Raw genomic sequence first — 72,089 nt, forward strand, 5'->3', positions numbered from 1 at the left:
CCTTCTCGAAAGGTGTCGCTGGCTTGAAGGGCTATATGGCCTACTCCTGCTCCCATGTACTTATGTTCCTCTAGATTTATTTCTGATCATCTGATGCTTGTGGCCCTAGTCTCCCCACAGGTGGAAGCATCTCTATGTTTACCTGATCAAACTGCAAATTTAGCAATAGTGCTTGTAACTCCTAGCTCTTAATTTCTGGTGATATTGAATAAAAATGGATTTCTGGTGATATTGAATAAAAAAGGGTCTCATAATGACCCCCGTGGGTCTGTTTATGTAGGCCGGACAAGTGGAAAGGGTATTGAAAGAATTGAATCTGGTGTTTCCACATTGGGTGGATGGAGGTTTGAGCAACAGCAAGGATATCGGGACAGAAACAAAATGTGTTGGATTTGTCGGTGGGTAGTGATGATGTGGACTGAACGTGGGGGATTGAAGCTCCATCCTTGGCAAGGAGCCAAGGATACACACCATTGGATTAAGCTTGAGTATCTGGGGATAGGAGACCACGGGCTAGGATGTGGATTTGATGATGGCTGAAGAATATGGCTTTAGAGTTGTTAATAGAACTTGACAGCACGATAGGAGTAGCCCATTTGGTCTGTTGTCTCTTCTGGCTTTTTGCCATATTCAGTCCCATGTTCTTTACGTTGCCCCATAGTTTCCTCTGCTTCAAATATCAATCGAATGGTTCCTTTAAAAGATGCAGTGCTCTCTTCCTCAGCTATTCCTCGAGGCAAAGCATTCCATATTCCAGCCATTCTCCTAATCACTTTGCTCTCTTACTGACAAGTTTAAATTGATCATTCTTATCACTGGCCTCCCTGAGGAAGTCTGCTTCCTGTATTGACCCAAGTCAGTCATTATGAATTTGATAAATCCCCAATAAATCTCTGCTTGGATGGCGTGTAAAATTAAAGCACATGGGATTGGGGGTAGTGTATTGAGATGGATAGAAAACTGTTTGGCAGACAGGAAACAGTAGGAATAAATGGGTCTTTTTCCGAATGGCAGGCAGTGACAAGTGGGGTATTGCAGGGATCGGTGCTGGGACCCCAGTTATTTACAATATAAATGATTTAGATGAGGGAGCTAAATATAATATCTGCAAATTTGCAGATGACACTAAACTGGCTGGGAGGATGAGCTGTGAGGAGGATGCAGAGATGCTTCAGGGTGATTTGGACAAGTTGAGTGAGTGGGAAAATATATGGCAGATGCAGTATAATGTGGATAAATGTGAGGTTATCCACTTTGGTAGCAAAAACAGGAAGGCAGATTATTTTCTGAAAGGCTATAAATTGAGAGAGGGGAATGTGCAACAAGACCTGAGTGTCGCTGAAGGTAAGCATGCAGGTGCAGCAGGCGGTAAAGAAGGTAAACGGTATGTTGGCCTTCATAGCCAGAGGATTCGAGTACAGGAACAGGGATGTCTTACTGCAATTATACAGGGCCTTGGTGAGACCACACTTGGAATATTGTGTGCAGTTTTGATCTCTATATCTGAGAAAGGATGTACTTGCTATAGAGGGAGTGTAGCGAACGTTTACCAGACTGATTCCTGGGATAGTGGGACTGACATATGAGAAGAGATTGAGTCGGTTAGGATTATACTCGCTGGAGTCCAGAAGAATGAGAGGGGATCTCATAGAAACGTATAAAATTCTAACAGGACTAGACAGGGTAGATGCAGGAAGGATGTTCCCGATGGTGGGGGAGTCCAGAACCAGGGGTCACAGTCTGAGGATATGGGGTAGACCATTTAGGACTGAGATGAGGAGAAATTTCTTCACTCAGAGAGTGGTGAGCCTGTGGAATTCGCTACCACAAAGTAGTTGAGGCCAAAACATTGTACGTTTTCAAGAAGGAGTTAGATATAGTTCTTGGGGCAAACGGGATCAAAGGATATGGGGAGAAAGCGGGAGCAGGCTATTGAGTTGGATGATCAGCCATGATCATAATGAATGGCAGAGCAGGCTCGAAGGGCTGAATGGCCTACTCCTGCTCCTGGTTTCTATGTTTCTCTACCCCTCCGAGCTTTAAATCTCTCCTCATGAACCTATGAGAAACTATGGTTATAAGGGTGAAAACATCAATGTAATATATAACCCAATGGTGCTAAGGAGCAGCAGTAGTAGTAGAGTAGTAGAGAGCATAATCAATTCGAGAGTGTTATTTCACATAGCACTGTGCTCCAATTCATCTTTCCTTTATTCTTTCATGGGATGTGGGTGTTGCTGGCTAGGCCAGCATTTATTGCCAATCCCTAATTGCCCTTAAGAAGGTTGTGGTGAGCTGCCTTCTTGAATCTAGTTTCATGTAAGTACACCCATAGTGCTGTTAGGGAGTTCCAGGATTTTGACCCAGCAACAGTAAAGGAGCAGTGATATATTTCCAAGTCAGGGTGGCGAGTGTCTTGGAGGGAAACTTCCAGGTGGTGGTCTCCTCATCCATCTGCTGCCCTTGTCCTTCTAGATGGTAGAGATCATGGATTTGGAAGGTGCTATCTAAGGAGCCTTGGTGAGTTCCTGCAGTGCATCTTTTAGATGGTACACACTGTACATTGGTGGTGGAGGGAATGTTTGCCAATCAAGTGGGCTGCTTTGTCCTGGAAAGCGTCAAGTTTCTTGTGTTGTTGGGGCTGCACTCATCCAGGCAAGTGGAGAGTAATCCATCACACTCCTGACCTGTGCCTTGTAAATCATGGACAGGCTTTGGGGAGTCAGGAGGCAAATTATTCAATGTAGGAAACTTAACCTCTGACTTGTTCTTGTAGCCACAGTATTTATAAGTCTAGTCTAGTTCAATGGTAACCCTCCAGGATGTTTATAGTGGAGGCTTTGGCGATGGTAATGCCTTTGAGTGTCAAGGGGCGATGGTTAGATTCTCTCTTGTTGGAGATAGCTATTGCCTGGCACTTGTGTGGTGTGAATTTTACTTGTCGCTTGTCAGCCCAAACCTGGATATTCTCCAGGTCCTGCTGCATTTAGACGTGGATTGGCCAAGTATCTGAGGGGCCCCAAATGATACTGAACATTGCGCTATCAGCAGTGAACATCCCCACTTCTGATCTTATGATGGAAGGAAGGTCATTAATGAAGCAGCTGAAGATGGTTGGGCCTAGGACACTATCCTGATGAACTCTTACAGCGATGTCCTGGAGCTGAAATGCTAGGTTTGACCCCAACCAACGGAGAGTTTCCCCGATTCCCATTGATTCCAGTTTTGCTAGGGCCACTTGATGCCACATTCAGGCAAATGTGGCCTTGATGTCAAGGGCAGTCACACTTGCCTCACCTCTGGATTTCAGCTCTTTTGTCCATGTTTGAACCAAGGCTGTAATGAGGTCAGGAGCTGAGTGACCTTGGCGGAACCCTAACTGCACGTCAGTGAGCAGATTATTGCTAAACAAGTGTCGCTTGATAACACTATTGAAGACCCTTTCCATCACTTTACTGATGATGGAGAGTAGACTGATGGGGTGGTAATTGGCTGGTTCGGGTTTGTCCTGCTCTTTGTGTACAGGGTATACCTGGGCAATTTGCCAGGTAAATATCAATATTGTAGCTGTACTGAAACAGCTTGGTTAGGGGCACAGCAAGTTCTGGAGCACAAGTCTTCAGCACTATTGCTGGAATATTGTCAGGGCCCATAGTCTTTGCAGTATCCAGTGCCTTTGGCTGTTTCTTGATATCACATGGAATGAATTGAATTGGCTAAAGACTGGCATCAAATGCTTCAGCCTTATCTTTTACACTGATGATCCCAATCATTGATGAGTTTTGTGGAGCCTGAGTTGTTTATTGTATTGTTCATGTCTGGATGTGGCAGGACTGCAGAGCTTAGTATTTCTTAAATGGTGGGAGGTTGGGAAGTGTTGATGTCCAAAGGGACCTGTGTCTTTGTTCACGAGCTGCTAAAAGCTAACATGCAGGTGCAGCAAACAAGTGGGAAGACAAATGTTATGTTGGCCTTTATTGAAAGGAGTAAAGATATCTTGCTGTAATTATATAGAGCCTTGTGAGACCTCAGCTGGACTATTGTGCACAGTTTTGTGCTTATTTAAGGGAGGATGTATTTGCTATAGAGGGAGTGCAACAGAGGCTCACCAGACTAATCCTGGAGATGGCAGGGTTGTCTTATGAGGCGATATTGAGGAAACTGAGCCTGTATTCCCTAGAGTTTAGAAGAATGAGAGGTGATCACATTCAAACATACAAAATTCTTAAAGGGTAGACATGGATAGGATGTTTACCCTGGTCAATCTAAAACTAGGGGACAGAGTCGGAGTATGGGCAAGCCATTTAAGACTGAGATGAGGGGGACTTTCTTCACAAGGTGGTGAATATTTGGAAATCTCTACCCCAGAGGGCTGTGGAAGCTCAGTCGTGGAGCATGTTCAAAACAGAAATTGATAGATTTCTGGATATTAATGACATCAAGGGATATGGGGGTAGTGGGGGAAAAATGAGGTAGCATCCAATAGAGGGCACTGGTGAGAAGTGACTGAAGCATTCTGGGAGAAGTCATCGTAGTCACCAAGACTCAGGAGGGAATCGAGGAGGACACACTGTCAAAGAATGGAATAGCCCCAAACATTACATTGCTGTAGTGTTTCCATCCCTCCCTCCCTCCTCAAGCCTAAAAACAGAGAGAGAGGAAGAGGCAGTGTCTTCAAGAGTGCACCAGACCTGCGAGGGACACTCTTCTGAAAGTGGATTTTAAAGAAAGCAGCTGATTGGTAAGTAAATCTGGGAGCAGACTCGGAGAGAGGAGCACCGGAACGGTGAGTATAAATCTAGCTTACCTCGGGGATTTGCGGCCTTGTCTGTAGGAGCAGACTTGGAGGGAGGAGCAACGGAGCGGTGACCTCGGGGCACAGAGTAACTGAAGCCAAAACTGAAAAAAGTGACGTCACAGGAAAGCTGTGACCTGATTGGTTGGTAGGAAATCTGCACCAAATTTGAAAAAAAAAACACTGCAAAGCTAATTAATAAATTAATTATCTAAGTAGAGATGGCTGGGCAGCTGATGTGCTGTAGCTGTATGATGTGGGAGCTGGCAGATCCCATTGTGAGCTGCAGATGTGGTCACTGCGGCAAGTGTTGGTTGCTGGAGTAACTCTGGCTCAGAATTGATGAGCTGGAGTCTGAGCTCCAGACGTTGCGGCACATCCGGGTGGGGGACAGTTACCTGGACGCTTTGTTTCAGGAGGCGGTCACACCCGGTAGATTAAGTACCTCAAGTCCAGTCAGTGGTCAGCAGGGTGTGACTGCAAGTGAGGCAGGTAGAAGGATCCTGTGTTCAGGAACAGAGGAGACTCAGCTCTTGACCTTGTCCAACAGGTATGAGGTACTTGCTCCCTGTGTGGATGAGGAACAGGGCTGTAGGGAGGATGAGCCAGCTGACCACGGCACCGTGGCACAGGAGGCCATTCAAGAGGGGGGAGCAAAAAAACAAGTGGTAGTTGTAGGAGATTCTATAATTAGGGGAATTGATAGCTTCCATTGTAAGCAGGATTGAGAGTCCCAGTTGGTATCTTGCATGCCCGGTGCCAGGTTGAGGGACATCTCTGATTGGCTTGAAAGGATATTGGAGAGGGAGGGGGACGATCCAGTTGTTGTAGTCCACATCGGGACAAATAACATAGGTAAGACTAGGAAAGAGGACCTGTTTGGGGATTATCAGGAACTAGGAACTAAATTAAAGAACAGGTCCTCAAGGGTTATAATCTCTGGATTACTACCCGAGTCATGTGCAAATTGGCATAGGGACGCGAGAATAAGGGAAGTAAACACGTGGCTAAAGGAGTGGTGCGGGAAAGAGGGGTTCCATTTCGTGGGGCACTGGCATCAGTATTGGAACAGGAGGGACCTGTACTGTTGTGATGGTCTCCACTTGAACCGATCTGGGATCAATGTTCTAGCGAGAAGGGTAAATAGGGTGGTCAACAGGACTTTAAGCGAGAAAGTTGGGGGGGTAAAACTCCAAGAAGTATGCCTAATGGGAAACAAAGCAGCAGGTTAGCATGTGGGGGGGTAGATTCAACTTCATGGAAAATTATGAAAAAACTGAAAAGAAAGGAGAGCCCAGGAGAGGCTATTAAATTCTCCAGAACACAAAATAGGACAGAGTGTTTGGAAAGGGCTAGGAATCTAACTTCAAGCACATCAGATAAAGGGATGACAATGAGAAAGGGGACGGGAAATACAGGACTGAAGGTGTTGTATCTGAATGCACGCAGTATACGAAATAAGGTAAATGAGCTTGTGGCGCAGATTGAAATTGGCAGGTATGATGTGGTGGGCATTACGGAGACATGGCTGCAAGGGGATCAGGACTGGGAGCTAAATAACCAAGGATATACATCCTATCGAAAAGATAGGCAGGTTGGCAGAGGAGGTGGGGTTGCTTTGTTAGTAAGAAATGAAATGAAATCGATAGCAAGAAATGACGTTGGGTCAGATGATGTAGAATCTGTGTGGGTAGAGTTGAGGAACCGCAAAGGTTTTAAAAAAAAAAAACCATAATGGGAGTTATGTACAGACCTCCGAACAGTAGTCAGGATGTGGGGCACAAGATACACCAGGAGATAGAAAAGGCGTGCAAGAAAGGCAAGGTTACAGTGATCATGGGGGATTTCAATATGCAGGTAGACTGGGAAAAGGAATTTGTGGAATGTCTATGAGATGGCTTTTTGGAGCAGCTTGTGGTGGAGCCCACTAGGGAACAGGCAATTCTAGATTTAGTGATGTGTAATGAGGCAGATTTGATAAGGGAGCTTAGGTGAAGGAACCCTCAGGAGGAAGTGACCATAATATGATAGAATTCACCCTGCAATTTGAGAGGAAAAAGCTGGAATTAGATGTAATGGTACTACAGTTGAATAAAGGCAACTACAGAGGGAGGAGCTGGCCAGAATTGACTGGGAGATGAGCCTAGCAGGAAAGACAGTGGAACAGCAATGGCAGGAGTTTCTGGGAGTAAGTTGGGAGACACAGCAAAAATTCATCCCTAGGAATGAGAAGCATACAAAAGGGAGGACGAGGCAACCATGGCTGACAAGGGAAGTCAGGGACAGCATAAAAGCTAAAGAGAAAGCATACAATGCGGCGAAGAGCAGTGGGAAACCAGGGGATTGGGAAGCCTACAAAGACCAACAGAGGACAACAAAAAAAGAAATAAGGAGGGAGAAGATTAAATATGAGGGTAAACTAGCCAGTAATATAAAAGAAGATTGCAAGAGTTTTTTTTAGATATATAAAGGGTAAGAGAGAGGCAAAAGTGGACATTGGGCTGCTGGAAAATGACGCTGGAGAAGTAGTAGTGGGGAACAAAAATAGTGGAGGAACTGAATAGGTAGTTCGCGTCAGTCTTCACGATGGAAGACATGAGTAACATCCCCAAAGTTCAAGAGAGTTGGGGGGGTGGGGGGCAGAGGTGAGTATGGTGGCCATTACCAAGGAGAAGGTGCTAGGAAAACTGAAAGGTCTGAAGGTGGATAATCATCTAGACCAGATGGATTACACCCCAGAGTTCTGAAGGAGATAGCTGAAGAAATAGTGGAGGTGTTATTGGTGATCTGTCAGGGAGGTTCCCAGAGGACTGGAAAATCCTGTGTAGCCCCCCTGTTTAAGATGGGAGTGAGGCAAAAGATGGGAAATTACAAGCCGATTAGCCTGACCTTGGTCATTGGTAAGATTTTAGAGTCCATTATTAAGGATGAGATTTCAGAATACTTGGGAGTGCATGGTAAAATAGGGCAAAGTCAGCATGGTTTCATCAAGGGGAGGTCACGCTTGACAAATGTGTTAGAATTCTTTGAGGAGATAACGAGCAGGAGGACAAAGGAGAGCCAATGGATGTTATCTACTTGGACTTCCAGAAGGCCTTTGACAAGGTGCCGCACAGGAGGCTGCTCAGTAAGATAAGAGCCCATGGTTTTAGAGGCAAGGTACTAGCATGGATAGAAGATTGGCTGTCTGGCAGGAGGCAGAGAGTGGGGATAAGGGGGTCCTTCTCAGGATGGCGGCCGGTGACTAGTGGAGTTCCTCAGGAGTCAGTGTTGGGACCACAACTTTTCACTTTATACATTAATGATCTAGATGAAGGAACTGAGGGCATCCTGGCTAAGTTTGCAGGTGATACAAAGATAGGTGGAGGGACAGGTAATATTGAGGAGGCAGAGAGGCTGCAGAAGGATTTGTACAGGTTAGGAGAATGGGCAAAGAAGTGGCAGATGGAATATAACATGGGCAAGTGTGAGGTCATGCACTTTGGTAGGAAGACTAGAGGCATAGGCTATTTTCTAAATGGGGAGAGAATTCAGAAATCTAGAGTGCAAAGGGACTTGGGAGTCCTAGTCCAGGATTCTCTTAAGGTTAACTTGCAGGTTGAGTCTGTAGTTAGGAAGGCAAATGCAATGTTGGCATTTATTTCAAGAGGACTAGAATATAAAAGCAGGGATGTGCTGCTGAGGCTTTATAAGGCTCTGGTCAGACCACATTTAGAATATTGTGAGCAATTTTGGACCCCGTATCTCAGGAAGGATATTCTAGCCCTGGAGAAGGTCCAGAGGAGGTTCACGAGAACGATCCCAGGAATTAAAGGCTTAACATATGAGAAACGTTTGAGGACTCTGGGTCTATATTCGTTGGAGTTTAGAAGGATGAGGGGGGATCTGATTGAAACTTACAGAATACTGAAAGGCCTGGATAGAGTGGACGTGGGGAAGATGTTTCCATTAGTAGGAGAGACTAGGACCCGAGAGCACAGCCTCAGTAAAGGGAAGACCTTTTCAAACAGAGATGAGGAGAAACTTCTTTAGCCAGAGAGTGGTGAATCTATGGAATTCATTGCCACAGAAGGCTGTGGAGGCCAGGTCATTGAGTATATTTAAGACCGAGATAGATAGGTTCTTGATTGGTAAGGGGATCAAAGATTACAGGGAGAAGGCGGGAGAATGGGGTTGAGAAACTTATCAGCCATGATTGAATGGCGGAGCAGACTCAATAGGCCGAATAGCCTAATTTCTGCTCCCATGTCTTATGGTCTTATAGATGATCAGCCATGATCTATTTGAATGGTAGAACAGCTTTGATGGGCTGAATGGCCTGCTCTTGCTCCTACTGCCTATGTTCTATAAAACAACATTTTACGTGGCTTTGAAAAAAGGAATTGTGTAAATCTTGAGAGAGTCTTCACGGTTAAGAGTGGGATAATGGCAGTTTGCTGTATTGTAAGGGTGGACTCAATGGGCTGTATTTGTAAGGGTGGCCGAGTTATACTTTTTTTAAAAAAAAAAAAATGTTCATGGGATGTGGGTGTCCCTGGCTAGGACAGCATTTGTTGCCCATCATATACCCTAATAGCCCTTGTTCAGAGGGCAGTTATGAGTCAACCACATTGCTGTGGGTCTAGAATACCATGCAGGCCAGACCAAGGAAGGATGGCAGATTTCCTTCCCTAAAGGACATTTGTGAACCACCAGTCAAGTGGTTTCATGGTCATCATTGGCCTCTTAATTCCAGATTTTTGTTGAATTCAAATTTCACCATGTAGAGCATTACTCTTGTCTCTGGAATACCAGTCCAGTGACAATACCGCCAACCCCCCCCCCCCCCCCCCCCCCACAATGATAGAGTTGATCTGCAGACACTTCTTGGATGGAAACTTTAAGTTTATTTACAATATACTCAAAAGCAGCCAACATGTGCTTTCAACCCCAACTCTACCTCCACACTGACTGCTGAGGTAGCCCACACTCCTCTCCATTGCTTACTACAGATCATGTGATCTTGCACACAAATATCATTCTTTAAAGGTACATAACACAAGAAAAAAAATGACAATTATTCGCTGAATAGCTTCATTTCTGTGCTGTTACTGTCCTCCGGTTCTATGTTGTTCCTCGAAATAGAGCATAGAATCTTTTGTCTTCCTTGGGGAAGTGTTGCCCTGCAACACTGCAGTTGTCCCCAGGTACTGAGCTGGAAATTGTCCATGGCTCTGGTGCTGTATTTCTCATTGCATTGTGCTCTTTCTGCTAGCCCCATGATCTGATGTACCTTCTATTGTACTCTATGCTATCTCTGATCATACTGTCCCATAGTGGTCTATATTTCACAGCATCATGTTCTTGTTCCCTGTTGCACCTACCCCATTTGCACCATTGCTATTCTACCTGCAGCTTCCCAGTTGTCCAGCTGCGATCACGCGGCGCTTTGCGCGGCACGTGCGGCTACGTGATGACATCGAACTCAGACGCAGAGTGACGCAGCGCCATGGCGGTTGACGCTCCGATGGCGAACGCGATGCGGCTCCGGAACCAGCTGCAGACCGTCTACAAACTGGATCCGCTTCGGAACGAGGTGTGAAGGGAAGCTGGACCGTCGTGGGGTGGGTGGGGGGAGCGGGGGAGGATTGCGTTACAAGGTCTCCGGCGACGAATGGCCGCCAGTCCGGTTTCCCCTTCTCACAACCATTGCGATCGAGTGGAGGAGGAGTCCCGTGTCGAAGACGGGGCGCATGCGTTGTTACCTGGGTAGCTGCGTGCCCGGCATGCTGGGCATGCGCCGTTGGCTCGGCTGGTTTGTTGCCGGCGAGCTGCACATGCGCAAGGGCAGCAAGACACAATGCGCATGCGGCTGTTCGACACAGTTGTTTATACAGTTGCAAATTAAGCTGCAAGAAACGCGCATCTTATGCGCAATCTTATTTAAAGCAGTTTCTACCCACTTCTTTTCTAGTATAAATTTATTTTCCCGAATATATAATGGTAATTTGCTACGTAAACTTCTCATGCTGTAATTATATAATCCTGCCTGTTGGCACGATAGCACTTCCATAAACTTACCCAGTTAGCAAGATGCCAACGACAGCATAAAACATGGAAAGAGGAGCATTCCATCATAAAACCAAAGGGCGTAGGAGCAGAGGTAGGCCACTCAGTGAGATCATGCTGATCTGATAATCCTCATCTCTACTTGCCTGCCTTTTCCCCATAACCCTTGATTCTCTTGCTGATTAAAAATGTCAATCTCCTCCTTTAATATACTTAACGACCCAGCCTCTACAGCCCTCTGCAGTAAAGAGTTCCACAGATTAACTACCCTCAGAAGAAATTCCTCCTTATCTGTTTTAAGCTGTCTGGTCCTAGACTCTCCCACAAGGAGAAACAACCTCTCCGCATCTACCTTGTCAAGCCCCCTAAGAATTGAAACATGGAAAATAGGATTAGGAGTAGGCCATTTGGCCCTTCGAGCCTGCTCTGCTATTCATTATGATCATGGCTGATCATCCAACTCAATAGCCTGCTCCTGCTTTCTCCCCATACCCTTTGATTCCTTTCGCCCCAAGAGCTATATCTAACTGCTTTCTTGAAAACTTTGGCCTCAACTACCTTTGTGGTAGCGAATTCCACAAGCTCACCATCTCTGGGTGAAGACATTTCTCCTCATCTCAGTCCTAAATGGTCTACCCCGTATCCTCAGACTGTGACCCCCTGGTTATGGACTCTTCCACCGTTGGAGACATCCACCGTCTGAGACATCCTTTCTGCATCTATCCTGTCTAGTCCTGTTAGAATTTTATAGGTTTCTATGAGATCCCTCCCTCATTCTTATGAACTCCAGCCAATATAATCCTAACTGACTCAATCTCTCCTCATATATGTCAGTCCCGCCATCCCAGGAATTAGTCTGGTAAACCTTCGCTGCACTCCCTCTCTAGCAAGAACATCCTTCCTCAGATAAGGAGACCAAAACTGCATGAACTATTCCAGGTATGGTCTCACCAAGGCCCTGTATAATTGTAGCAAGACATCCCTGCTCCTGTACTCAAATCCTCTTGATGTGAAGGCCAACATACCATCTGCCGCCTTAGCTGCCTGCTGCACCTGCATGCTTACCTTCAGCGACTGGTGTACAAGGACACCCAGGTCTTGTTGCACATTCCCCTCTCTCAATTTAAAGCCAATCATAATCTGTCTTCCAGTTTTAGCTACCAACATGGATAACCTCATATTTATCCACATTATACTGCATCTGCCATGCATTTACCCACTCACTCAGCTTGTCCAAATCACACTGAAGCATCTCTGCACCTCCTCACAGCTCACCCTCCCATCTAGCTTTGTGTCATCTGCAAATTTGGAGATATTACATTTAATTCCCTCATCTAAATCATTAATATCTATTGTGAATAGCTGTGGTCCCAGCACTGATCCCTGCGGTACCACAATAGTCACTGTCTGCCATTCGGAAAAAGACCCGTTTATTCCTAGTCTTTGTTTCCTGTCTGCCAACCAGTTTTCTATCCATCTCAATATACTATCTCCGATTCCATGCACTTTAATTTTACACGCTAATCTCTTTTGTGGGACTTTGTTGAAAGCCTTGAAAGCCCAAATAAACCACAACCACTGGCTCCCCCTCATCAACTCTACTAGTTATTATTGAAAAATTTCAATTGATTTGTCAAGCATGATTTCCCTTTCATAAATCCATGCTGACTTTGTCCAATTCTGCCACTGTTTCCCAAATGCTCAGCTATTAAATTTTTTATAATGGACTCTAGAATTTTCCCCACTATCGATGTCAGGCTGACTGGTCTATAATTCCCTGTTTTCTCCCCACCTCCCTTATTAAATAGTGGGGTTACATTAGCTACCCTCCAATCAGTAGGAACTGTTCGAGTCTATAGAATCTTGGAAGATGACCACCAATGCATCCACTATTTCTAGGGCCATTTCCTTAAGTATTCTGGGATGTAGATTATCAGGCCCTGGAGATTTATTGGCCTTCAATCCCATCAATTTCCCCAACATCATTTCCCTACTAATACTGATTTTCTTTTAGCTCCTCCCTCTCGCTAAACTGTGTTCCCCAACATTTCTGGTATGTTAGTTGTGTCCTCCTTTGTGAAGACAGAACCAAAGTGTGTATTTAGTTGGTCAGCCATTTCTTTGTTCCCCATTATAAGCTCCCCTGTTTCTGACTGTAAGGGGCCGACGTTTGTCTTCACCAATCTTTTTCTCTTCAAATACCTATAGAAACTTTTGCAGTCAGTTTTTATGTTCCCTGCAAGCTTACTCTTGTACTCTATTTTCCCCTTCTTAATCAATCCCTTGGAGCTCCTTTGCTAAATTCTAAACTGCTCCCAGTCCTCAGGTCTGTTGTTTTTTTTGTATGACTCTTCCTTGGATCTAATGCTTTCTCTAATTTCCCTTGTAAGCCATGGTTTGGCCACCTTTCCTGTTTAGCTTTTGCGCCATACAGGAGTAAACATTTGTTGCAGTTCACCCATGTGCTCTTTGAATGTTTGCCATTGCCTATTCACCGTCATCCCTTTAAGCAACCTTTCCCAATCCATCATAGCCAACTCGCGTTTCATACCATTGTAGTTTCCTTTATTAAGATTCAGGACCCTAGTCTCAGAATCAACCACATCATTCTCCATCTTGATGAAAAATTCTATCATTATTATGGTCGCTCATTCCCAAGGGGCCTCGCACAACTAGATTGCCAATTATTCCTTATATATGAATCTTATGTTTCAATAAAATTGCCTCTCATTCTTCTAATCTCCAATGAGTACAGGCCCAATCTACTCACCCTGTTCTCACAGAATCACATCTCCATAAAAAAAATTCCTCCATACCTGGAATCTACCTAGTGAACCTACTTGGGACCAAAGCTGTTCACGGTATTCTAGGTGTGGTTTAACTGGTGCCTTGTATAGTTTTAGTCATCAGTAGGATCATGGCTGAGCAGTATCCAGCCTTGGTTCCAAGTCCTTTAAGTTCTCGAATATAAAAGCAAAATACTGCGGATGCTGAAAAGCCCTTAAATTCTCTGCCCTAGAGTGCAGTTGAGGCTCAGTTGTTGAGTATTTTCAAGATAGAGATCACTAGATTTCTGCATACAAAAAAACATCAAGGGGTATGGGAATAGTGCAGGAAAATGGTATTAAGGTAGATCAGCCATGATCTCATTGGTGGAGTGGGCTTGAAGTGCCGAATGGTCTACTCATGCTGCTATTTCTTATGTTCCTATAAATAGCCTTGCCTAAGGAAAACCTGCTGATCTCAGTTTTGAAATTTTCAGTTGTTCTCTGGTTTTCTCAGCTATTTGGGGAAGTGAGTTCCAGATTTCTACCACACTTATGTGAAGAAATGTTTGACATCAGTCCTGAGCATCACAGGTTCTGATTTTTAACGCTAAGCTCTTTTTCTGTACTCCCTCACCAGACAAAATTGTTTCTCTCTGGCTACCTTGTCAAATCCTTCAATTGTTGTCGTCATCACTGATCACCTGTAAAATTCTATTCTCAATGGAATACAATCCTAATCTGTGCAATCTATCCTTATTATTTTAACCCTCTTAGCCCAGGCATCATTCTAGTGAATTTGAACATATATAACAGTTTTAAATATTCTTCGAAGAAACTCTGAAGAAGGCTTCGAAACATTAACTCTGTTTCTGTCTCCATAGATGCTGCCAGACCTGCTGAGTTTTTTTCCAGCATTTCCTGCTTTTTGTTTCAAATACTCTTGACCAGTTTGCCACAAAAAGAGACGTGGAGTCTGCTGTTAGCCGGTCGGTTGCTGAGGTGGAAAACAGTGATTGATTTGAGTTGGGTTTCGGGAGAGGTGCCAGTGGGTGAGAATGTTGCTCTAACACATTAGAAGTCCTGGGTCAATGTGCTGCTGGCATCCTCAGTTGCTTTCCTGGGTGCCAAGGGCCTGATCATCTGCGTAGTCAAACTTGCTAGAGGTGATGGGTAGCATGTTGCTCACTTTGATCTTGAAGAGGATTGCAGTTAAGCCTTGGGGAAGTCCTTCATTCAGGATCCTGGTGACGCTTGCTGGGTGGCTAAGTGCAACCCTTTATTTTCAATTGCTGAGCATTGAAAGGACATCCATTGTAGCCTGGGACTCTATAAGTCTGACAGCTTTTAATAGAAGACATATTGCCACGCAGTGTCATATGCTGTTGGAAGGCGGTTGAGTGCAGCATTGTCTTGAGCATATATTGGTAGCCAGTCTTAATGGTACTTGGTCAATGTGACTCTTACTAAGCCTGAATCCAGTTTGTTCCTTAAGGAGAAACAAAATACTGCAGATGCTGGAAATCTGAAATAAAAACAGAAAATGCTGGAAATACTCATTCTGACACAGTTGCTGCCATAAACTGCTGAGTATTTCCAGCATTTTCTGTTTTTATTTGTCCCCTATGGAGGTTGGGCTCCATCAGTGGCGAGATCCAGGAGGAGATGCTCTAAGCAGTTTATAAGAGATACTTGGCAGAGATATGGGCTGACGACTAGCTTGGTCATCAGAAGGTTTCCCCGGCTTGATGATAGCGGTGGTTTTAGCCTCGCCCCAGATTCATGAAATGACACCAGTTGCATTGGATTTTGGTAAGGAGAGAAGCCAAACAGGTTTTGATGCACATTCTGACAAAGGACAGATGGTGCTATCTCTGGGCTGACACCAGCATCACCAGCGAAAATCTGGTGAGTGATCTGACAGTAGTGTCTCCATCCCTCCAACAGTCACAGGATCTGCTCTCTCCATGCAAGAACATCACACCACCTCCACAAATGGAATTGCAAAGACTGCCCAGCATGCAAATGTAGTTCAGAATGCTTACCACATTGTGACTGAATGTGGCCTTCCAAAACCTGCCACTGGGTTTAATACATTTCACCTAACAACAAACGGTGCTGTAACCTGTCTATTCAAATTGGACTTGGATTTATAAAGCTGCAAGATGTCTTGTGCAAGAAGAATTATAAATGATCAGGTTGCAAATAGCAGCTTTAAAATTGAGACTGCATTATATCTGTGTGTCTTGATATTGTCTTGCCTATGATGTCAGAATTCTTTTTTTGAAATTTTGCATAAGCTTGGCTCATGTCTATTAGAACCAGACAGTTTAGAGTTCTAAGTTAATCTTTCAACTAACAGGCAGCTCTGAAAATGGAGCTCTCTCTGTGTTGCCCTGGTGATCTGAAACAAAAACAAAATGCTGGAAAAACTCAGCAGGTCTAACAGCATCTGTGGAGAGAGAAACCGAGTTAATGTTTCGAGTCCATATAACTTCTTTTCAGAGCTAAAGAGAAATAAGAATGTGGTGAAATTATACTGTTTAACGGGAGGTAGAGTAGGTGAAGCTGGATAGAAGCCAGTGATAGTTGGGGGCAAAGGAGAGATGGACAAAGATGTCAAGAACAACTGGACAAAGGGGGTTTTAATGGTAGTGGTAATGGCTAAATGAGGTACTGATCATGGCATTAAGGTAAGAAAATAGAATGTGATAATAGCAGGACAAGGGTAAGCACTCTGAAAAGAACAGCATGAACAAGTGGCCCTTGTGGGGGGAGGGGACAGTGGTGGAGGAAAAAAGATCGAAAATAGGATAAAAGGTGGGGATAAAATGATGAATAAAAATAAATGGACACAAGATAAAAATAAAATGAATATTGAAGAAAGGTGGTAAGAAAGGGCTGAGGAGAGAGTTCATCATCTGAAGTTATTGAACTAATCGGAAGATGAGGTGCTGTTCCTCAAGTTTGCATTGGGCTTCACTGGAACATTGCAGCAGGCATGTGGGCATGAGAGCAGGATGGTGTGTTGAAATAGCGAGCGACAGGAAGGTGTAGGTTATGCTTGCAGACACACCGAGGGTGACTGCTTTGCGGAACGCCTAGTCTGCGTTTGGCCTCTCCAATGTAGAGGAGACTGCATTGGGAGCAGTGAATACAGTAGAATAAGTTGAAGAAGGTGCAAGTGAAGCACTGCTTCACCTGAAAGGAGTGTTTGGGCCCTTGGACAGTGAGGAGGTTGGAGGTGATGGGGCAGGTGTTGCACCACTTGCGATTGCATGGGAAGGTATTGGGACGATGGAGTGGATCAGGGTGTTCTGGTCCAGGAATGGTCTCCACATAATACCACAGCGGGGTGAAGGGAAGATGTCTTTCGTGGTGGCATCATGCTGGAAATGGCGGAGGATGATCCTTTGAATGCAGAGGCTGGTGGGGTGAAAAGTGAGGACAAGGGGGACCCTATCATGGTTCAGGGAAGGAGAGGAAGGTGTGATGGCAGAGATGTGGGAGATGGGTCGGACATGGTTGAGGGCCCTGCCAACCACAGTGGGTGGGAAACCTCTGAAGGAGGACATGTCAGAAGTGACCTGGTGATATCTGTCTTAGTTTATGTGCTGAAGCCCTGTGACTTCAATCCCAGTTACTGTTAACTGGCTCACAATGATATACTCTGTGGAAAGCCCCTTCCCCCACTGTCCTTACCTAGTATAGTCTATTTGTGTTTGAATATTAACTGTATTCTAAAGTGGCCTAGCAAGATTCTCCATTGGACCAAGGCCATTGGGGATGGGGATGGATGGCCCTGCCAGCGATGCTTACACCTGAGTAAAACTGTTACTTTTCATGTTGCTTCCATGAAAGACATCCCTTGATCTTTCTTTGAACGCCTTCCCTGGAAAGTCTGCAGCCAGAAGGTCTTGCATATGATTGGTCATTCCAGTTATGTTGCCCGCCTTTCTACATTGTAAAAAGGATGCTGTACTGAGGAAGAATCCACAGGGACATTTTTGATGTTGCAGGCAGTCTGTACTCTGAATTTTAAACTTTTAAAGTTGTGGGACTTGTTATGATTTTTGTCTTTTATTCGTTCATGGGATGTGGGTGTCACTGGCTGGCCAGCATTTATTGCCCATCCCTTGCTCAGAGGGCATTTAAGAGTTGCATTGCTGTGGGCCTGGACAGCAGATTTCCTTCCCTATAGGACATTAGTGGATCAGATGGGTTTTAATGACTATCAGTAATAGTTTCATAGTTATCATCATGATTCCAGATTTTGTTTTATTGAATTCAAATTTCACCATCTGTGAGATTTAAACCCACATCCCCAAAGCTTGACCCTGGCTCTGGAATACTAGACCAGTGGCAGTACCACTATGCCACTGCACCACCACCACCACCCCTTGCCAGGTTCTATGGATGTAGGATTACTCCTCTAGAGTCAGTGTTCAGTCAGCTTGGATCATGAATGATTGTTGACTATTTGACCACAGAGGGCATCACAATTTAAAAAAAGTTGTTCATAGGATATGTATGTTGCTACAAAGACCAGCATTTGTTGCCCCTTCTCTAATTGTCCTAGAGAGGGTGGTGAACCATCTACTTGAATTGCCGTAGTCTAAGTGATAAGGTACTCTCAAACTACTGTTAACAAAGTGGAAGAAGTAAATGTTTAAGGTGGAGGATGGGGTGCTGAACAAGCAGGCTGCTTTTGTCCTGGGTGGAATTGAATTTGTGTTGTTGGCGCTGCACTCATACAAGTGAGGAATTTTCCATCATACTCCTGACTTGTGCCCTGTGTATGGTGGACAGGGTTTAGGGAGTCAAGAGGTGAGTTACTCACTGCAGAATACACCAATCTTGTAGCCACATAAATATATGTCTGGTCCAATTAAATTTCTGGTTAATGGGAACCACCTGGATGTTGATAGTGGGGGTTTCAGCGATAGTTTATATGTTGAACACCAAGGAGAGATGATTACATTCTCTCTTGTTGGAGGTGGTCCTTGTTTGACACTTGTGTGGCGTGATTGTTACTTGCTTGCCCAAGCCTGAATAGTGTCCAGATTTTGCTGCATATGTGCACGCTGCTTCACTATATCTGAGGAGTTGTGACCTATAGTTAACCATATTTGTGTTGACCATCTATCTTAGAGACTGTGTGCCTCATGCTGGGGTGTAGCTCCATGGTTCTTTGGTATTGTCCCAAGGGTTAATTCTTTTGAACCTAGATGGAGTTGTTCCACCACATTCAGTTGTACTGGATTCTGCCCACCCTCTAAGATTCAGCAGGATCGTGATCACAGGCGTGAACTCTGGCTGGCTTGCCCTTTCCTAATTCTGGTGCTGTGGCCAGTTGTCACAGCCTCACTGTAGCCTGTGTCATAGAATCATGCAGCATTAAAGGAGGTCATTCAGACCCTCCCTGTTTCCTAGTACAAGACCCTGCTCTGACTATGAGCCTGTTAGAGATCAACCTGGCCCACTTTGAATACTGTGGCCTGACTGGGTAGAGTGCACTTTGAGTGGTCTGAACTGGGATGGGAGGATCAGTTCGCTCATTAGTCTGCAGACTTCGGTGGGGAGGTGCTCGAAGGCTGAAAATCAGAAAAGGTGAAAATGTAGTCAGTTTAGACTGGGAGGGCAGGCTCAGGATAGTAGGTAAAAATTACATCAGATCCCTGATTAAATCCTTGTCCTGTGCTGGTTTAACTGACCTCTATTGAAGCAACAGTAAGGCATTACAACCTCTCCCCTCTTTTATTTTATTCATTAATGGGGTGGAGGCATCACTGGCTAGGCCAGCATTTATTGCTCATCCCTAATTGTCCTTGAGAACTGAATGACTTGCTAGGCCATTTCAGAGTCAACCACATAGCTGTGGACCTGGCGGCCACATGTAAGCCAGACCAGGTAAGGACAGCAGATTTCCTTCCCGAGAGGGCATTAGTGAATCAGATGGATTTTTTATGACAATCGACAATTTCATGGTCATCATTAGGCTTTTAATTTCAGACTTTTGTTATTGAATCCAAATTTCACCATCTACCGTGGTAGGATTCAAACCCAGGTCCCCAGAGCATTACCCTGTGTTCCTCGATTACTAGCCCAGTGACAACACCACTATGCTACTGCCTCCCCCTCATTGAATTATAGTATCCCACAGCACAGAAAGAGGCCATTTGCCGCATTGTCCTTTTGCTGGCTCTTTGAAAGAGCAATCCACTTATTCTTACTTGTCCTGCTCTTTCTCCATAGCTCTGAAAATTTGTCCTTTGCGAGTATTTACTCAAGTCCCTTTTGAAAGTTGCTATTGAATCTGCTTTTACCATCCTTTCAGGCAGCGCATTCCAGATCACAAGAAGTTGCTGTTTTTTTTTTTAAAAACCCTCATTTTCCCCCCTCGATTCTTTTGCCAATCTGGTCCTCTAGTTACCAACCCTTCTGCCATGCAGATCTGGGACATAATTGCATGTGTGTGCTTTTTCTTTTGAATTGATGTCATGAGAGGGTATTGACGCTGGCCTACGATATGATCAATTGCGTGACTAGCGAGGCTGTGTTTTATCATTGGCAGGAAGAAGTAAAAGTGAAGATTAAAGACCTGAATGAACACATCGTTTGTTATCTGTGTGCTGGCTACTTCATAGATGCGACCACTATCACAGAGTGTTTACATACATGTGAGTTTTTGAAGCGAGTATATTTATACGATGAGATACTACCTTGGTGGAAACTTAACATTAAAGGGTGTGTTCAGAACTTCCGTGAAATCTGGTCTAGATAATCAGGAGAAGGTGGAGAGGAGATGCAGAGAAACTCTGCTCACTAATTTTCAAATGAGGAATACTTGCTGGACACAAAACATGGTCAGTGCTGAAGCCTTGGGCACTGTTCCCACCTCTGAGGACGTTGTCCTGATTGATTCTGTTGTACAGCTGTGTAAGGCAGAGAAATGCATTTACAGTCAATCATCTTCTCACCCCTTAATCCTTCCTCCAACACCTTTTCTGTTTTCCTTTTTCTCTTCTCCTCCCCCACCAGCCTGCCACTATCATACTCAGTGCATGTACCATCCAAGCTCTAAATCTGTGTTCCCACACTCACTGTTTCTCCACACAGCATTCTGAATTTTAAAATTAACACTCATTGCATCATCTTTTCCTGTACCTTTGCTCTTCACCATACTTTTAACTCAGGACCTCCTCACCTCCCTCCTCCCCTTCCTGCTGCAACCTACAAACTTTTCGGATGTTCTCAGCTCATGGATGGGACAATGTAAAAGTTTTTTTCTTAAGTTTTGGGCCATGTAATCAGTAACTTGTGATATAGCCTGCTTTAATTTCATTCTTGGGATGTGGGTACAGGATTAAGTGATTACTGGAATAGTAACCAACAGTCCTGGACTAATGATCAGAGTCACAAGTTCAAACCCCACATTAGCAACTGGGGAATTTAAATTCAGTTAATTAAATAAATCTGGAATCAAAAGCCAGTCTCAGTAATGGCAATCATGGAATGACCAGATTGTCGTAAAAACACATCTGGTTTGTTTTGGGAAGGAAATCTGCTGCCTTCACTCAGAATGACCTATATGTCACTCCAGACCTGCAGCAATGAGGTGCTGCTGTCTGAAATGTCGCAGCGAGCCACTCTGTTGTTAAGGGGGCTCCCCATCTTCTTGATGACAATTAGGGGTGGGAAATAAATGCTGGCCCTGCCAGTAACAGCCAGATCCTGTGAATGAATTAAAAACCAACCTGGGCATCACTGGCAAGGCCAGTATTTGTTGTGTATCCCTAATTGCCCATGGATAGTTAGTCAGTTGTCGTCTTGAACTGTTGCAATTCTGTGGCAAATGTGCTGTTACGTAGCAAGTTACAGCATTTTTTTACCCACTGGTGGATTTTGACCTTGCGGCTTGAGTTAGCATGGGATTTGATATGATGAATTTTGATTTCAGCTGTGAGGATATAGTGGAGCTTAGAGAGAGGAAGAAAGACAGCAGTTGTGGGGTATGGATGTACTTTGCATTTAAAACTATTTTTTCTGAAATTAGATTGTTTAATTCATTTTGCCCTTTCAGATTATTATAGCACTAAATTCCCACTTTGCTGTGTTATTTATATTAATCCATTTTATTGGATCATTATTCAAAGTTTTATTTATACTAAAATTAATCAGTTAAAAAAATTTGCATTTGCATTTCTACAGCGACCTCCAAATGTGTTTTTTGTGTTCATTCATGGGATGTGGGCTTTGCTGATTGGGGCAGCATTTATTGTCCATCCCTAGTTGCCCATGAGAAGGTGGTGGTGAGCTGCCTTCTTGAAGCGCTGCAGTCCATGGGGTGTAGGTACACCCAGAGTGCTGTTAGGGAGGGAGTTCTAGGATTTTGACCCAGCGACAGTGAAGGAACAGTGATATAGTTCCAGGGCAGGATGATGAGTGTCTTGGAAGGGAACTTCAGGTGGTGGTGTTACTATCTATCTGCTGTCATTGTCCTTCTAGATGGTAGTCGTTGTGGGTTTGGAAGGTGCTGGGTAAGGAGCCTTGGTGGAGTTCCTACCATCCTGTAGATGGCACACACTGCCACTACTGTGCGTCGGTGGTGGAGGGAGTGAATGTTTGTAGATGTGGTGCCAATCAAGCAGGCTACTTTGTCCTGGACAGTGTCAAGCTTCATGAGTGTTGTGGGAGCTGCACTCACCCAGGCAAGTGGGGAGTATTCCATCTCACTCCTGACTTGTGCCTTGTAGATGGTGCACAGGCTTTGGAGAGTCAGGAGGTGAGTTACTCGTCACATGATTTCTTACCATCTGACCTACTCTTGTAGCCACAGTATTTATAAGGCTAGTCCAGTTCAGTTTCTGGTTAATGCTAACCCCCCAGGATGTTGATAGCGGGGGATTCAATGATGGTAATGCCATTGAAAATCAAGGGGCGATGGTCAGATTTTCTGTTGTTGGAGGTGGTCATTGCCCGGCACTATGTGGCGTGAAATTTACTTGCCATTTGTCAGCCCAAGCCAATGTATTGTCCAGGTCTTGCTGCATTTGGACATGGATTGCCTCAGTATCTGAGGAGTTGTGAATGGTGCTGAACATTGTGCAATCATCAGTGAACATCCCGACTTCTGACCTTTTATGATGGTAGGAAGGTCATTGATGAAGCAGCTGAAGATGGTTGGGCTGAGGACACTACCCTGAGGAACTCCTGCAGTGATGCCCTGGAGCTGAGGGGACTGACCCCCAACAGCACAACCATCTTCCTTTGTGCTAGGTATAACTCCAACTGCTGGAGAGTTTTCCCCCTGATACCCATTGACTCCAGTTTTGCTAGGGCTCTTGGATGCCAAACTCCGTCAGATGCGGCTTTGAAGTTAAGGGCAGTTACTCTTGCCCCACTTTTGGAGCTCAGCTCATAGACTCAGAGATGTTTACAGCACAGAAGGAGGCCATTCGGCCCATTGTGTCCATGCTAGTCAACAAAGATCTGACTACACTTATCCCATTTTCCAGTGCTTGGCCCATAGCCCTGGAGGCTATGGTGACGCAAGTGAATAGCTAAATACTTCTTAAATGTTATGAGAGTTTCTGACTCACCCACCCTTTGGGTGAAAAAGATTTCTCCTCAACTTCCCTCTTAGCCTTCTACCTCTTGCATTAAATCTATGTCCCCTAGTTATTGACTCCTCTACTAATTGAAAAAGTGCCTTCTTACCCATCCAGTCTATACCCCTCATAATCTTATACACCTCAATCAGGTCCCCCCCCCACTCAACCTTTGCTGCTCCCAGGAAAACAACCCCAGCCTACCCAACCTTTCCTCATAGCTTTGACCCTCCAGCCCAGGCATCAACCTGGTAAATATCCTCTGCATGCTCTCCTGTGCAATCACCTCCTTCCTATCATGTGGTGACCAGAACTGCACGTAGTACTCCAGTTGTGGCCTAACTAGTGTTTTATACAGTTCCAGCATAACCTCCCTGCTCTTATATTCAATGCCTAGGCCAATGAAGGTAAGTATCCTGAGTGCCACCTTAACTACCTGCTTTTGTCCATGTTTGAACTAAGGCTGTAATGAGGTCAGGAGCTGAGTGAACCTGGTGGAACCCAAACTGAGTGTCAGTGAGCAGGTTATTGCGAAGCAAGTGCTGCTTGATAGCACTGTTGATGACCCCTTCCTTAACTTTACTGATGATGGAGAGTAGAATAATGGGGCAGTAATTGGCAGGGTTGGATTTGTTCTGCTTTTTGTGTACAAGGGCAATTTTTCACAAAGCTGGATAGATGCCAGTGTTGTAGCTGTATTGGAACAGCTTGGCTAGGGGCGCAGCAGGTTCTGGAGCACAAGTCTTCAGTACTATTGCCAGAATATTGTCAGGGCCCATAGTCTTTGCAGTATCCAGTGCCTTCAGCTGGTTCTTGATATCAGTGGAGTGAATTGAATTGGCTGAAGACTGGCATCTGTGATGGAGTAGGTCGAGATGGATCATCTACTTCTGGCGGAAGATTGTAGCAAATGCTTCAGCCTTATCTTTTGCACTAATGTGCTGGGCTCCCCTATCATTGAGATTGGGAATATTTGTAGAGCCTCTTCTTCCAGTGAGTTGTGTAATTGTCCACCACCATTTCCAACTGGATGTGGCAGGACTACAGAGCTTAGATATGATCCGTTGGTTGTGGGAACGCCTTGTTCTGCCTATCACTTGCTGCTTGCACAGTAGTCCTGTGTGATAGCTTCACCAGGTTGACACCGCATTTTAAGTTATGCCTGGTGCTGCTCCTGGCATGCCCTTCTGCACTCTTGAACCAGGGTTGATCTCCTGGCTTGAAGGTAATGGTAGAGTGGGGGATATGCTGGGCCATGAGGTTACCGATTGTGTTTGAGCACAATTCTGCTGCTGCTGATGGCCCACAGTGCCTCATAGATGCCCTGGCTTGAGTTGCTAGATCTATTTGAAATCTATCCAATTTAGCACCGGTGGTAGTGCCACACAACACGGGGCATAGTCTCCACAAGGACTGTGTGGTGGTCACTCCTACCAATACTGTAATGGACAGATCCATCTGCGCCAGATAGGTTGGTGAGGATGAGGTCAAGTATGTTTTTCCCTCTTGTTGGTTCCCTCTCCACCTGCTGCAGACCCAGTCTAGCAGCTATGTCCTTTAGGACTCAGCCAACTTGGTCAGTAGTGGTGCCGCCGAGCCGCTCTTGGTGGTGGATATTGAAGTCCTCCACCCAGAGTACATTCTGTGTCCTTGCCACCCTCCGTGCTTTCTCTAAGTTGTGCTCAACACGGAGGACCACTGATTCATCAGCTGAGGGAGGGCGGTACATGGTAATCAGCAGGAGGTTTCCTTGCCCATGTTTGACCTGATGCCATGAGACTTCATGGGGTCCAGACTCAGTGTTGAGGGCTCCCAGGTCAACTCCCTCCTGACTGTATACCGCTGTATATCTCTGCTGGGTCTGTCCTGCCTGTGGGACAGGACATACCCAGGAATGGTGATGGTGGTGTCTGGGACATTATCTGTAAGGTATGATTCCATGAGGATGACTGTCAGGCTATTGCTCGACTAGTCTGTGAGACAGCTCTCCCAATTTTGGAACTAGCCCCCAGACGTTAGTAAGGAGGACTTTGCAGGGTTGACCATAAGACATAGGAGCAGAAATTAGGCCATTTGGCCCATCGAGTCTGCTCCGTCATTCAATCATAGCTGAGATTTTAGTTGTCATTTCTGGTGCCTAAGTTGATGCCAGATGGACTGTCCAGTTTCATTCCTTTTATTTATTTATTTTTTTTTGAGGCTTTGTAGTAGTTTGATACAACTGAATGGCTTGCTAGGTCAGAGGGCATTTGAGAGTCCACCACATTGCTGTGGGTTTGGAGTCACAGGTAAGGACATCAGATTTCCTTCCCTAAAAAACAATCAACAATGGTTTTATGGCCATTCCAGATTTTTATTGAATTCAAATTCCATGGTCTGCCATGATGAGATTCGAACCCAAGTGCCCAGAGCATTACCCTGGGTCTCTGGGTTACTAGTCTAGTGACAATACGACTATGCCATCGCCTCCCCTTTTTTCCAGGCCAAAGCCTTCATTGGTTGGGGATTCCTCTACTCTTCAAATCATGCTGTGGATCTTTTTTGTGCCCTGGTGTCTCCCTGAAAAATGATACCTCCAACATTGCTGCATTCTCTCAGTACTGCATTGGGAGCATCCAACCCTAGCTTATGTGTTAAGGATCTCGAGTGGGTCCTGAACCCACAGCCTTCTGATCCTGAGAGTGTTACATATTGAGCCATGGCTGACACAAATATATAGTTTGTGATACACTGAAATCTTCTGAGTTCCCAGCAATTTAGAATCCAGGGTTGTCTTCGGGACACTGGGTGTCTGGGTTTAAGTTAAGCTCAAAGACACGCTCTGGGATTGTCTGATCCGAAAGTGCTTGGTACTGACACTGCTTGCTTCCAGTACAACGTCTGTCTCCAGTATTAATGCCCTCACCTTGTTGAGCTCAAACATTTCACGCAAAAAAAACTTTTCTGTTCTCCATATGTGAACTTAACCTCCCATAATAAATGTAGCTGATATTGTTATGTCTCAGCAGTAACTGAATACATTGTAACTCTTAATGTAATTGTGCCTTTTATTGGAGCACTTAAATCTCCATATCTCTCCACAGAAAAGAGATGACTGTAGCAAATTTTGAAGTAGTTGTGAAATTTAATCAGGGTTATAGACTCTAAAAGTTCTTGTGGAGAAAATGCTGAGTAATGCTTCAAAAGTACTGTGTGGGGGAGAGGGATTTGGGGGAGCTCCTGAAGTAGGACAAGAATTGATAGGCCACGACATCCTGTGACATGGGAGAATGCCGGGGGTGGTGGTGGGAGGATGTTGGAGAATCATCCAGGATTCCCACTTACGAGAGTCCTGTGTGTGCAAGTTGAGTGAGAACAGCCCCAGGCCAAGCCCCAACTTGAGTTTTTTTTTATTATTCTTTGTGGGATGTGAGCATTGCTGGCAAGGCCAGTATTTGTTGCCCAACTCTAATTGCCTTCGAAGGTGGACTTGAGCCACCTTCTTGAACTGCTGCAGGCCATGTGGTGTAGCTACACCCACAGTGCTATTTGGAAGGGAGTTCCAGGATTTTGACTCAGTGACTGTGAAGGAACGGGTGATATATTTCCAAGTCAGGATGGTGAGTGACTTGAAGGGGAACTTTCAGGTGGTGGTGTTCCTATCTATCTGCTGCCCTTGTCCTTCTAGATGGTAGTGGTTGTAGGTTTGGAAGGTGCTGCCTAACGAGCCTTGGTGAATTCCTGCAGTGCATCTTGTAGATGGTACACATTGCTGCTACTGTGCATTGATGGTGGAGGGAGTGAATGTTTGTGGATGTGGTGCCAATCAAGCAGGCTGCTTTGTCCTGGATGGTGTCAGGCTTCTTGTGTTGTAGGAGCTGCACTCATCCAGGCTAGTGGGGAGTACCCCACCACATTCCTGACTTGTGCCTTGTGGACAGGCTTTGGGGAGTCAGGAGGTGAGCTAATTGTCACACGATTCCTAGCCTCTGACCTGCCCTTGTAGCCACAGTATTTATATAGCTAGTCCAGTTCAGTTTCTGGTCAATGGTAACCTCCTCCCCCCCCTCACCCCGCCCGGGATGTTGGTAGTGCAGGGTTCAGTGATGGTAGCGCCAGTGAATAAGAACATTGATGGTTGGATTCTCTCTTGTTGGAGATGGTCATTGCTTGACACTTGTGAGGTGTGAACGTTACTTGCCATTTGTCAGCCTAAGCCTGGATGTTGTCCAGGTCTTGCTGCATTTGGACATGGGCTGCTTCAGTATCTGAGGAGTCACGAATGGTGCTGAACATTGTGCAGTCATCAGCGAACATCTCCACTTCTGACCTTATGATGAAAGGAAGGTCATTGAAGCAGCTGAAGATGGTTGGGCCGAGAATGCTACCCTGAGGAACTCCTGCAGTGATGTCCTGGAGCTTAGATGAGTGACCTCCAATAACCACAACTAACTTTCATTTGTGCTAGGTATGACTCCAACCAGTGGAGAGTTTTCCTCCTGATTCCAACTTGACTCCAGTTTTGCTAGAGCTCTTGGATGCCACACTCGGTTAAATGCTGGCTGCACCAGTTCAGTTTCTGATCCATGGTAATACCATTGAATGTCAAGGGGAGATGGTTAGACTGTTTCATGTTGGAAATGGTCATTGCCTGGCACTTGTGGCACAAATGCCACTTGCCACATCAGCCCAAGCCTGAATGTTGTTCAGGTATTGCTGCATATGGACTGGAACTGCCTCAGTTTCTGAGGATGGTGCTGAACATTCATCAGCAAACATCCTCACATTTGACCTTTTATATTAGAGAGAAGGTCATTAATGAAGCAGCTGAAGATGGTTGGGCCTAGGACACAACTCTGAAGAATCACTGCAGCAGTGTCCCAGGATTGATGATTTGGCCTCCAACAGCCACAACCATCTTCCTTTGTACCAGGCATGACTCCAGCCAGTGGAGAGATTTCCTCCTGATTCCCATTGACTTCAGTTTTCCTGGGGCTCCCTGATGCCACGCCCGGTCAAATGCTGCCTTGATTTCAAGGGTAGTTGCTCTCACCTCACCTTTGGAGTTCAGCCCTCTTGCCCATGTTTGGCCCAAGGCTGTAATGAGGCCAGGAACCAAGTGACCCTGGCAGAACCCAAACTGAGCATCAGTGAACTAGTTATTGCCTTTATAAGTGCTGCTTTACCACACTGTTGACAACACCTTCCATCACTTTGGTCGAGAGGAGGTTGTTGGGCCAGTAATTAACGAAATCGGATTTGTCCTTTTTGTGGATGTGGGACACACCTGGGCAGTTTTCCTCATTGTTTGGTAGATACCAGTGTTGGAGCTGTACTGGAACAGCTTGGCTAGGGACTGAATAATTCATTAACACAGACTTCTGCTGTCTTTATAGACACACACATCTTCTCACACTCACTCTAAATGTGTGCGAGAATGTACATGTATAAGTAGTTTGCAAACACCACTGACCTGTTACACCCCATTGCCAAAGCAAAAACCAGGAACACCAATTGCCAAGTGACTATACCATAGTTCCTGAATAGTTTTCCATGACTGTCTAAATTTGTACTTGGAAGAATGAACACTTGGATGAAGCACAGGAAGGTTGCTGGCACCTATGTACTGCATGCCCTGTAAAAAGGGAAGAGAAAAGCTTCTAGCCCAGGGTGGTTTGGAGAAGAAGTCCTTCCTCTATTTGCCTGTCCCACTCATTGTTCTTAACTGAGATTTCAGGCAGTAGCCCACTGCTTCAGCACCAGTGTTTGACAGGAAAGGGAAGGTGCATGTGAATGGTTAATGGTGACTGATTTAAAATGAAAGTTACAGTATTTTAGAGGACATTACTGTGTACGCACATGGTATTTCTCCATGTGAGCTATCCAGTCTAATCACACACTTGTGCTCACTCTCCAGTATTCTTCAATATGTTTCTCTTGCAGGCCAATCTTTAATTCCCTATTAAAAGAATTTATAGAGTCTACGTCAGTGTTTGTTGCAGAGCATTCCATATTCTAACCACCCTCTGTTTAAAGACTTTTTTCCAGCCTTGTATATAATTCTGACTGGTCCTGATTAACTAGTCTTTTAAAAGTTTCATTGGAGCGTAGGAATTTCCAGATGACAGAAAAAACAAGATCCTCCTCTGCCATCTCTAGCATCCTGGTATTTACATGATCCAACAATAATAGAGTTGTTGTCTAATTACCTGTCTAGTGATCAGTCTCTCTTAATTCATCTACAGCGCCCATGGATATGAGGTGAAGAAAGTCCCCAGCCTGTTAAATGTAGCACATGACCTGCCTCAAATTACTCAAATATTGTATTCAAAAATCCCATATTATAGATTCTAGTAGTTTACCAGAGGGAAGACTATCTGGCCTATGATTCGCTGGAGAGGCAGTTTGGTCTCTGCTCTATTCCATGCCCACGCTATGCCACTCTTCATGGAACCTCAAGAAACTGCAGGACACAACAGACAGGATGAATGCTGTATTCAAAATAAACATCTTTTACTTGATGTTCCAAACAGCCAAGTCAGCTGATAAGATGTTAAAGTTGTGTCTGCTTGAACATTACAAACACAGTACCTAAAACATCTCTGCACTCCAGATGGTCAGCTCCAAGAAATAATGGCCTTCATTGTCCACTCCCTCAAATATCTATCCTAGGAGCAGGTGTGGACTATATGGTCCTGCCATTCAGTAGCACCATGGTTGATCGCCTACCTCAATTCCGCTTTCCCACCAGCTCCCCATATCTCTTGAATCCCTGAGAGATCATAAATGTATCTATCTCAGTCTTGAAGATGCTCAACAAATCTCCCATGTCGTGATATGACCTGAAGTCAAAGTATCCGCTTTGAGTCTGACCTTTGTTCAATCTCCTATACTAGGGCCAAGAACCCAGATGCAGAGTTTGATAGTGAATGAAAATCAGTGAAAGATCTGTGCGCGTGTGCATGCATGCGCGGATTGGTTGGGTTCCCAAATAGTGGAATAGCCTGCCTGTGCTCATCACCTGAGTTCACATATGAAGAATGGTTCCTTGGGTGAGATTTTAGTGTACCTTCCACCCAGTGAGCCAGGACAGCACCTTTTTTAGGAGAGGAAACCAACAATTGGTTAAAGAGATAAAAACAAAAAAACTGCGGATGCTGGAAATCCAAAACAAAAACAGAATTACCTGGAAAAACTCAGCAGGTCTGGCAGCATCGGCGGAGAAGAGTTGACGTTTCGAGTCCTCATGACCCTTTGACAGAACTAGTTCTGTCGAAGGGTCATGAGGACTCGAAACGTCAACACTTCTCCGCCGATTCTGCCAGACCTGCTGAGTTTTTCCAGGTAATTCTGTTTTTGAATTGGTTAGAGTACACTCAGTAGCACCTTGATTTGTGTTTTAAAGTATTCACTCTAGCTGCCCAGTGAAATATGCTTCACAGATGCACATCATACGAGTGGGTAGAGAGGTGATATAGAAAAGGAATCAAGCAAAAGCACAGCTGTAGTTGTTCAACTGTTGGTGCAAAGAAATACTCTAATACAGTATAAGAATTTCTGCTGGGCCAGTTTCTTACAGTATAGCACTGTTGTTTTACATCTGTGTCTTTCTGATGTTCTTTTGTCTAATCCATTTTTTACCTGCTGCCTGTATGCTAGCAAGCGCGAGCATTGTATGGTTGAATCTTTAGCCTTGTTAAAGTGAGAGAAGTTAGTTCCAGGAAATGGCAAATTCTTCATCTTGGCATAGTGCTTTCTGAACAAATATAACATGAGTTATGGTAGAATGAGTTCTCATGGCCCAGGTCTTCTGGTCTCTGGACAATATGAGACCACATGTCCGACCCAAGATTTGCATCAGGACCCCACAGACATCCTGATGGGAGCAGGGGAGTTTAGCCAGCACAGACACTATGGGCTGAATGGCCTCATTCTGTGCTGTAACTTTTCTATGGTTCTATTGGCCCTTCCCGGAAAGGCTCCTACTCCTGAGCTTGAGTTGGGGGACTTTGAACAGTTCTGTGGGACTTATCTGTTTGAAAATGTTAGACCATTAGAAACGTTAGAAATCCTAGTCTCACTCCTGGATAACTACAGAACTGACCCCTCAATCACTCGTGCTGACTGTCCTTATCTGGTCCGGCCACATCACTGCAGACCCATGGCAATGTGGTTGACTTAATCGCCCTCTGAGATGGCCTAGAAAATTACATAGTGACTTCATTCTTCAAGGCATTCCTCAAAACCTAAAATAAAATACCGTGAATGTTGGAATTCTTGCATAAGAACAGAAAGCACTGGAGAAACTCAACAGATCTGACAGCATCTGTGGAGAGAGAAACAGAGTTAACATTTCAAGCCCAATATGACTCTCTTCTTTGACTCCAAAGAGCCAGACCTGCTGCTTTTTTCTAGCACTTTTTTTTACTTTAAAACCAACCTGTCCTTGGCTCAATGTCAAATTTTGGTAACATTTCTGTGAAACACCTTTACAACGCTTTGTCTTTAAATACACTGCAGAACTTCATGTTTATTGTGCCTGGAGGGAGAATTTCGAGCTAGTTAACATTACGGTAAAGTTCCAGTGGTTACAGGTCTATCGCTGGGGCAGGAAGTGATTTTTTGAGAGGTTGCTTTAAGCATATTGCATAAGAAATGTCACTAGTAAAATATGCTGGCTTAAATGTGATTTTGTTTTTCCACCCATTAGTGTGTCTCACTGTAAGTCAGATCATAAAATCTTTTCTAAGGACTCGTGTGTTTTGTAGCATAATACAGTCTATTATTTCTGCCACCATGGAGTTGCGTACCTTTAACAACAGTAATGGCACTATTAAAATAATGAAACAACCTAAGGCGATTCACAGGTGCATTATAAAACAAAGTATGACACCAAGCCACATAAGGAGAGGTTAGATCAGATGATCAAAAGCTTGGGTCAAAGAGGTAGGTTTTACAAAGCGTCTTAAAGGGGGAATGAGAGGTAGACATGGAGGGAGGTATTTCCAGAACTTGGGGCCTCAACAGCTGAAGGCATTGCGACCAATGGTGGAGCAATTATAATTGGAAGTACTGAAGAAGTCAGAATTGGAGGAGCGCAGATATCTTGAAGGGTCGTGGGGTTAGAGGAGATTAGAGATGGGGAGGAGGCAAGACCATGGAGAGATTTGAAAACAGGGATGAGAATTTTAAAATTGAGATCTTGCTTGACCAAGAGCAAATGTAGGTTAGTGAGCACAAGAATGATAGGGGAACAGGACTTGGTGCATGTTAGGACATGGACAGCAGAGTTACTGATTATCTAATGTTTATGGAGGGTAGAATGTGGGAGAGCAGCATTGGACTAGTAGGGTCGAGAGGTAACAAAGGCATGAGGGAGGGTTTCAGCAGCAGCTGAGCTGAGACAGGGACAAAGTCAGGAAACGCTCCGGAGGTGGAGTTGGCTGGTCTTAGTGATTGTATGAATGTGAGGCCCAAAGCTCATCTCTGGATCGAATATGAAACCAAGGTTGTGAACAAATTGGCTTAATTTCAGGCAGTTGCCACAAAGGTATGTAGTCAGTAAAGAGGGAATGCAGTTTGGAATGGGAACTCAAATTTAATTGGAGGAAAATTCTGCTGAGCCAGTACTTGGCTGTCATATAAGCAGTCAGATAATTTAGCAACAGTGGAGACGCTAAGAGAGGTGGTGGTGAGATAGAGCTGGGTGACATGAACATGCATGTGAAAATGAAAGTTGTGTCTTTGGATGATGTCACTGAGGAGCAGTATATAGTTGAGAAATTTTAGGAGACCAAGGATAGCTCCTTGGGGATACCAGAGCTAACGGTGCAGGAGCAGGAAGCAAAACCTTTGCAACTGATTCTCTGGCTACAATTAGATGCGAATGGAGCCAGATGAGAGCAGTCCCACCCAGCTGGATGACAGTGGAGAGGTGTTGGAGGAGGATGGTGTAGTCAACAATGTCAAATGCTGCAGACAGGTCAAGATGATGAGGAGTGAAAGTTTATCTTTGTCACAAAGCCTATTGGTTCAGACAGCAGAGGCTCAGGCCAACCAGAGTTTAATTGTTGGTCGCTCACAGAACTTTGCAGATTTGCAATATGCTTGTTGCTTCTGACCTGCAGCATGAAATTGACAAGGTTTTAATATTGCTTGGCATCTTAAATGTGATATCCTAGATATTTTAAATGTACAATTTTTTTTAAAAAATGGTAAATCAGTACCACAGAGATAAATCTCATAGTGCTATTTCTGAGAAGAGCAGGTGAGTTCTCCCCAGTGTCCTGGCTAATCCCAACCTCAACCGACATTACATTAAAAAAAAACAGATTATCTGGCCATTATCACATCGCTGTGTGTGGGAGCTTGTAGTAAAACAATCCAAGTTTTGTACGTTGCAACAGTAACTACACATCAAAATTACATAATTGTCTGCAAGTGCTTTGTGTTTCTTTTCTTCAGTTTCTCAATTTTACACAGCAATGGCAGCAGAAAATTTCAGATCTGAAGAAACTAGGTAGTCTGGAAATACAGCTGGTCTGTCAGCACACCTGAGAGAAAGGACACTGTGTGTGAGGATGCTTCCTGTTAGGAACAGTAGGCTGTTCAGCCCCTCTCACTTACTCCGCTATTACATCTCCACTCCTCCATTTCCCCACTCATCACTCAGTTCTCTCTTTTTATAAGCAGTTCTGATACAGCATCCACTTGAAACATGAACTTATTTTTTCACCTAAGGCAGTGGCATTGTGGGATTGTCACCGGACTATTACTACAGATACCCAGGGGACCCGGGTTTGAATCCCACCAATTGAATTTGAATTCAATAAAAAAAAAGCCTGGAGTTAAGTGTAATGATGACCATGGAACCACAGTCGACTATCATTTAATAAAAAAAACCTTCCTGGTTCACTAATGTCCTTTAGGGAAGGAAAGGTCAGACTGGTCATGTGACTCCAGATCCACAGCAGTCTGGTTGACTCTTAAAAATGCCACTCAGTTCTCGAGGGTGTTTAGGGATGGGCAATAAATGCTGCCCCAGCCAGCGATGCCCACATTCCATGAACGAATTTAAAAAAAAACTGATTGCTTTTCTGCTTCTCATTTTGCAGTATTTGTGACTTTAAATCTAATTTATGATCTCTTGCAATTCTTGATATTGCCAGCAGGTGATGCTATTTTTCCAGAAATACTTTTCTTGTGGCCAGAGTGAAAGAAAACTGAGGCAGTTTGCAAACTGGCTTAGGTTATGGATGTTTTGCGCTGGGGCCGGGAAGTAAGGTCATGAAAGCATTCAATGACTAATTCACTGCACTGCGTAAGGGGAGCTTTGATCAAAGTGCAGCCATGCAGTGGCATTGTTCTTCCTCTGATGTCTTTTTAAGGTTGTGAAAGGGTTTGATAGGATGTACAGAAGGAGGATGCTTCCACTTGTGGGGGAAGACCAGAACTAGGGGCCATCAATATAAGATAGTCACGGATAAATTCAGTTGAGAATTCAAGGAAAAATTCTTTACTCGGAAGGTAGTTAGAATGTGCTACCACCGGGAGTAGTTGAGACAAATAGCAGAGGTGTATTTGAGGAGAATCCAGATAATTGAGGAAGAAAGGAATAGAAGGATATGTGAATGGGGTTAGATGAAGTAAGTGGAAAAGAAGCTTGTACCACTGGCAGAATGTTGAACCAAGTAGCCTGTTTCTGTGCTGTAACTTCAGTGGAATTTCTCAGAATTGGTTGGTACTGGGCACTCAGTCCTGCATTTGATTCTCTCTCCATTCCAGGTTAGTTGATTCCACTGGCAACAGAATCAGCAAGCATAGACCACAGACTTCAGGCAACTGACAAGAATGGGATGGGGAGAAGATGTAGAAGAAATGTTGTGCAGTGAGTTATGGTGACCTGGAATGCACTGCCTGAAGTAATGGTGGAAGCAGATTCAGTAGTAACTTTTAAAAGAGAATTGGATAAATACTTCAGTAAAGAAATCGCAGGACTATGGGGAAAGCAGGGGAGTGACTAATTGGAAAACTCTATTCTGAGTTGGCACAGGTGAAATGGCCTCCTTCTGCACTGTATGCTGCTGTGCTTTATACACATTTAACAGTGTGCTGAGCCCAGTGTGTATCTCAAAATGCCCCTTTCTCTTTCCAGTCTGTAAGAGTTGCATCGTGAAGTACCTGCAGACCAGCAAATACTGTCCAATGTGCAATATCAAAATCCACGAGACACAGCCTCTTCTTAACCTTAAGCTCGATCGAGTGATGCAGGACATTGTCTACAAACTAGTACCAGGCCTACAGGAGAGTAAGTTCATTCGCTAGCTAACCACCAAAGGCTTATGTAGAGGGTGAATTTTCAATATACCTCTTTGACCTTGGCCCAGTTTTACTTTTCAAGAGTGATAAATGTCTGGTACAATGTGATGGGAAACAGAGATAGAGACCACTATTTCTGTCCTGCCCCCACCCCACCAACCAGTGCCATACAGGAGTGGCTCATCTGTTCCTCAGTTCCAGAGTAGAGGTGCCTATTTCTTCCAGGAGCTGCACTATTTTCTGTTTGGGCCTGGGAGAGTCCTGGCATAGACCCAGTACCTGACAGGGCTTAATACCAGTCAAAAGGGCAAGACCTGCAGCTGCATTTCTGCCTGATGCCCTAGGTGCAGGCCAAGCTCTGCTTTACCCCACAATGTCATATTCTAAGTTTTGGGGGTGGGGTGTTCAGGTGAAGGGGGGTATGTGGTTTGGTGGGGTGGGTGTTGGGGCTGAGATCCAGCTATAAGGGAAGACTGTTCAATGTTGATTTGGGAAAATGGATGTAAGGAGGGACAACCTTTTATTAGCTTGCACAACCTTTTCACTTTTCTTACAATCGCTGTTTGGTTAAATTTGCTGTGTTATCTCCCCACTATCTTCCTCCCCTAAGAGTGGGGACATGTCGCAAAACCTTGTCATTCGTATCTCAATGACTGTTGGATTTCCCCTCGGCACAGATCCCCTTGAGGTGGAATTCTGTGTACTGACCCCCATGCTGCCTTGTTTATATCCTGTATGTTGTGGCCCCATCCGATTCCAAACTACATGAAATATGTTCCCTCCTTTTACAGGTGAAGAGAAGCGAATTCGAGAATTCTATCAGTCTCGAGGACTGGAAAGGATCATCCAACCAGTTAATGAAGGTATGGAATCTAGAGAGATGGACAGCTTTTGCTGTGCAGGGCTTGGGAGCCAGAGCACAGCGCACTCCAACATACAGTCAAATGTTGTGCTATGACTGGAGATTCATTCATGCCTGTGCACAGTGCTGTCTTGCCTTTGACTTCTTCACTGACCCCAGCATTGGCCTTTGGTCTGTATTCATTTTCTTCACAGGGTGTGGGTATCGCTGGCAAGGTAAGCATTTATTGCCCTATTGAATGGCTTGCAAGGCCATTTTAAGAAGCAGTCAAGAGTCGACCTCATTCCTGTGGGCCTGGAATTACAAATGGACCAGATTGGGCAAGGACACTAGATTTCTTTCCCTAAAGGGCATTACTAATCATGTCGTTACATGGTCACCATTACTGATGCTATTTTTTTTTATTCCTGATTAAATTCCAAGCTACCATGGTGGGATTTGAACTCGTGTCGTCAGATCATTTGTTCAGGCCTCTGGTAGCTGGTCCAGTAACATGATCACCGTGCTACTGTTCCCTCATCTTATCTCTCCCTCAAGTGCTGATGCAGTTGTATCTGGTATTTCTTTAATGTAGACAAAGACTTGTAAAGGTGCAAGTGCATAGCCATCAGGTGAGGCTAGGAGTTGGAAACCCTCCAGGATTGTCCTGGAGCCCCCATAACTTAAGGGATAATTTCCTGCAAGCAACTCCAGTTTCATTTCCTTTTTGAGTAATTTCATTCATTATTTATACCAGTATTTGAGGTGGCTTAAAAGGCCATTTGACCAGTTGGAGGTGGGAGATCATGTAATGATACCTCCAGGAATATATCCAACCAGAATTGGCGACTCCCGGTGATGACTGGGTTAGGGCTCAGCTGATGTTTACCCACACTACCCCAGTGGAAAATCCTGTTAACATTCTGTCTCAGCCTTCACATTAAGAACAGGCCACAAGGGGAAGGGATAGAAGTGGAGTGTTTAGAATGTGGAACTTGCCATCACATGGAATAGTTGAGGTGAGTAGCGTAGATGCATTTAAGGGGAAGCTAGATAAACACATGAAGGAAAAAGAAATATGCAGATAGGGTGAGATGTTGAAAGGTGGGAGAGACTCATGTAGAATAAACACCACGATGGAGCTGTTGGGCTTGTTAGTGTGTGGTGCGTTTTATGTAACTATAGGAACAATAACCTAGTAAGCACCAGCAGTTTCAGGAGGACTATTGGCAAGAAAGAGGCAAAAATGTTCAAAATTGGCTCACAAGCTAACCAAGGCTGCTGGTAAAGTGGCACGATGGGAAATGCTTGTGTATGTGACCAGAAAATTAAAGATCAAGGCAATAATCAGCCTTTTTAACGTTGAAGGAAGGCCTGGTGGGGGTGGGGTGAGGGGGGAAGCTGAGGGAAACCATGTTTGTTCATCTTAAAGCAATGCAAGAGGCTCACTATCTGAGGACAGTTTCATTTAATTACAGCTCAGGGCTAGAGTAAAGGCAGAAGTGGGGTTGGGGGGTGTGGTTGGCGGCAGTTGCAGGTGGTGGAATGTATTGGGGAAGGGGTTGGAGGAGGAGAGGTTAATTGTTAGACTTTGTGCCCATGTTGCTGTTATGAGGATTTTTTATGGAGAGCATGTAGGTGTTGCCAACACTGAGTTGGACAAATTTCTAAAGGTGTCACCACATGACACCCCCCCCCCCCCCATTTTGTTTTAATGCCTTATTTCAATGATTTAAAAATTGGAATAAACCAAACTTTTGGAAACGTGTAGCAGTCCAATCAGCGAGTGAAAAAGCCCCTTACTGTTGCGTGGGGACCTCTCAGCATCCTGCTACACATGGAAAGTTTAACCTCCATTTTCTTTTACATGTGATCTGTCTGTCTGCTTTCATTTTTTAAAAAAAACCCTAAATATTAGACTTTATTTGCTGCAAAATAGCAGGATGGGGCTCATGGGATTTTAGTGATTTCCGTCCCCACCCTCAGAGCATTCAATAAACACTTTTTTTTAAAAAACTGGACAATTGCCTGGCAGGCTTTGAGAATTCAGAAGGCTCTGAGAAATTGGCTTGTCTGTGTGTGTTTTTGCATAGAATACATAAAATACACACTCTCTTCTGTGGTGTGTGCGTGTGAAAGAGTTTGTGAGTGATCAGTTTTTGTTGGTGTCTGTGAATGTGGTGTACATATTTTTTTTTTCTCTCCTGTGCCAGCTATGACACCAGATCTGACCAGTTCTCCTTACACAACCTTCGATCACTCCAAAGCGCACTACTACAGATATGATGAGCAGGTTTCACTATGTTTGGAGAGACATGGGTGAGTTTTTCAAAGGATTTCCTGCTAATTTTTTCTCTTTTCAACCACGTCAGCTCATAGCTTGTACTAAAGTAATCCTGCTGGAATGTCTCGAGTCAATGAAATGGATGGCGTTGGTTGAGGTGCAGTTTGTTTGACGTTTTCTCCTGATTGGGTCGATCTAGTCAGACGACGCTTTCTCTCTCTAGCCCCAGAAAATACTATGCATGAATGCATCTAGGAGCTCCCTCAGTTATATCAGGTTGGGACAGCACCGATGGGATCAGAAAGCCATTGACCTGAGGCAGTTCTCTTTCTGGGCTGTGCTGAGGGAGTGCTCACTGGCGTAAATGCCATTTATCAGATGAGAGGTTAAACTGAGACCCCATCTACCCTCTCAGGTCAGCGTGAAAGGTTCCATGATATTTCAAAGAAGAGTTAGAGGAATTATTCCCAATGATTTGGCCAGTATTTATCCCTCATTCAACATAACAAAAACAGATTATCTAGTCATTATCAACGTTGCTATTTGTGGGAACTTGATGTGTGATAGCTCCACTTCAAAAGTACTTCATTGGCTGTAAGGCACTTTGCAGTGCTTTGAATGGTGCTATATAAATGCAAGTCTCTTTTTTCTATTCTGTTATTGGAAAGAATCTGCATCAGAAAGTGTGGGCTGGACACAAGTTAGCTGAGAGATTTTGGTTTTAAACATCAGCCCTGAATACTGAAGGGAGACCAGAAGGCAGCCTTGAATTCAGATTTTGGACTTAAATAGTAATGATGAAAAGAAACCTTTCATCAGTACTGAAAATACACTGCAGCTTAGTCGGTATCTCTGAAGTGAAAGGACATGTTAATGTTTCAGGTATAATAGTCTCGTGAAGGAGGACGGTGGTTTTCCATGCCAAATTTTATCCTGTCTGTTTTCACTTAATAATTGTGCTCCTCATAATGGAAACTACAGGGTAAGAGTCGCTTGCTGCCACCAATTTGAGAAGCTTTCCAGTGGCGGCAGCACCTTTCATGACCCAGTGAGTATAGACAGAGATGAGGAGGAATTTTTTTTCTGAGGTGGAATTCTTTGCTGTAGAGGCTGGGTCGTTAAGTATATTCAAGGCTGAGACAGACAGATTTTTAATCAGCAAGGGAATTGAGTGTTATGAGGAAAAGACAGGAAAGTGGAGTTGAAGATTATCAGATCAGCCCATGATCTCATTGAATGGTGAGGCAGACTCAATGGACCAAATGGCCTGCTTCTGCTCCTGCGTTTTTAAGGTCTTATGGACATTTTTTGTGCAATGCTAAACTGGCTGATACCCACACTGAACTGACTGATCTTGAGCATGATCTGAAATGTTACCATGTATCACAGCAGCACTCCACTCTCCTCTTTCCACCCCCCCCCCACCCTTCTCTCACATGGGATGGTTGCTTGGGTGAAATAGCAGAGTTTGTTGGCCTCACGTGAAGCGAGAGCCAGGACAAGCCAGTATATAAGACATAGGAGTAGAAATTAGGCCTTTCGGCCCATCAAGTCTGCTCCGCCATTCAGTCATGACTGATAAGTTTCTCAACCCCTTTCTCCCGCCTTCTCCCTGTAAGCTTTGATCCCCTTACCAATCAAGAACCTATCTATCTCGGTCTGAAATATACTCTATGACCTGGCCTCCACAGCCTTCTGTGGCAATGAATTCCATAGATTCACCACTCTCTGGCTAAAGAAGTTTCTCCTCATCTCAGTTCTAAAAGGTCTTCCCTTTACTCCTGAGGCTGTGCCCTCGGGTCCTAGTCTCTCCTAATGGAAACATCTTCCCCACGTCCCACTCTATCCAGGCCTTTCAATATTCTGTAAGTTTCAATCAGATCCCCCCCCCTCATCCTTCTAAATTCCATTGAGTATAGACCCAGAGTCCTCAAACATTCCTCAAATGTTAAGCCTTTCATTCCTGGGATCATTCTCGTGAACCTCCTCTGGACCGTCTCCAGGGCCAGCACATCCTGAGATATGGGGCTCAGAATTGCTCACAATATTCTAAATGTGGTCTGACCAGAGCCTTATAAAGCCTCAGCAGCACATCCCTGCTTTTATATTCTAGTCCTCTTGAAATAAATGCCAACATTGCATTTGCCTTCCTAACTACCGACTCAACCTGCAAGTTAACCTTAAGAGAATCCTGGACTAGGACTCCCAAGTCCCTTTGCACTCCAGATTTCTGAATTCTCTCCCCATTTAGAAAATAGTCTATGCCTCTATTCTTCCTACCAAAGTGCATGACCTCACACTTGCCCACGTTGTATTCCATCTCCCACTTCTTTGCTCATTCTCCTAACCTGTCCAAATCCTTCTGCAGCCTCCCTGCCTCTTCAATACTACCTGTCCCTCCACCTATCTTTGTATCCTCTGCAATAATTTCATGGTCACTATTGTCAAGACTAGCTTTCATTTCCACATTTATTGATTGAATTCAAATTCCAGCAGCCACCGTAGTGGGATTTGAACCCACGTCCCCAGAGCATAATCTGGACCTCTGGGTTATTAGTCCCATGACATTATCACTACACCACCATCTCCCCATGGTATCTGGAAAGTGTAAATATTGGAGAATTAATAAAGCAAATCTGGGTGTATTTTTTTTATCAATTATAAACGTTGTTGATGGCTGCTGCCTTGCCTAACCTGGAAACGCTGAATGTCGTTGCAGAGTACGAGAGGGATTGAACATAAAAGTTAGGATGTTATGCTTCAGTTAAACAGGGCATTGATGAGACCTCACCTCAAATACTGTCCAGTCTCCTTATTTAAAGAAGGATGTAAATGCATTGGAGGTAGTTCAAAGGAGGTGGAATGTGTGGGTTGTCTTATCAGGAAAGGTTGGGCTTGTTTCCACAGGAGGTTAGAAGAGTGAGGGGTGATCCAATTGAGGTTTACAAGGTCCTGAACGGCCTTGACAAGGTGGATGTCAAAAGGATGTTTCCTCTTGTGGGTAAATCCAGAACTAGAGGGTGCTGTTTTAAAATTAGGGGGTGCCCTTTTTAGGACAGAGATGAGAAATTTTTTGAGGGTTGTACGACTTTGGAATTCTCTGCCTCAGAAGGTGGTGGAGGTGAGGTCCTTGAATATCTTTAAGGCAGAGGTAGATAGATTCTTGTGATGCAAAGGAATCAAAGATTATCGGGGTTAGATGGGAACATGGAAATCGAAACACAAAAATCAGCCATGTCCTTATTGAATGGCAGAGTAGGCTCGAGGGGCCAAATGGTCTACTCCTCTTCCTATTTCTTATGTTCTGATATAGTATGAAGACAAATGTTAATTTGAAGAATTTTCCTCTAATTGAGAGAGCATATTTGATTTAGTCTAGAATTCTGACTCTTTTACATCACCTTGGGCAGAGAAAGAAAAACTTGCATTTACATAACACCTCTTATTATCATCTCAATTTGCTACATGTGAAGCACTTTATTTCAGTAACTTGCTTTGTAAGCATTTTTGTGCACAGCAGAATCTCTAAGGCCAAAGGAACAGGTGATTCCAATCTTGTGACCACACCTCCTAATATCTCTTCCATTGGTTCAGCATAATCTTTGTCTGATTATACTTTTGTGAAATGCCTTGGGACATTGAACACAAATGAAAGTGATGTTGCACCCTTGTCTTGACACGTGAAAATATTGTTTTATTTACATGGCTATCTACTGGCATTCCATCCCTCTGTATGTCTATCACCTGCATTGGCATTTTATCCCTCTTTGTGTTTATCACCTGCATTGATTTTAATTACTGCATGAAGCACTTGTGGAGTGTTACCTTGACAGCAGGGAAGGGATGGGGAAGAGAGAGAAGGGAGGGTTGGCTTTATACAGTGCAGAAGGCAGAGAGCATGTTCAATCAATACACCAAGGGGAAAAAATGAAAAATTCCTATCGAGCGGCTTGTCTGAGTCCAGATTCATCACTCAATCTGGTGAATTTGCAGCAGCTGGAAGGCACTGGGGTCGATACTAATTTTAAAGCAATTAGTTTGGATGTGTTGCTATCAGCAAGGCTCTCTCACACAAAGCTGTTGGAAACTCTGATAAACAGTTTACCAGCAGTGTTTAAGGAGGCTGGTGCTTTTTCTGCCTGCCAATAATTTCAAATTTGATTTTTTTTTTTCCTCTTTGGAAGGGAACAAAACTGATCCCAATGAATGTCCTTTCAAAGAACATAAAACAATAAATTACTGGTTGGGCAAGCCAGGTTAGAAGAGGTCCCTCTTTCTCTCTTCTTCCCACCATTTTCAGTCGAAAAGCTGGGCCAGATCAACCTCCAGAGTGTGGGAAATTAGTTCAGCATGTTGCTGATTGCTCCACATACTGTGCTGCAACAAGAGCTGTAGAGAAGGAAACAGCAGAATGGAAGCCAGGGAGTGGACAATGGGAATGCAGGAAATGGCAGACTGGGAGCCAGAGAATGGTGGGAGCGTAGGGGTAGGACAGGATAAGCACAAGACTGGGAGCACACAAGAGGGGAATCTAGAAGTGGGATGGCAGAGAAAGAGCAGAAGAAGAGAATGTAACAGTGAGGGTGAGGAAGTGCAGGATAAGGGAAGTAGGAAACTGGGTGTTTGAGAGGGGTGTTCAGATGTGAGGTGGGGAGGGGTGTGGGGGAGTGGGAGTATGGTGTGTGAGGAAATGGCAGACCCAGAAGAGAAGGGGATGTAAGAGTGGGGGAGGGTTAAAGCTGGAGAGGAAGTTTAGAAGAGAGGGGGAGAAGCCTAGGAGCCAGAGAAAATAAAATGATGCTGGAAAGCCCAAAATAGTGATACCAAATGGATATGCACCCAGTCCATCAGCACATTGCCTTCCACTTCAGTCCTGTCAATGTGTATCAGAATCTTCATTTCCACTCTTCATTAGGAATACAATTTACCTGCTGTTGTCATAGTTCAGCTTTTGTATTGTGTATGCTTCCTATTACTAGCAATAAGGTTCCACATGTTCTTGTTTCTCTCCAATACCTCATCTAAAGAAAGAATTTGCATTTATATAGCAGCTTTCACCACCCCAAGACCCAAAATACTTCACAATCATGAAGCACTTTTTAAGTGTAATCATTGTTCTAATGTAGGCAATACAACTGATAATTTGCACAAAGAGAAATCAGGTAATGACCAGAATTTTTTAGTAATATTGGTCGAGGGATAAATATTGGCTAGGCCACAGGATAGAACTCCCCTGCTTTTCTTCGAAATAGTGCAATGGGATCTTTTATGTCCGCCCAGGAAGTCAGATGGGGCCACAGTTTAACATCTCACCCAAGAGGCAAACATTCTTAATGGCTGAGCTCAAGATGGTGAGTGCCAACAGACAACTGGATTTTGGAAGGCATTACAGAGGGGCCTTATCCTCTTCTCAGCTGCTAAATGCACAGGCATGATGGGCCAAATGGCATCCTTCTGTGCTATATCATTTTTTTTTTCAAGTAGGGTGGCTGGTACAAGACCCCTGGCTGATTATATATTATCTACCTTGCCCAGGAACTCTGAGACTAGGGGTCAGATTTTCACCTTGGAGGAGGGAAACGGGAGCTGGGTTTGTTTTTTGCCGGAAATCCAACCTCAGTGGGAAACTGAAGTTCAGATTTTCAGGCGGGCAAGCCCTTAATTGATATGGAGATCGGTTTCCTGTCCCATTAAAGGTGATAAGGGCAAGACTGGAGGTTGCTTTCAGACCTTCAAGGCAGCCACCGCTGAGGTTGCTGGTTGTCCTAGGGTGTAAGTTGGCACCAAGGCATGGGAGAAGAGGGGGAGGTCCTCTAGTTTTCTAGTGGAAACCGGAAAATTACCAAAATTATTGAATTCAGTCTCATAACGCGCTATGTTGGAAGTTGACTCTCATCTTCTTGGTTGCTTGTCCAGTAATAACTAGTTTACCATACTCTCAATCTCCAGTCCAATAAAATTGATTTATATAACATCTTTCACAATTTCAGGACATTCCAAAGCACTTTGCAGCTAATACTCACTTCAAGGCCCTGCAATCGGCAATATGATAATGATCAAATTATCTGTTATTCATAGGTGTTAATTGAAGGATAAATATTAGCCAGAACACGGGGATGAACTACTCTGTTTTTCTTCAGAGCAATAATGTGGGATCTTGTACTCCCCCTTGAGAGGGCAGATGGGGCCTCAGTTTAGCATATCATAAGAAAAGAATCCCTGTTCACACATCAACCTTAGCAGAAACTACTTTGGTGTGGTGCTAAAGTTGTCAGCCTTGGCTCACTGTCAGCTTTAGTTTAGTGGTAGTCAGAAGGTCAGCCTTCACTTTCTTTTCTAAAGTTAGCGTGTAAATGCACCCTTAATTCCATCCAGGTGCTACAGCAAACTAGCACAGACAAAAGCACTGGTTATAAGAGATTGGTAAGCGGGGAAGTGAGGAAATAGCTCAGTACCAAATTTCATTAGCGATATTGAGTTAACACTTCCACCAAAATAATGAGAATTGATGCTAGCTGTTTTATTCATGAAATAGGGTTAACCTTGTTGGGACTCAGGCAGCCTGATGTAAATCTGCTTATTATTCAACCATTGCACATGGGATAAAATGTTGCGCATAATAAAGCAATTTTATGGTCACCATGGTCTGATTGATCAGCTGCATTTTGAGTTTATCGTGAGTGTATTAAGAAAATAATTCATTTTGTAACCATTATTGCTGCAAGTTTAGGAGGTGAACTTCATTTGAATTTTGTATTCTTTTTCCTCATTCCCAAGACGATTGTAGCCTGAGTGTGTGATGTTGCTTGCTTTTATTTTTTTTGTGCACTTTTTTTTGTGTTTTTAATCCCTTTCTGCTTTCAAGAATGCCACCTATTAACTTGGGTAAGTATACAAGTGCCGGTAGCTCTCCATGAATACCCACTTTTGGTTTAGACCTTTTGCCCAGCAGGCATTGACAGTGGGAAGGTCGTTATTGCCAACCCAGCCAAATTTACAACCACGTCTTAATGGGTACAGGGGCTGTCTATCCACTGTTGGTTTTGGAAGCTCCTGACCTGTCTTGTAAAACATGCTGAGCTTGTTCATTTGATTAGCTGCCTGGATGAGTGCAGCTCCAACAGTAATCAAGAAGCTTGACACCATCCAGGACAAAGCAGCCCGCTTGATTGGCACATCATCCTCATACATTCACTCCCTCCATCACCGACGCACAATGGTAACTGTGTGTGCCATCTACAAGATGCACTGCAGGAACTCACCAAGGCTCCTTGGACAGCACCTTACAAACCCATGACCACTACCATCTAGAAGGACAAGGGCAACAGACACATGAGCACACCACTACCTGGAAGTTCCCCTCCAAGCAACTCGCCATTCTGACTTGGAAATATCTTGCTGTTCCTTCACTGTTGCTGGGTCAAAATCCTGGAACTCCCTCCCTAACAACACTGCGATTGTGCCTAAACCCACACAGACTGCAGCAGTTCAAGAGGACAGCTTACCACCACTTTTTCTCTAGGGCAGTTGGGGATGGGAAATAAATGCTGGTCTAGCCAGTGAAGCCCACATCCCACGGATGAATAAGAAAAAAGCTGTAAATCATGATGCGTTGTAGTACCGTGACACAATGAGCAGATTCACAGGGCCTGCTTGGCTTCATAATTTTGTGGCATGTCCAGTCCGCACACCAGCAGTGCAAGCAAGAGGGGCTCGCACCTGTGCTGGTCTAGCCAGAGACTCCATAGGCCCAGACACACTGGTATCATGGTCAGATGTCCAGAACATCCAGATTGTTAAACTTGAGGTTTTTTTTGTTTTTATTGAGTTCTGTTCCTTGAAAGTTGTTTGGCCTGTATGCTGATTAATGTGTTTATTCTGTTTGGGTCCTGCAGCTCCTCCCTGGGAAAAGAGAAGGGGAAACTCGTGTTACAAGTAAGATACTGTGTTGGACTGTAATGGCTACCTATTAATGCATTTATCTTGCATTTGATTCACACCAAGTACATTCGCCCGTCATCCGAGTTTTCGCTGACATACGATAGCCCCTGATCTTGATTTTTCACACAAGTGGTTGGGATCTGGAATGCACTACCTGAGTGTGTGGTGGAGGCAGGTTCAGTCGATGCTTTCAAAAGGGATTAGACTCTTCTCTGAAAAGAGAATGTGCAGGGTTACATGGAGAAGGCAGGGAATTTGCACTAGGTGAATTGCTCATTTAGAAAGCCAGTGCAGACAGGACTGGCCGAATAGCCACCTCCTGCACTCTAACAATTCTGTGATTCTGAACTCTCACCCTTGCATTCAAAACCCTCTGTTGCCTCGCCGCTCCGTCTCTAAATCTTGTCCTCGCAATCCTCTTAGATCTCTACACTCCTCCAATTCTGGCCTCTTGCTCATCCTCTATTTCCATCGCCTCACAAATTGTGGCCATACCTCCAGCTGTCTAGGCCCTAACCTTTCTGCCTCTTTACCTCTCTGCTCCTTAAAACCTACAGCTTTGATCAAATTTTTGAGCGCCTGTCCTAATTTCTCCTTGTGTCGTTTGGTGTCAATAGACTCACAGATGTTTACAGCACAGAAGGAGGCCATTCAGCTCATGTCCACACTGGTCAACAAAGATCTGACTACACTAATCCCGGGAGGCTATGGCAACACAAGTGAATATCTGGGGTGATCACTCCTGTAGGGCGATCAGTTTATTATTGGGATGTGGACAACACTGGCAATATCTCAATTATTGCCATTTTATAGTCATCCTGAGAAAGTGTGATGGATGTAGATTGTCGTCTCGACATTAATTGGTCTTCCAATGGAGTTGCTTGCTAGGCCACTTTCAGAGAGTGTTACGTGACTAGGGCCTTAGGGAGGCCAGATCAGGGTGAGGGTGGTGGTTCCCTTCCCTCAAGGGCACCAGCGAACCAGTCTGGATTTTCCAAGAATCCAGCTGATTTATTGAATTCATGGTGGGATGTGGCCACACAACTTCTAGGTTGCTAATTCAGCATCAGAACTATGAAACTACCCATACCCTTGACAGTTTCTTAGGTGGGTGAGTGATGGGTGGGAGGGTGTGGAAAGGGATGTTTAACCAGGTGGCTAATGAAGTTTGCACGCAGCCCTATATGTAATGATACTCTGTTTTCAGAGCATTCTGCTGGCATTCAGCCTGTGCACTCCTCTGACATTCCCAGATGCAGAAGGTGTTTTTCTATGTGTGTGTGTCTGTTCTAATAGCCAGACCCTCAGTAAATCCAAAACATATTTAACATGAAGTGGATACAAAGCCTGCAGTTAATGTGAGGGCTCAAGGGTCACGAATCATTTCACATCACTACACTGCAGCAGATGGGGTCTATTGATTTTTTTTTTTTCTCACCCTGTGTTCTCAGATCATTGAAGTAAAATTCAATTATTCCCTCTCTCTTGTCAGAAAGCAGCCTGTGTACCCCCTCCCTTCCCTGGTGGACACGTGCATAGAGTAAATAACATTGGAGTTGTTAAATCATGCAGCACAGTGTCAAGTGGAATTCAAACATCACCTGCTCCTTGTTGGCGAATATCGATGTACAACTTCCGTTCCAAAACTTTCTTCTCCTCTCAAATCTGTAATCCAGTCACATGTTTTCCAGGTGTAACTTGATATTGCTGTGCTGCAAGCAATATTTTTTTTTTTTTTTTTGAACCTTGAACTCTGTTTTTAACCCCCATCTCCCTCTCCCTTGGTACCACATAATGTGTAACTAAGCATGGTGTGAGCTGTGGCTCAGTAGGTATCACTCACTCATTAGAAGATCATGGATCTGAGCTCTACTCTGGAAACATGAACACCAGAATCCAGTCTGGCACTATTGTAGGTATTGACTTCCGAATGATCAGACACTCACCTTGCCACCAAAGGTGTTGGTTGACATAGACAGTAGGACGGTGGTCATGGGAGTCGGAATCCACTAAGGAGTGTGTAACGACTCACCTGCCAAATCATCTAGCCCTGAAAATGGATGGTGCAGGAGTGTCAGGCCTATACCCGTCTGTCACCAGCAATGGAGAGCCCGTGGGGTTGAGGCTGCAATGAGTAGGAGGGCCACTGTGAGCACAGAAGCCCAGGGTGTGGGCCCAGATGGAGCTGCCGCAGATGCAGATCTTGGTGTTAGTAGCAATATTCAATGAGGTATTAAACAAAAGACCCATCTATACCCTATCAAATGGAGGTAAAAGATCCCATGGCTCTATTGACCAATATTTATCCCTAATCCGATTATCTGGACCTCATCACAGTGCCACTTATGCAAATTGGCTGCTGCATTTTCCTGCATTACAACAATGACTACACTTCCAAAGTAAAGCTCTTTGAAACATCTGAGATTGTGAAAGGTGCTATATAAATGCAAATTTTATATCTTTTTTTTTTCTGTTTTCAGCTCTGTCTTTCATTGTAAGAAAAGGACTAGACCATGCAGCCCCTTTAGCCTTCTCTGCTATTCAGTGTGATCATGGCTGGTCTTCTGCTTCAGCTCCACTTTCCTGCCTGCTCCTCATTTCCCTTAAATTTTTGATCTTTCATGGAATTACCTATCTCAGCCTTAAATATACTTAACAATGGAGCATCCACAGCCCCCTGGGCTAGTCAATTCTAAAGACCCTCAATGCTCGCTTGCTCTCATTTTCCTCTGTTGCAACAAGCAAACTTGGCTTGAAAGTGCTTTGAGACGTTCAGTGGTTGTGAAAAGCACTATATCAATCCAAGTTTTTTTTTTTTTCTTTTCCTCGCTCTCGTTAGGCGGATAGAGGGGGTTGGCGTCAGGGAGAAATCGGCTGAGGTTCCTGCTCCTCTGCATAGTCTATCCAGGGTCATGTGTGAAGAATGGCACTTGGACAAAGTTCTGAAGGACAGCCAACCCTGCCACCATCAAAGGGGAACAAAGTCCAAAGAAAGCAAAGTATAACATGAACAGAATGATTTGATATACAATTTGCAAATGTACAATGTTCGATACAGAAGGGTGTCCGTTCACCGGAATATTTTCTCTTTTCTGTTCCTTTTGATGGTGACTGCTTGCCTGAGATACTATTCCTTAGCCCAACTCCAAGTACCTCACCCAAACGCACATAAGCCAAGATGGTGTCTGTGGGCCTGATGTGTGCCCAGAGAGAGAGACCACAATTCTATTTTGTCCCACTGTACAAGAGAACCTCCATGTGCATGATATGGACTAGGAGGAACGGAGGTAGGCCAATGCACCTCTTGAGCCTGCTCCACCAATAATATCATGACAGATCTATTTGTATTTCTAATTCCACATTCCCATCTACCCCAGATAACCTTTGATTCCTTTGCCTAACAAGGATCTATCTACCTCCGCCTTAAAGATATTCAATGGCCCCACCTTCTGAGGCAGAGTTCCAAAGTTGCACAACCCTCAAAGAATTTCTCCTCATCCCTGTCCTCCTTTGTTTTGGACTCGCCCACAAGAGGAAACATCATTTTTGCGTCCACCTTGTCAAGACCGTTCAGGATCATGTCGCCCTTCAATGTTCAATCAAGTCACCCTTCAGTCTTCTAAATACTAGTGGAAGCAAGCCCAGTCTGTCCAACCTATTCTCATAAGACAACCCACTCACTCCAGGTATCAATCTAGTAAACCTCCTCTGAACCACCTCTAATGCATTTACATCCTTCGTTAAATAAGGAGACCAAAATTGCACAAAATATTTGAGATGTGGTCTCACCAATGCCCTACATAACTGAAGCGTAACACCCTCACTCGTATGTTCAATTCTTCTCGTAATAAAGGATAGCATTCCATTAGCCTTCTTGATTACGTACTGTACCTGCATACTAACTTTTTGTGACTTATGCACTAGAACACCTAAATCCCTCTGCACCTCTGAATTCTTCAGTCATTCTCCGTTTAAGTAATAATCTGCTTTATTATTCTCCCTGCCAAAGTGAGCAACTTAACATTTTCCCACATTATGCTCCATCTGCCAGATTTTTGCCCACTCACTCAACCTATCTATATCTGTCTGCAATCTCCTTATGTCCTCTTCACAGCATAATTTCCTACCTAACATCTACAAATTTAGCTTCCCTCCTCCTAAGTGATTGATATAAATTGTAAAAAGTTGAGGCCCCAGCACAGACAGTTACATCCTGCCAATCAACAAATGACCTATTATGCATATTCTCTTTTCTGCCAGTCAGTCAATCTTCTATCCATATTATCCTCTACACCATGAACTTCTATTTTCCACAATAACCTTTTGACGTGCCCCTTACCAAATGCCTTCTGGAAATCCAAGTAAAGTATCTCTACTGGCTTCCCTTTATCCACGGCGCAAGTTATTTCTTCAGAGAACTCCAAGAAATTGGCTGAACATGATTTCCCTTTCATAAAACCCTCCTGATTCTTCCCAATTACCTTGAGTTTTTCTAAGTGCCCAGCTGTAACCTCAATGATTGATTCTAGCACCTTCTCCACGACAGACGTCAGGCTAACTGACCTATGGTTTCCTGTTTTCTGCCTCCTTCCCTTCTTGAATAAAGGAGTTATATTTGCAACTTTCTAGTCCGATGGGTCCTTTCCAGAATTTAGCAAAATTTGGAAAATTAACACCAATGTGTATGTCAGCATGCAACAGAGATGCATACTGCACCTGTGTTGTGTTGGGGGTCCGTTGCTAGTTTCACAGAGACAAATGGTTGAATGCTGCCCTGCATAAGTGGGAACGGAGCATTATAAGGAATGATGGCAGTGATGCAATGTGCCAATGTAAAATACACCCCTTTGCCCTGTGATCACGGGTACCCATGAATTGCTGCCTGGAAGTGACATGGGTGCTGACCTCTTAATGCTGATAACCCCCTAGGGTCAATGCCCGTGTTCTCTGCTTGCCAATAATCTCGTCCAGCTGCATCTCCGGTAGCACATCACAGCCTGAGGAATTGGAGCCCCTGCAAGTTTTCCTTTCCCTTTCCCTAACCTAATGGGTACCAGGTCCAATTGGAGCAGCAGTCCATCAGCTACTGAGCACAGCTACGTGATCAAACCTGGATCTGTATGGTTTAGTGGGTCTGAATCCCTGACTGAGTTTGTTTTTGAATAGAAGGGTTCAGGAATGCAAATGGGGCTTTATCTTGTGTGTAGGGGAACAGCGTGAAAACAGAGCAACACTTTGTAAAAGCCTTTATTTTTTATCTAAAACTTGCAGCAAAAGTACGTCAGGTGTTCAGTTCGAGCAGAGATCAGGCACTTGAGGAGAGTTCTGTGCCACAGGATTAATGTACTGGATCAGCAACAGGTAAGCTAGTGAGGGCTAGCAATAAATTTGTTTGTTTCTTCACAAGCTTTCTGACAGTATAACAGACTTTCTTTTTGCAGGTGCAAATATTATTTGACAATGAGCCTCTGCCAGAACACATGACCATGAAGCAGCTCTGGCTCTTGAGATGGTACGGCAAGGTGAGTGATCAGTACCAAGTAACTAGGTAAGTATATGAGGGAGAAAGGAATAGAAGGATCTGTAAATAAAATTAAGTAAAATAAGATGGATGGATACGCATAAACACTGACATAAACCAGTTGTAAATACTATGCAACTCTTTGTAATCTAACTACAATTTTCTTTTATCCTCTTCATTTTTTTTACCCTATTTGTCAAAACCTGCAGCACAGAAGATGGACGTTGAGTCCATCATGTGTCTGCTGGCTTAAAAGAGCAGCCCAATTAATCCAATCTCCTTTCTTTTCCCATTGTTATCATTAAACCTGCTTCCTCCATGCTTTCAGGCAGAGATCATAAAAATTTGCTGTATAAAATTATATTCTGGGTCATCTTACTCTGGTGGTTCTTTGAATAATTTAAAATTTGTGTCCTCTAGTCACTGACTATTCTGCCAGCGGAAACAGTTTCCCCTTGTCTATTCTATCAACAAACCTTTTAATTTTGAACACATCAATTAACCCCGCTGCTCTAAGGAGAACATTCCCAGCTTCTCTAGAGAGTCCTGTGGTTCCTCATATCTGATAATTCTCCTCTGCGCACATGACAAATTGACATGCAATCAAGAAATGCAGAACCAAATAGGAATCCATCTAAAAGCAAGATTATCAAAAATGTGCAGTAACATCACAAAATTAAAGATCATCCCCGTGACAGGTTTGTAGAATAAATAGTCTCAAAAGGATTTAACTCCCCTCTGTTGAAGCCAGTACAATTCCTTGATACCTCATTCAAGTGGTCATTCTTCTGATGGAGGTACTTTTCGTGGGGGTGGGAATCAGCGGACCCTGTTCTTGTCCTGCACGCACATGTGTTAGCGCGAGAAGTGGAAATCAGTGATATTTTTCTCCTTCACCTATCTTCCCACATCCAGCCTTGCTTCGACTATTTGTACCTACCCACAATCCTGCCCTAGCTGACGTAACTATATAGATAGGCAATTACAAATGCTCTGCTCTGTACATCTTAGTGCCTTTAGATGCAGGCAGAAGAGAATTTAAGTGCCAGGTGACCTAAGTGAGTACCTACATTATCACAAGTAATGATTTGGAGTTGATGGACAGAAATAAAAACATTAAATACTGGAAAAACTCAGCAGGTCTGGCAACATCTGTGGAGAGGGAAATTGAGTTGATGTTTAAAGTCCAACATGGCTCCTCTTCAAAACTTGGTTCCCATTCCGAAGAAGAGTCATATTGGAATTGAAACATTAACTCTGTTTCTCTCTGCTCAGATGCTGCCAGGCCTGCTGAGTTTTTCTGCATTTTCTGTTTATTTCATATTTCCAGCCTCCAGTATTTTGCTTTTATTTTAGTACTTTTGAATTGTAGTCATTGCTGTGATGTAAGAAACAGGACAACCAATTTGCAAACCGCAAGCTCCCGTAAACAGCAATATAATAGTGACCAGATAATCTGTTGTTAGTGATGTTGATTTGAGGGATTCATATTGACCAGTTCACCAGAGAGAACTCCCCTCTCCACTTTAAAATAGCAGCATGAGATCTTTTGCAACCACCTAGGGGAACAGGTGGAGTCTCGGTTTACTACGTCACCTGAAAGACAGTCCGAGAGTGCAGCACTTCCTCAGTACAGTTTAGATTTTTGTCTCAAGCTGGTGGAGTGGAGTCTAAACTCTGAGCCAATTTCATTTTAACAGAATGGATCGTGCCAAGCCAGTTGGCAGACGAGGGACCAGACCCCACGTAGGTAGAAGAATGGTGACCAATGGCAAGGGCAAAGAGCTAGAGCTTAGGGGAGATGTGATGGGAAGGTTAAGAGAGAGCTCCAGGGTGTGGGACATGATGGTTGAAGTCTGCACTTCTTCATCCACTGTAACAACGACCCAATTTTTGAAACCATTTACAGTATATGTTGAGAAGCCTGGATGGTGACGTTGATGAACAGCTTTGGAAGTCAGATTTTCTGGGGGGTTTTTCTATTACTCACATCGAGGCAGAGTTTTCAGAGCAGTGTAACTTCTATAAGTGCAGTTTTTCTAGGGCTGTGGGTGTAGGAGCTGTTTTAGGGGAAGGTGGGGAAAGTGTTGCATTCATAGACTGGCACTATATTGCAAAAGGACTCCTACCTGTAACTGTAACTCATTGCAGCTGCTCCCCGTTTACTTTAGTGAGAACTGGAATCACTCGGTTTCTATAGTGGCTCCTGATGTTAGGCATTTTTTTATAACCTTCCAATCTGCCATAGTCTTACCATTATCTTACAATTTCAACAACAGCAGTTTGCATTTATATAGTTCCTTTAACAAAGACAAGTGTCGAGTTTCTTCACAACAACATTATCTGGAATGGGGCTTGAACCCACAATTTTCTCCCAGGTGAACACTGAGCCATAGCTGCCAATGGAAATAAGACTAGAGGTGACAGCTCAGGCATCCTGTGAAAAGGTATGAAACAGACTAGGGTCAGTAACTTTCTCCCCACCCCTAAGCTTAGGGCTCATGGGATTGGGGAAAGTGGCAGATAGAGAATAATGTGGGAAAATGTGAAATTTGGTAGGAAGAGTGGGAGGAGAATACTTTTTAAAAAGTGAGGTACTTAGTAAATGGTGGTATTCAGAGAATTTGGCAATCCATTTACAAGGATCATTAAAGTTAACACGCCGGTACAGCAAGCAGTTAGGAAGGCAAATGGCATGTTAGCCTTTATTGCAAGAAGGTTGGAGTAGAAGAGTGAGCAAGTCTTGCTGTATTTATGGGGCTTCTATGAGACTGCATCTGGAGCGTTGTGTACAGTTTCGGTCTCCTTACTAAAGAAGGGATATGTTAGTCTTAGAGAGGGTGCAGCAAAGACTCACTAGAATGATTCCCAAATGAGAAGGCTGTCCTATGTTGAGCCTATATTGTCTGAATTTCATAAAAATGAAAGACTACTTCGTTGGAACATGTAAAATTCTCAGGGGGCTTGACCGGGTAAATGCTGGGCCTGTTTCCCTTGGATGGAGAGTTTCACATAAGGTGTTATTATCTCAGGATAAGGGGTTGATTATTTAGGACTGAGATGAGGAAACATTTCTTCACTCGGTGGGTTTTGAGTCTGCAGCACTTCTTACTCCAGAGGATTGTGGACGCTTAATTGATGAGTACATTAAAGACTGAGATTGATTGATAGATTTCTGGGTACTAAGGGAACAAGGTATAGGGTGGGAAAATGGAGTTGAGACAGAAGATCAACTATGATCTTATTGAATGGCGGAGCAGGCTTAAGGGGCCTTGCAGTCGAGTCTTGCTACTATTTTCTTTGTTCTTGTGTAATGGCACGAATTATTTAACTTCACTTTCTACTTTCTCCTTCAGCCTACACCAATGATCCTCCAGTATAGCGTGAAGGAGAAACGAGGAAGGTGAAAGCATGAGACGGACGAACAACTCATCTGGCATATCGAATCTCACTGTCACTTTTTTTAAAAAAAAAAACAGGCATACTGAGCAAGGCTGGGTGGGGACCATTAATCCCTACCTGCATCTGTATAGCCTGTGTATCTCCAACTACTGAATAGACTGTGATCAACCAGCTTGGTTCTGCTCGTAACTTTAAAGTAACTCCTTCTCTGTAGCCTGGTGGCAGTTTGTGAAAGAGCCAAGTGCTCTGATTGTTGCCTCTCTTCTCCTGACCTCTGAAGGTGCTAAGGCTTGCTGGTCATTTTAGTTCCCTCCAATCAGCATGGGCTGACCTTTTCAAAAGTGGAGGGTATTAAAGATGAACTTGTTGTCACCACCACCCGCCCCCCCCCCCCCCCCCCCCCCCCTCCCAGCCCCCGACACACACACACACGCAGATGTTTCATCTCACCTCATGCCTTTCCCAAAAACTAGCCATTTGCTACAGCAAGGGACTTTTTTCAACCCCAGCCACTACCCTGAGCCACAACAGCTCATGCAAGGTGTTGGATGAAACCTGGGCCCTCACCTGCTATATGTGGCTCCGTGCAAAACCGTCAAGGAAAGCCAGCCCTGGCTGCCAATAATACAGATTGCATAGTTTGCTTATTTATTTCCTTTTTTTTTCTGGTGAGGATATCTAAAGAAATTTTCAGCAAAATTTGCACTAATAGATATTATTTAAAAAAGCCATTCTATGAAATGATAACTGTATTTGTGTGTCCCAAGCAAGTATTGGGGTCTTTTTAGGAGGAGGGAGTTTTATATATTATTTAAAGCCCCTGTAATTGATACCACCTTTGGGTGGAAATTGAAATCTATTTCTTTTGCCTCTGCAGTTAATTTTTGCAGTGTTGTAACAACGGTAATTGCTCTACTTCAAAATATTCCTTTGTTTTTAAAGGGCATTGAAGAGTGTGTATTTCTGCAACTTGTGTAAAGTTTTGTTTTGTACTATTGTAAACTTTTGGATTTCTTAAAACATTCAGTGCCTCTATGTAAATTGCAAAAGTGAAAATGGTATTGACCTTGGAATCTAAATAAATGGAATTTTGAGTTTTATTTTCTCCCCAACCTGAATTTCTTCCCCCTTCACCCCTCATTCCCAACCCCAAACAGGATGGGCATTGACTCCAACCAGTTTAAGGTCTAATATACTTTACCCTAGTGGCCATTCTTCATGGATATGCCTGGGCAGTGAATGTTGGCAGTGGCATTTGGCCAATTCAGAAGGAGTGCACTGGAATGTTCTGATACATGGACCAATGAAATGTCATGAACAGCTACAGAAACTAATCAAAAAGGTTAATGGAATGTTGGTCTTTATATCTAGAGGACTTTAATACAAGTGGTCATGCTTCACCTCATGGACTGCGGTAGTTCAAGAAGGCAGCTCGCCACCATCTTCAAGGACAGTTAGGAGTGGACAATAAATGCTCGCATCCCCAATAATGAATTAAGGAGAAAAGGAAATTCACGAGCTGCTTCCTGTTGATTGTAAGCAACAACTATTCAGTGATTCCTGAGTGAAGCTTTAGAGCAAATCATCAGCGGCTTTTTATCATTGATCTATGTGCTCCCTGCCCTGGATGGAAGTACACCCAGATTCATTTCACACATCACAGTTGGGAGAGAAGGGATGTACGTCCCATCATTAGGGCCTACATGGCTGAAGGCAAAGCAGCCAATTGAGGTGTGATGGAAATCAGAAGTAGGAATAGGCCATTTAGCTCCTCGAGCCTGTGCTTGCATTTAACAAGGTTATGGGTGATCTGCAACCTAACTCTGTATACCTCCCTATACCTCATAGCACTTCATACCTTAAGAGATTGACTGGCTAATATAATCTGTTTTAGAATTAACCACTGATCCAACATCAAATCCCCTTTATGAAAGAGTTCCAAAATTCTGCCACACTTTGCATGAAGAAGTGTTGATGGATTTCATTTCTGAAAAGTCTGGCTATACTAGACTATTCCCCATAGTCCTGGACTTCCCCTTTATATCTCAAACTTTGATCAAACAATAGAATCACTCAGCATAGAAGGAGGCCATTCGACTGTGCTCACTCTCTTTAAAAGCAATTCCCCATCCTGTTCACCTGCCCTTTCCCATTGCCTGCAATTTTTTTCTCTTCAAGTTCTTATCCAATTCCCTTTTGAATGTCAAGATTTGAATCTGAATCAATCTTGCTCTTACCCTCACCATTTGCTCCATAAGAAAAGTTCTCTGGTTTCTAATCTATCCACCGATGCAAAGAATTTCTCCCTATCTACTCTGCTTAGACCCCTCATGATTTTGAACACCTCAATCAAATCTCTTCACAATCTTTTCTGAAGACAATAACCCCAGCTTCTCCATTCTATCAACATAACTAAGGTCCCTCATCCCTGAGATCATTCTTATAAATCTTTTCTGCAACCTCTTTAAAGCCTTCACACCCTTCCTAAAGTGTGGTACACGTTTTGGACCACACTCCAAATGCTGCAGCTGAGGCCGAACCAGCGTGTTATAAAAGTTCATGACTTCCTTGCTTTGTACGATATGCCTCTATTTATAAATCCCAGGATCCCATATGCCTTTTTAACCACTCCCTCAGCTTGTCCTGTTACCTCAACAATTTGTGCATATATACCCCTCGGTCTCTCTTCCTGCACTTCTTCAGAATTGTATCCTTTATATTCCCTCTCCTCATTCTTCCTACCAAAATGCATCATTTCTCACCTCTTCGCATTAAACTCCATCTGCCATGTGTCCTATTTCATCAAACTGTGTATGTCCTCTTGAAGCGTGGTCCTAGTACCAACCCCTCGGGAACCCCACTACATACCATCCTCCAGTCTGAAAAACACCACCACACACTTCCTGTCACTCAACCAACTTTTTATCCATGCTGCCACTGTCCTTTTGTGGGCTTCAGCTTTACTGGCATATCTATTATGTGACACTTCATCAAGTGCCTTTTGGAAGTCCACATACATCACATCAGCTACATGACGTCATCAATGCTCTGTTGCTTCATCAAAATATTCAATTAAGTCAGTTAAACACTATTTGCCTTTAACAAATTTGTGATAGATTTCCTTAATTCATCCACACTTTCCCCAGTGTTGGTTAATCATGCCTGGGTTATCATTTTTAAAAGTTTTTCGCCACTGACGTTAAACTGACTAGCCTGTAATTGCTGGGATTATCCTTGCGTGCTTTTTTTGAACAATGTAATTTTCGATTACTCTGGCACCCCTCCTCTACGTAAGGAAGTTCGGAAAGGTTGTGGCTTGTCCCTCTGCAATTTCCTCCTTTATTTTCCTACCCTCAACTGCATCCCACTAGGTCCTGATGACTTACGAACTTTAAATACAGCAAGCCTTGCTGGTACCTCCTCTTAACCAATCTTTAATATATATATCCATTATCTCAACTATCTCCTCTTGCACTTACTTCAGCATTTTCTTCCTTGGTAAAGAAAGGTGCAAAGTACTCATTTAGTACTTCAGCCATGCCCTCTACCTCCATGCACCAATCCCCCTTTTTGGTGCTTGTCGATCCCACTGCTCCTCCTCCTACCTTTTTGGTAATTATATATGCCTATCGAAGACATTTTGAATTCCCCTCTCTGTTATCTGACCCCCTCCTGCCTTAATTCCGCTTTCACTTCACTTCTGAACTTTCCATATTCAACCTGATTCTTGCTGTATTATCAACCTGATATCTACCATACTCACCCTTTTTCACCATCATCTTGCTCTCTCTTCAGTCATCCAGTGAACTCTGGTTTTGTTTGTCCTAACTTCCCCCTTGGGAATGCACCTTATCTATAGTTGATCCATCTCCGCTTGAAAGGCAGACTATTGTTCTGTTAGTTTCGCCTTCCAACCTTTGATTCCAATTTACCTGGGCCAGACATGTTTTCATCCCACTGAAATCAGCCCTCCTCCAATTAATTATTTTTATTCCATTTGCTCCTTTGTCCTTTTCCATAGCTAATTTAAATCTTTTGAAGCTGCAATCACTGTTCCCTTCCTCTCACTTTATCTACTTAACTCACTTCATCCCCCAGAGCTAAGTCCAGCAGTGCAGTCTTCCTCAGTGGGCCAGCATACTAACAAGAAAATTCTCTTGAACACACTTCAGAAATTCTTTGCCCTATCATCCCTTTACATTTAATGTCCCCCATTATAACTGCCCTATAGTTTTTTCACCTCTGTAATTTTCCTGCAAATTTGCTCCCCTATATCTTTCCTTCTAATCGGTTGTCAATGGAATACACACATTTGTTTAATGTTACCTCTATTGTTTTGTAGCTCTAATCAAATAGATTCTGTCTTTAACCTCTCTAGGTCATTCTCCTTCTTCAGTACTGCAATACCCTCCTTAATCAATATTACCAACTTTCCCCCTCATATCTTTTCTGAACACCTTGTACCCAGGAGTATGTAGTACCTAATCCTGTCCTTTCATGAGCCAGGTCTCCGTAACCGTCACAGCATCATATTTCCACGTGGTTATCTGAGTCTGCAGCTTATTTATTGTCTTGTACATTCACATCCATGCATAATAAACTCAATTTAGACCTGATTGCTTTCCCTTTTTCTCTGACTGTACCTATTACCTTGTTATTTCTTATCCTAGTACTATCTGTCTCTCCTTTGTGCACTCTGTTTCTCATTTCACTTAATGCTGCACTCTGGTTCCCATCCTTCTACAAGTTAGTTTAAACTCTCCTCAACAACTGCAAGGTCATTGTTTCCAGGTTTGTTGAGGTGCAACCTGTACAGCTGTCACTTACCCCAGAATTGGTCCAAACATCCCAGGAATCTAAACTCCTCCCTCCTGCACCATCTCCCCAGCCATAAATTCATCTTCTTTATCCTCTTATTTCTATATTCACTTGCAAGTGGCAAGGGAAGCCAGATAGTGATATAATACAGTTAGATTTAGCATCATTATGGAAAAGGACAAAGAAGGAGTAAAAGTTCTAAACTGGGGGAAGACATATTTTACAAAGCTGAGAGGTGAGCTGGCGAAAGTGATTGGATACAGCTACTAGAAGGAAAATGTGTTAAATCAATGGGAGGTGAACAAAAGCAAGATTCTATGGGCACAGTGTAGACATGTCCCCACAAAGATAAAGAGTGGCACTGCCAAATCTAGTGCCCTCTGGTTATCCAGAAGTATACAGGCCAAGATAAAGCAGAAAAAGAAAGCTTATGACAGTCAAAAAAAATCAACACTTTAAAAAGCCCAGAAGAGTATAGAAAGTATAGGGATGAAGTAAAATGGAAGTTAGAAAAGCAAAGAGGATACGAAAAAATTTCGGCAGGTAAACTCAGAAGAAAATCCTAAAATCAGCACATTTAGAGACGAAAGCAAGAGAATAACCAAGGAAAAGGGAGGGCCTATCAGAGATGTACATGGTAACTTGTGGGCTGATGCAGAAGACATGGGTAGGGTTCTCAGTGAGTACTTTGTCTCTGTCTTCATTAAGGAGAGGGATGATGCAGACATTCGAGTTAATGAGGAGGAGTGTGAAATATTAGATACAATAAGCATAATGAGAGGAGAAGTACTGGAGGGACCACCATCCTTGAAGATGGATAAATCACCAGGGCTAGATGGATTGTATCCCAGGCTGTTGAAGGAAGCCAGGGAGGAAATAACGGATGCTCTGAGGATCATTTTCCAATCCTCACTAGATACAGGCGAGGTCTCAGAGGACTGGAGGTCTGCGAACGTTGTGCTGTTATTTCAAAAGGGTCCAAGGGATAGGCCATAAAATTATAGGCCGGTCAGTCTGACTTCAGTGGTGGACGAATTATTGGAAAAAATTCTGAGAGACAGGATGAACTGTCACTTAGGAAGGCACAGATTGATCAGGGATAGTCAGCATAGTTTTAGGAGAAGATTGTGTTTTACTAAATAGAATTTTTTGAGGAAGTAACAAGGAAGATTGATGAGGATAGTGTAGTGGATGTTGTCCACATGGATTTCAGTAAGGCATTTGACAAGGTCCCACATGGCAGACTGGTCAGGAAAGTGAAAGTGGGTTACAGGGGAAGGTGGCAGGTTGGATCCAAAATTGGTTCCGTGATAGGAAACAAATGGTAATGGTCAATGGATGTTTTTGTGAATGGAAAATGGTTTCCAGTGGTGTTCCACAGGGCTCAGTGTTGGGACCCTTGTTGTTTGTTGTATATATTAATGATTTAGACATAATTGTGGAAGGGAAGGTTGGGAAATTTGCAGTGTAGTTGATAGTGAAGAGGATACCTGTCAGCTCCAGAATGATATCAATGGTTTGGTTGAGCAGGTGGAAAAGTGGAAAATGGAATTCAACCCAGAAAAGTGTGAGGTAATGCATTTGGGAAGGGCAAACAAAGCAAGGGAATGCTTAATAAGATGGGAGTTATTGAGAGGTGTTGTGGAAGTGAGAGACCTTGGAGTGCATGTCCATAGGTCCTTGAAGGTGGCAGGAAATGTGGACAAGGTGGTCAAGAAAGCATAAGGAATGCTTTCCTTTATTGGGCGAGGTATTGAATACAAAATCAAGGATGTAATGATAGAACTATATAAAATGCTGGTTAGGCCACAGCTTGAACTTCGTGTACAATTCTGGTCACCACATTACAGGAAGGACATAATTGCTCTGGAGAGAGTGCAGAGGAGGTTTACAAGAATGTTGCCAAAGCTTGAAAATTGCACCAATGAGGCAAGACTGGATAGGCTGGGGTTGTTTTCCTTAGAACAGAGGAGGCCAAGGGGTGACCTAATTGAGGTGTGTAAAATTATAAAAGACCAAGATAGGGTAGATAAGAAAGTCTTGTGTCCTGCAGCTGAGGGGTCAATTACCAGTTGGCATGGATTTAAGGTGATTGGTAGAAGGATTAGAGGGGATATGAGGAAAAACTTTTTCACCCAGAGGGTGGTGGGCATCAGGAATTCACTGCCTAAGTTGGTGGTTGAAACACTCAACTCATTAAAAAGGTACCTGGATCTGCATCTGAAGTGCTGTAACCTGCAAGGCTACGGACCAAGTGCTGGAAAATGAGATTAAAATGAGTGGCTAGTTTCTTTTTTCTCTTTCTGGCCAACGCAGACCCAATGGGCTGAATGGCCTCTTTCTGCACTGTAACTTTTCTACGGCTCTATGGTTAGTACATTTGAGGTTCTGCTTGCTGGTCTCTTTCCTAGCCCCCTAAAATCTACCTGAGGACCTTAACTCCCACCTACTTATGTCATTAGTACCACTATGACCACGTCCCTGTGCTCTTCACCCTCCCTCCTCCGGGTCCGCTGCAGAGCCACTCTGTGACATCACTGACATCAGCATGGAGGTAACATTCCATCCTCGATTCAAGTCTACAGCCACAGAAACACTTGTTTGTTCCCCAAATAATAGAATCCCCTAGCATTATTGCTTTCCTAATCTTCCTCCTGCCCCATTGTATAGCTAAGCCAACAGTATCTGCACTCCCCAGATGGGAACATCATTTTTACCAATATTCAGAACTAAATACTGGTTGGAGAATGAGATACTCTCATGGGACCCCTGCTGTACCGGCTTAGTCCTCCTTGACTGTCTCACAGTCATCCACTCCCTGTCAGGCTGAACAGCGACCTCATCCAGAAATATGCTATCCACATAGCTCTCAGCCTCACAGATGTGCTTTAGTGATGCAAGTGGCTGCTCAAGATCCTAAACGTGGATCTCAAGCAGGTCCAGCTGGTGACACTTCCTCTACATGTGGTTGTCAAGACTTCTTTTGGACTTCTCACGTGGAATGGGATGTGCATTCGAGGAGCCTGAGGCAGCCTGCCACGCCTCCATTTATTAGACTAACTAAACTTAACAGAAGTAAACTAAACTTAACTCCCCAATTCTGGCCTCTTGAGAACCCCTAATTGCCATCCCTCCATTGTTGAACATGAGAAATAGGAATATACTATGTGGCTACATCGAGCCTGCTCTAAGGGTGGCATTGCTTTCAGCTGCCAAGGCCCTTAGCTCTGGAATTCCCTCCCCAAACCTTTCTACGTCACTACTCTCTCCTTTAAGATTCTCCTTAAAACCTAATCTTTGACCATGCTTTTGGCCATTTATTCCAATATAGCCTTGTGTGTTTTGGTGTCAAGTTTTCTTTACCATTTCAGTCAAGTGCTTTGGGATGTTAAAGATGCTATATAAATGCTAGCTGTTGCTGGCACATGTCAGGTGATACACATCGCCTAATGTGGATATCTGTTTCACAGAGAAATAACATATAAACATGCAGACCAAATTCATCAACAGCTTGTTTAAACAGAACCACAATGTCTGTAGTCTCTATTTGATTTGTATGAAGTCACCCATTACCCTTGTCACTTACAGGCATTTGTAAAAAGAAAAAGGAAAGGTTTGCATTTATAAAGGGCCCATCATGGCCACAGCACATCCCAAAGCGCTTTACAGACAATGAAGCACTTCTCGATGTGTGGTCACCAGTGTAACATACATATGGAAAAGAAATATGGATCCTTGCTATTTCTTACCATTGCCAATGTGCACAAAAAGCAATATGATAAATGACTAGATTATGCTTTTAGTGATTGGCCTGAACACCAAGGAGAATTCCTCTGCTCTTCTTTGAAATTATGGAATTCACCTCAGTGTGCAAAGGGGGACTTGGCTTGACATCTCATCTGAAATACATGCCCTTTGACAGTGCAGCATACCCTCATTACTGCACTGGATGTATCAGATTTGTTTGTGGGCTCAAGTCTCTACAGTGAAACTTGAACCCATAGCCTTCTGCTTCAGAGGCATGATAGCTGCCACTAAACCATGATGAACAGCTTGCAAGAGAAACACTTACCTGTTAGCTGAGGCTGGTGTCTTATGCTCTGTACTGCTCTGGTCAATGTCTTCTAGTGTTATCCTCTTTTGCACTCACACTGTTGCATCTGAACTCCCTCCAGAATCTATTGTTTGCCCTTTCCTATTTCTCAATTACGTGTTGCACCTGTGATACTGTGTTCAAGCAGGTTCCAGATGTACATTGACCACACCCAGCTCTATCTCATGATCACCTCTCTCGCTGCTTCCACCATCTTTGGGTTAACTGACTGCTTCTGCGACATCCAACACTGTATGAGCGGAAATTTCCTCCAATATTGGGAAGATTGAAGCCATCGTCTTCAGGCCCCATTACGAACTCTGTTCCCTAGCCGCCATCTCCATCCCTCTGAGGGTGAACCAGATCGTTCACAACTTTGGTCTCTTATTTTAGCTGAAGATGAGATTTTGCCCACGTATTTTGACCGAGATCACCTATTTCTACATCTGTAACAGTGACCGATTCGGCTCGAATCCCACCTCTGTAAGAGTGCCCAATTCAGCTCGATTTCCATCTCTCTGACAGTGCCAGATTCGGCTTGATTTGCACCTTTGTAACATTGCCCGATACGGCTCGATTTCCACCTTTGTAACAGTGCCCGATTTGGCGCAATTTCCACGTCTGTAACAGTGCCCGATATAGCTCAATTTCGACCTCTGTAACAGTGCCCGATTCAGCTCGATTTCCACCTTTGTAACAGTGCCCGATTCAGCTCGATTTCCACCTTTGTAACATTGCCCGATTTGGGCTCAATTTCCCCCTCTGTAACGGTGCCCAATTTGGCTCGATTTCCACCTCTGTAACGTTGCCCGATTCGGCTCGAATTCCACCTTTGTAACAGTGCCCGATTCGGCTTGAATTCCACCTTTGTAATGGTACCCGATTCGGCTTGATTTCCACCTTTGTAACAGTGCCCGATTCGGCTTGATTTCCACCTCTGTAGCATTGCCTAATCTGGCTCAATTTCCACCTCTGTAACAGTGCCCGATTTAGCTCGCTTTCCAGCTGTATAACAGTGCCCGATTTGGCCCAATTTCCAACTTTGTAACATTGCCCGATTCAGCTCGATTTCCACCTCTGTAACAGTGCCCCATTCAGCTCGATTTCCACCTCTGTAATAGTGCCCGATTCAGCTTGATTTCCACTTGTATAACAGTGCCCACTTCGGCCCAATTTCCACCTCTGTAACAGTGACCAATTCGGCTCAATTGCTCGATTCCCACCTCTGTAGCAGTGCCCGATTTGGCTCGATTTCCACCTCTGTAACAGTGCCCGATTCGGCTTGATTTCCACCTCTGTAACAGTGCCCCATTCAGCTCGATTTCCACCTCTGTAATAGTGCCCGATTCGGCTCGATTTCCACTTGTAAAGCAGTGGCTGATTCGGCGCAATTTCCACCTCTGTAACAGTGCCCGATTCGGCTCGATTGCTCAATTCCCACCTCTGTAGCAGTGCTCGATTTGGCTCGATTTCCACCTCTGTAGCAGTGCCCGATTCAGCTTGATTTCCACCTCTGTAGCAGTGCCTAATCCGGCCCAATTTCCACCTCTGTAACAGTGCCCCATTCGGCTCAATTTCCACCTCTATAACAGTGCCCACTTGAGCTCAATTTCCACCTCTGTAACGTTGCACCAATTGGCTTGATTTCCACCTCTGTAATATTGCCCCATTCGGCTTGATTTCCACCTCTGTAACAGTGCACGTTTCGGCTCGATTTCCACCTCTGTAACAGTGCCCCATTCGGCTCGATTTCCACCTCTGTAACAGTGCCCCATTCGGCTCGATTTCCACCTCTGTAACAGTGCCCGATTCGGCTCGATTTCCACCTCTGTAACAGTGCCCCATTTGGCTCAATTTCTCCCTCTAATGGTACCCGATTCGGCTCAATTTTCACCTCTGTAACAGTGCCCGATTTAGCTTGATTTCCATCTGATTAACAGTGCCCGATTGGCCCAATTTCCACCTCTGAAACAGTGCCTGATTTGGCACGATTTCCAACTCTGTAGCAGTGCCCAATTCGGCTCGATTTCCACCTCTGTTGCAGTGCCACATTCGGCTCGAGGTCCACCTCTGTAACAGTGCCCGATTCGGCTTGATTTCCGCTTGTATAACAGTGCCCACTCCGGCCCAATTTCCACCTCTGTAACAGTGAACAATTCGGCTCAATTGCTCGATTTCCACCTCTGTAACAGTGCCCGATTTGGCTCGATTTCCACCTCAGTAACAGTGCCTGATTCGGCTCGATTTCCACTTGTAAAGCAGTGCCTGCTTCGGCCCAATTTCCACCTCTGTAACAGTGCCCGATTTGGCTCAATTTCCACCTCTGTAACAGTGCCCGATTCGGCTCAATTTCCACCTCTGTAACAGTGCCCGATTCGGCTCGATTTCCATCTATATAACAGTGCCCAATTTGGCTCGATTTCCACCCCTGTAACAGTGCCCAATTCGGCTCGATTTCCACTTGTAAAGCAGTGCCTGCTTCGGCCCAATTTCCACCTCTGTAACAGTGCCCGATTTGGCTCGATTTCCACCTCTATAACATTGCTCAATTCAGCTTGATTTTCACCTCTGTAACAGTGCCCGATTCGGCACAATTTCCACCTCTGTAACAGTGCCCGATTCGGCTCGATTTCCACCTCTGTAACAGTGCCCGATTCGGCACAATTTCCACCTCTGTAACAGTGCCCGATTCGGCTCGATTTCCACTTGTATAACACTACCCAATTTAGCTCGATTTCCACCTCTGTAACAGTGCCCGATTCGGCTCGATTTCCACCTCTGTAACAGTGCCCCATTCGGCTCGATCTCCACCTCTGTAACATTGCCCGATTCGGCTCAATTTCCACCTCTGTAACATTGCCCCAATTGGCTCGATTTCAACCTCTGTAACATTGTTCCATTTGGCTCGATTTCAACCTCTGTAACAGTGCCCGATTAAGCTCAATTTCCTCCTTTGTAACAGTGCCCGATTCAGCTCGATTTGCACCTCGGTAACAGTGCTCGATTTGGCTCGATTTCCAACTCTGTAGCAGTGCCCGATTCGGCTCAATTTCCACCTCTGTAACAGTGCCCGATTCGGCTCGATTTCCATCTATATAACAGTGCCCAATTTGGCTCGATTTCCACCCCTGTAACAGTGCCCAATTCGGCTCGATTTCCACTTGGAAAGCAGTGCCTGCTTCGGCCCAATTTCCACCTCTGTAACAGTGCCCGATTTGGCTCGATTTCCACCTCTATAACATTGCCCAATTCAGCTTGATTTTCACCTCTGTAACAGTGCCCGATTCGGCATAATTTCCACCTCTGTAACAGTGCCCGATTCGACTCGATTTCCACCTCTGTAACAGTGCCCGATTCGGCACAATTTCCACCTCTGTAACAGTGCCCGATTCGGCTCGATTTCCACCTCTGTAACAGTGCCCCATTCGGCTCGATCTCCACCTCTGTAACATTGCCCGATTCGGCTCGATTTCCACCTCTGTAACAGTGCCCCATTCGGCTCGATCTCCACCTCTGTAACATTGCCCGATTCGGCTCAATTTCCACCTCTGTAACATTGCCCCAATTGGCTCGATTTCAACCTCTGTAACATTGTCCCATTCGGCTCGATTTCAACTTCTGTAACAGTGCCCGATTAAGCTCAATTTCCTCCTTTGTAACAGTGCCCGATTCAGCTCGATTTGCACCTCGGTAACAGTGCTCGATTTGGCTCGATTTCCAACTCTGTAGCAGTGCCCGATTCGGCTCGATTTCCACCTCTGTAACATTGTCCCATTGGGCTCGATTTCCACCTCTGTAACAGTGCCCGATTCGGCTTGATTTCCAACTCTGTAACAGTGCCCGATTCGGCTTGATTTCCACCTCTGTTGCAGTGCCACATTCGGCCCGATTTCCACCTCTGTAACTGTGACCAATTCGGCTCAAATGCTCGATTTCCACCTCTGTAACAGTGCCCGATTTGGCTCGATTTCCACCTCTGTAACAGTGACCAATTTGGCTTGATTGCTCGATTTCCACCTCTGTAACAGTGACCAATTCGGCTCGAATTCTACCTCTGTATCTGTGCCCCATTCAGCTCAATTTCCACCTCAGTAACAGTGCCAGATTTGGCCCAATTTCCAACTTGGCAACATTGCCCAATTCGGCTCGATTTCCACCTCTGTAACAGTGCCCGATTCAGCTTGATTTCCACTTGTATAACAGTGCCCACTTCGGCCCAATTTCCACCTCTGTAACAGTGACCAATTCGGCTCGAATTACACCTCTGTAACAGTGCCTGATTCAGCTCAATTTCCACCTCTGTAACAGTGCCCGATTCGGCTCGATTTCCACTTTTGTAACATTGCCCGATTCGGCTTGATTTCCACCTCTGTAACAGTGCCCAATTCGGCCCAATTTCCACCTCTGTAACAGTGCCCCATTCGGCTTGATTTCCAACTCCGTAACAGTGCCCGATTCGGCTTGCTTTCCACTTGTATAACAGTGCCCGCTTCGGCCCAATTTCCACCTCAGTAACAGTGACCAATTCAGCTCAATTGCTCGATTTCCACCTCTTTAAGTGTGCCCGATTCGGCTCGATTTCCCCCTCTGTAACAGTGACTGATTTGACTTGATTTGCACCTCTGTAACAGTGACTGATTTGGCTCAATTTGCAGCTCTGTAACAGTGCCCGATTCGGCTCGATTTCCACCTCTGTAACAGTGACTGATTTGGCTCGATTTGCACGTCTGTAACAGTGACTGATTTGGCTCGATTTCCACCTCTGTAACAGTGCCCAATTCGGCTCGATTTCCACCTCTGTAACAGTGCCCCATTTGGCTTGATTTCCACCTCTAACAGTGCCCGATTCAGCTCCATTTCCACCTCTGTAACAGTGCCCACTTCAGCTCAATTTCCACCTCTGTAACATTGCCCCAATTGGCTTGATTTCCACCTGTGTAATATTGCCCAAAACGACTCGATTTCCACCTCTTTAACAGTGCTCGATTGGACTCGATTTCCACCTCTGTAACAGTGCCCCATTCGGCTCGATTTCCACCTCTAACACTGCCCGATTCGGCTCAATTTTCACCTCTGTAACAGTGCCCGATTTAGCTTGATTTCTATCTGATTAACAGTGCCCGATTTGGCCCAATTTCCACCTCTGTAACAGTGCCCGATTTAGTTTGCTTTCCATCTGTATAACAGTGCCCGATTTGGCCCAATTTCCACCTCTGTAACAGTGCCCGATTCAGCTCGATTTCCACCTTTGTAACAATGCCCGATTTGGCTCAATTTCCACCTCTGTAACGGTGCCCAATTTGGCTCGATTTCCACCTCTGTAACATTGCCCGATTCGGCTCGAATTCCACCTTTGTAACAGTGCCCGATTCGGCTTGAATTCCACCTTTGTAATGGTATCCGATTCGGCTTGATTTCCACCTTTGTAACAGTGACCGATTCGGCTTGATTTCCACCTCTGTAGCAGTGCCTAATCAGGCCCAATTTCCACCTCTGTAACAGTGCCCGATTTAGCTCGCTTTCCAGCTGTATAACAGTGCCCGATTTAGCCCAATTTCCAACTTTGTAACATTGCCCGATTCAGCTCGATTTCCACCTCTGTAACAGTGCCCCATTCAGCTCGATTACCACCTCTGTAATAGTGCCCGATTCAGCTTGATTTCCACTTGTATAACAGTGCCCACTTCGGCCCAATTTCCACCTCTGTAACAGTGACCAATTCGGCTCAATTGCTCGATTCCCACCTCTGTAGCAGTGCCCGATTTGGCTCGATTTCCACCTCTGTAACAGTGCCCGATTCGGCTTGATTTCCACCTCTGTAACAGTGCCCCATTCAGCTCGATTTCCACCTCTGTAATAGTGCCCGATTCGGCTCGATTTCCACTTGTAAAGCAGTGGCTGCTTCGGCCCAATTTGCAGCTCTGTAACAGTGCCCCATTCGGATTGATTTCCACCTCTGTAACAGTGCCCGATTCGGCGCAATTTCCACCTCTGTAACAGTGCCCGATTCGGCTCGATTGCTCAATTCCCACCTCTGTAGCAGTGCTCGATTTGGCTCGATTTCCACCTCTGTAGCAGTGCCCGATTCAGCTGGATTTCCACCTCTGTAGCAGTGCCTAATCCGGCCTAATTTCCACCTCTGTAACAGTGCCCCATTCGGCTCAATTTCCACCTCTATAACAGTGCCCACTTGAGCTCAATTTCCACCTCTGTAAAGTTGCACCAATTGGCTTGATTTCCACCTCTGTAATATTGCCCCATTCGGCTCGATTTCCACCTCTGTAACAGTGCACGTTTCAGCTCGATTTCCACCTCTGTAACAGTGCCCCATTCGGCTCGATTTCCACCTCTGTAACAGTGCCCCATTCGGCTCGATTTCCACCTCTGTAACAGTGCCCGATTCGGCTCGATTTCCACCTCTGTAACAGTGCCCCATTTGGCTCGATTTCCCCCTCTAATGGTGCCCGATTCGGCTCAATTTTCACCTCTGTAACAGTGCCCGATTTAGCTTGATTTCCATCTGATTAACAGTGCCCGATTGGCCCAATTTCCACCTCTGAAACAGTGCCTGATTTGGCACGATTTCCAACTCTGTAGCAGTGCCCAATTCGGCTCGATTTCCACCTCTGTTGCAGTGCCACATTCGGCTCGAGGTCCACCTCTGTAACAGTGCCCGATTCGGCTTGATTTCCGCTTGTATAACAGTGCCCACTCCGGCCCAATTTCCACCTCTGTAACAGTGAACAATTCGGCTCAATTGCTCGATTTCCACCTCTGTAACAGTGCCCGATTTGGCTCGATTTCCACCTCAGTAACAGTGCCTGATTCGGCTCGATTTCCACTTGTAAAGCAGTGCCTGCTTCGGCCCAATTTCCACCTCTGTAACAGTGCCCGATTTGGCTCGATTTCCACCCCTGTAACAGTGCCCAATTCGGCTCGATTTCCACTTGTAAAGCAGTGCCTGCTTCGGCCCAATTTCCACCTCTGTAACAGTGCCCGATTTGGCTCGATTTCCACCTCTATAACATTGCCCAATTCAGCTTGATTTCCACCTCTGTAACAGTGCCCGATTCGGCACAATTTCCACCTCTGTAACAGTGCCCGATTCAACTCGATTTCCACCTCTGTAACAGTGCCCGATTCGGCTCGATTTCCATCTATATAACAGTGCCCAATTTGGCTCGATTTCCACCCCTGTAACAGTGCCCAATTCGGCTCGATTTCCACTTGTAAAGCAGTGCCTGCTTCGGCCCAATTTCCACCTCTGTAACAGTGCCCGATTTGGCTCGATTTCCACCTCTATAACATTGCCCAATTCAGCTTGATTTTCACCTCTGTAACAGTGCCCGATTCGGCACAATTTCCACCTCTGTAACAGTGCCCGATTCGACTCGATTTCCACCTCTGTAACAGTGCCCGATTCGGCACAATTTCCACCTCTGTAACAGTGCCCGATTCGGCTCGATTTCCACTTGTATAACACTACCCAATTTAGCTCGATTTCCACCTCTGTAACAGTGCCCGATTCGGCTCGATTTCCACCTCTGTAACAGTGCCCCATTCGGCTCGATCTCCACCTCTGTAACATTGCCCGATTCGGCTCAATTTCCACCTCTGTAACATTGCCCCAATTGGCTCGATTTCAACCTCTGTAACATTGTCCCATTCGGCTC

General features: G+C 44.5%; 1 protein-coding gene across 2 annotated transcripts; it reads left to right on the plus strand.

The window, feature by feature from the left end:
- Positions 1–10,260: 10,260 nt before the first annotated feature.
- On the plus strand, positions 10,261–55,889 carry pcgf1 (polycomb group ring finger 1). Of its 2 annotated transcripts, XM_041201297.1 has the most exons (9): positions 10,261–10,370; positions 20,183–20,288; positions 35,353–35,505; positions 36,308–36,379; positions 38,571–38,676; positions 46,537–46,576; positions 51,854–51,943; positions 52,024–52,104; positions 55,460–55,889. In XM_041201297.1, the coding sequence occupies exons 1-9, from the start codon at positions 10,284–10,286 to the stop codon at positions 55,508–55,510; spliced, it is 786 nt and encodes a 261-aa protein (XP_041057231.1). In that variant the 5' UTR covers positions 10,261–10,283; the 3' UTR covers positions 55,511–55,889. The 2 variants fall into 2 exon arrangements, with proteins under 2 accessions (XP_041057231.1, XP_041057240.1); XM_041201306.1 differs by lacking the exon at positions 35,353–35,505.
- Positions 55,890–72,089: the final 16,200 nt, after the last annotated feature.

The sequence above is a fragment of the Carcharodon carcharias genome, chromosome 1 (assembly GCF_017639515.1).
Source record: "Carcharodon carcharias isolate sCarCar2 chromosome 1, sCarCar2.pri, whole genome shotgun sequence".
NCBI lineage: Eukaryota > Metazoa > Chordata > Chondrichthyes > Lamniformes > Lamnidae > Carcharodon > Carcharodon carcharias.

What these genes read in the sequence shown, in the direction of transcription:
- pcgf1 (XM_041201297.1), top strand. Translation starts at nt 10,284, where the DNA reads ATGGCGGTTGACGCTCCGATGGCGAACGCGATGCGGCTCCGGAACCAG. An exon ending in CTATGTTTGGAGAGACATGG is followed by an intron (nt 38,677 to 46,536) that starts GTGAGTTTTTCA and finishes TGGGTCCTGCAG; the next exon opens with CTCCTCCCTGGGAAAAGAGA. An exon ending in ATGTACTGGATCAGCAACAG is followed by an intron (nt 51,944 to 52,023) that starts GTAAGCTAGTGA and finishes TTCTTTTTGCAG; the next exon opens with GTGCAAATATTATTTGACAA.